The 72,089-nt window shown below is 35.5% G+C and overlaps 2 protein-coding genes across 2 annotated transcripts; both read left to right on the top strand.

Moving 5' to 3' along the window:
- Positions 1-16,884: 16,884 nt before the first annotated feature.
- Positions 16,885-18,204, top strand: LOC138715758 (acyl-CoA-binding protein homolog). Its single transcript, XM_069848805.1, has 2 exons — positions 16,885-17,041; positions 18,072-18,204. Exons 1-2 carry the CDS (start codon positions 16,899-16,901, stop codon positions 18,202-18,204), a joined length of 276 nt encoding a protein of 91 aa, XP_069704906.1. The 5' UTR covers positions 16,885-16,898.
- A 12,853-nt stretch (positions 18,205-31,057) lies between these two features.
- Positions 31,058-68,887, top strand: LOC138715687 (uncharacterized). The gene is made up of 5 exons (XM_069848750.1): positions 31,058-31,598; positions 35,693-35,829; positions 35,930-36,009; positions 63,372-63,464; positions 67,763-68,887. The coding sequence occupies exons 1-5, from the start codon at positions 31,494-31,496 to the stop codon at positions 68,143-68,145; spliced, it is 798 nt and encodes a 265-aa protein (XP_069704851.1). The 5' UTR covers positions 31,058-31,493; the 3' UTR covers positions 68,146-68,887.
- Positions 68,888-72,089: the final 3,202 nt, after the last annotated feature.

Raw genomic sequence — 72,089 nt, 5'->3', positions numbered from 1 at the left:
TCACGCTCGCCTGGATACTGCCACAGTTACAGACTCACTCAAGTTCACTGCACATCGAACCCCGGTCTTCCGGCTACGGTCCACGGCACGTCGAACTCCGGTCTTCCCAGTCGCGGTCTTCCTCGCGTCGAACCCCGGTCTCGAAGGCTGGCTTCCTTGCAATTATGACAGGAAAAATATTAGCTACTAATGAACCGCCATGTGCAGCAGGAGAGAGACAGAAAATGAGTGTCCGGGAGGTGTAGAGATCAACCTTCTACTGTATAAGGGATGTATGTATTACTCTTCACAAAATGGACATCGTCGACATTAAAGAAATGTTCCAAACAAACCATTAACTTGCACCATGAACACCGAATGAAAAACGATGCCACAGTGATCACAAGGGTTTGCACCATCAAGATGGGGAGTTATAAACCGTGCAGGATGTTCAGCTAGGTACCTACTTTTAAAGAATGCATATAAGAATCATATTGGTATAACGTGGTGACGAGAACTGATGGAATGTGATGGCATGCAACCAAATGCGAAACAATCGGGCTATCCTTTAAGGCGTAGCTGCAGATGGTGCGATAATACTAGTACGTTTTATAGGCACGGGACAAACAAACATCTAGGTGCTGAATTTGTCCAGTGGTGGTGGTATGAATTGCAATGTCACACACTTTTCAGGAGAGGTAATTTGCTCCAAAAGAGTGTGATTTTTATACGTAGACCAGGAATAAAGCAAAAGCAAGTTATTTTCACCAACTATTGGCCAAAATCAGTGCTCATACCAAAGCTGTAGTCCTGCTAAGCCCATTTTTTCACTCTTGCTTGCTATGACGTAAATATTCCCTATTGTTCTTGCAAGATCACTGACTCGAGAAAGAATCGTAGGGGCAGAGCACCTCCAACAAATAACTTCCCTGCCAATTTGCCATTCAGATTAACAGGCGGCATAATTGCATACGAATGCGTTAGGGCATTTATGTTCGTTGGTCTGATACAACTCTCCTGGTATCTCTAATTTCCAGGGTTCCTTTCATATGCATTTCCTCTTCAAATCCCGATTGGTCGGAGTTGAAAAAAAAATTCCTTACTGAACGATGGGATAAGTTTGTTTATCTCTTCTACAAAATTTCGGACCGATTCCGCAGCATCCTTGACAATGCACATGAGTACAATGATGACGGTACGTGTTCAAGGGGACTGGGTAGAGATGCCCGTGCGATTAAAGAAATTCAGTACAAAGATTAGTTCACTATTTCTAGGCTTTTAGTGTTCAGTGTGGAATAAAAATTTCCATGCTTATACAATCAATCATTCTGAATTCAGTGGTATAACATACAACTAATTAGTTTTGTATCCAAGTACAAAAGAAAGACCCTAACTGAAAACCTGTTTTCCCACTTTGCTAAATGTACGTCATTCTTCAGGTGCACATAACTTGGTACAATCTTCACTCATGTGCCTTCTATTTTCTTTTAAGTTATCGAGTGATATATATAGTACATTCTAAAGCAAAATTCAGTTAAATATTTCACCCTTAGTGAAACAGAAAAAAATATTGAACTTTGATTAACAATGTTTGCCATTTTTTAAATGCATATATATTTTTTCTCGTGTTATGCATATGTTACTCATAAACCCGTAGGTCTACTTTGTAGAACACAGGTTGCAGAAAACAATGTAAAAATTTCATGTAAATTTATTCAATAGATTCAGAGAAAAATGAACTTAAGGGGAGGCAGAGATGAATATTTCAAAATCCACAAAATGTATCGGATTTGTTTGAAATTGATCATGGATACTAAGTATGTTATTAGTAATGGACATACCAAGTTTCAAATTTCTAAGTACAATAGTTCTGTAAATATTAATAATTTTATAAAACTTCATATAGTTTGATATAAAATGCTCCATGCACCAGATTGTAAGAAATTTTCAATATTTCTTTTTATTTATATGTTCATAGAAGGTATATAAATAATGATAAGTATTAGTTCATTATGGGAATACAGTTATCTTGATTTTAATTCCATACTTTTAAAGGGCACAAAATCAAAAACTAACATCGGAATATGAAAATAAAGATAATAAAAATGGAAAAAACCAAATTTTAATTTTTCTTCAGTTTGTTCGAAAATTTCACCTCTGCCTCCCCTTAAGTTTGAAAAATATGCACTTACGGAAAACTGCATTTAAAAAAAGAAGGATGTATGACTTACATGTACCGCCAAATTTAAAGAGGCCATTTAAAGGACTTACCTGCAGAGATGCTCCCACAATCTATATATTGTTTTAAAGAGCAAGTTTTATACTTAAAAAAAAAAAAGCAGAAAATAAAAATTCGAATTTTTGACCCCTAGTCACTACCCGATTCCCTTAAGTGCAATTGATAATGAAACAGGTTTCGAGTCACGTAGTTCATCATCCATGTCGGACAAGGAGTCACAATCCCGTCTCCAATGAAAAGGTTTGTGACTCCCAAGAAATTCGCCTTCGATCTTGATGGTGCGAACCTTTGTGATCATTGTGGCACATCGTTTTTTAATTCGGTGTTCATGGTGCAAGTTAATGGTGTGTTTTGAACATGGCTTGTATATCGACGATACCCATTTTGTGAAGTGTAATACATATATCCCGTAGAGAGTTGATCTCTGCACCTCCCGGACACCCATTTTCTGTGGCCCTCCTGATGCACATGGTGGGTCATTAGCAGCTAATATTTTTCCTGTCATAATTGTTAACGCAACACTTTCAAATGAGCCTTACTAGAGACTGCACTTGCGACCTCGCGCACTCAAGGGGTTTCTTATCAGTAGACTTCGTTGAATTGCCACACGCAGCATGCAATCAGGTTGCCGATGTATGGTAGTATAGGGGAGGTGAGCGACCGCCCGGTCTCGTAGTATAAGCAGTTCATGTTAAGAATTGTGACCTGTCCAAATAGATAGAGCAGCTATAGCTAATGTATATCTAAGTAAGCACTTGTTTTTGCATTACTGTGGTTGGAATAGTCAAAGCTTAACATTAGTTCAGTGCAGACAAGAATTCAATCAAACATACTACAAGAGAGTGTTGCTGTTCCAAATAATTGGCCCTGGAATACCCTTGCCCCCGCAGCCAGTCTTGACCCGTTGGGAAACGTGGTTGGATGCTGTTAATTATTATGCAGAACATTATGACAAAATAATGGAGATAATTGATGCATTGGATAGCACAGACACTTCCGCTGTTGCAGCTGTAAAATCATTGCGTTCTGAACAGCTATTGGAAGATATTCTGTTCATTGATTCTAATTTTAAAATCGTGTCCAAAAGCATCATCCTGTTAGAATCGTCTAAACTACAACTCTCAGAAGCCCTTAATATAGTGCATAAAGTATCACAAAGCATTATCCAAAATAACAATTCACTAATTTCAGAAAAAGTGAAATGTAAGTTGAGAAACATTATTGCTAAAAATTCTGCCTATTCACAACTTCATATTATAAATGATGTACTATCAGGTCACGACAAGACATCTGAAGTTGGTGTACTAAAAAGTAGTGACTTCCCGTTCTTCAAATATGCACCTATTACATCGTGTGATGTTGAACGTACATTTTCCCAAAATAAAAACTGTTTAAGTGACCATCGGAGGAGGTTAGTTTGCAGTCGCTCAAAATGTACGTAACTCTTCACTGCAATGCACATATTCAAGGATGATGTGAATATCTTACATTAAATTATAGGAGTTAATATATCTCACTACAAAATAATTGTGTATTTACATGTTTAGACGTTTCCTACTTCAAAGATCATTCATTACATTTCTTGAATGCAGGATACAGGTTTTATTGTAACCGCAGTATACTGCTCAGTGTTTACATTAGAGCCTTACTCCATCCGTTGCACGCCCCCTTCTCGTACAGTCTATACCGCGTGCGCAGTAAACCTTACGATTCTCGTGGCAATTCCACGAAGTCTACTTATCAGATTTGAAAAAAAAAACCATGTGATGATAGAACATTCGTGGTAGGAATTAGTTTAACACTACGAATTGTTTTGCACAATGTTTCTTCCCTCTGCATTTGTGTCTTGTATATGTCTATTTGTATTCTGGTGTTGTCGTAGAGAAGGCCTGATGGCCTTAACTCCGTCAGATTAAGTAAATAAATAAATAGAGCGTTAAGGTCTACTATAATGTAAACAAAACGCCAACTCTTCAAGCATGTGTTTACAGATTATAGCGTGATATTTCTTGACTTTTCTTATGGACAGCAAGGTTTGGTGCATTTATGTTGGATAAAAATTTAATTTTAATATAGAAGTTCAGTTGTTTAGATATAATCTAACTTCAAATTCTTAAATGATCTGAGTTCAAACGAGTGTAAACGAAGTTGGTTACATTAATTGAATACATTAGTACGAGAGGACCAGGTATTTGAAACATATTTTATTTCGTGAATTTTAATAACGAGTGCTATTTTGGTAGATAAGTGCAATTAATTAAGAATAATAAATACATAGATTTTCTATAAATAGTATTTGACTCCAGGGAACTTATTAGTTTCTATGTGGCTTTATGTTGTTGGATGTTTTGTTACAACTGTAGCTTTAAAGACCTTACACAGAATTTTACATTTTACTTTCTTATTCCCATTGCGGCAAATTAAACATCCTACCTGAGGCTCGTCGATGTCTTCCATTATCAACTTCCCAATGTCTCATGTCGATTGGGCTGTGAAGTAATGGACAAAGAAACCAATGCAGTAAATGAATAATAAAACAGACAGGGTGTAGAGTACTGGATTCAAACTTTAATGTAACACGTCCTGAAAATATAGAAGTATATTATTGAACTGTTAGTACTCGTAATTTTTCATTTGCTTGCCCCTAAAACAAGTCAAATGTTAAAAGGTTCGAATTATAGCTGCATTGAAACATTACAGGCTAACATGCAAAACTGGAGAAAATAACTAAAAGTCTAAAGTCGCGACCTTCAAATGATAATTTACTACATAGATTTACAAATAACGACTCTTTGCAACTTGTTTCACTGGCGAGTCTATTAAACGAAATATTTAAGAAACATGCCTTTATTATCTCACAAAATATGGGTTGTTCCTTTAAGTAATGACAGTGGTATTTTCGCTGTTATATTTTCTACAATTTTACATAGTAGGAATTCTAAGAATTTTAACAACAAAGTTTGCCATTTGCTACTATGACATCTAACATTCATAATCGACCTACTCTAATACAAAATATAATAAAATGATCTCACGGAACGAAAATGACATTCAGGTTAGATAGTTAATGAGGTTGGAAAAGGGCGCGTCAGGCAGTGTGGCCTGTTGGAAAACATGAACTGGGGAAAACCTCCAAATATAAAGAGAACGATAGGATCTGGTAGAGGTTAGGTTACGGTTGTCTCATAACAAGATCCGAGCAAGCAAATTACTATTCACTAAATAATTTAATAACAATCTATATATATATATATATATATATATATATATATAAAACATAGGAGCAAGAATAAAACAATTAACAATAATTATATAAAATACTAAAAATCAGCTAGAGACATAAAATGTAAACTCGTGCAGCTCGCAAGACTCATGTCTTCAAATAAACAGTCGCTAGGGCCAGACGTGGAACACGTAATAGTCCAAGGAATCAAATTGCGCCTGGGCAGGATACTATGGGCAATAACTGAGACCCTATAATATTAAAAAAGTCAGAAACCAAAAACTTAATGTCCATCTAAATCAAACGATAATAAAGTACAAGTCCCGGTCTGGTAAACACGCAACACTGAGTCCAAAATATGTAATCGCTAATGTTCCGTTGGAATGCTGATGGGTCCGACACATACGTGGAGCCAGGCTAAATCCGTGTAGCGTGTGTCTCGAGGAAAACCAAACACATAGGCCCAGTTTTTTCAACCTCTGTTAAAATGAACCTAACATAGCGTTAATTAACTGTAAAAGAATAGGTTGCTGTTAAAAATATTGCGTTTGTTCAACTTTACATTTCACATTTTAACATTCTGTTTGTTAACTCTGTTAGGACCAAAGATTCTAGAGTTTAACCATAACCTATAACCAAGTATAGGCTTAATTCTGTTTTCTAAACTCTGACAGTTGCAATTCTCGCTTGTTTCGGTTGTTTCACTCAGAGAGGGTAAAAATCTATTTCTCAGTTTGATTTCTGCTTCTTTCCTCGTCTGTATCACAATAGCGTGGAGCGGCGTATTGGTATTGCTGTTGTGAAATGGAAAACACTGGAACAAAAAGAAATCTTGGGACTCATTTCTCTTCGTTCGAGAGAAGCCTTCTGATGAAAATAATTTCGCAGTATAAAGTAATTATTGAGAATAAACAAACAAACAAACGAATTAGCGAAAAGTGAGGCTTGGCAGAAAATAGACTATAGAGGTCTACCTTTATATGAACTTCTGTTCTGTTCAATCACTGACATCATCCACTATCTTGATATATTCATGGATATCATTTTCTAAATAATCAAGATATAGGAGTTCAGCATCTAACGCACCAACCATATTGGATACTTCTATGCTAAAAGAGTGTTAAATGATTTAACTACATGAAATTGGGCAGTTAAATTAACATAGGTTTTAACAGCCTGTTAGTACTAACAGTAGTTGAAGAAATGCTTCAACTGTTAAGTTTACAGTTAAAATGCAATAACACACTGTTATAATTTAACAAAGAAACCGGGCCTTAAACTCACAACCCAATATCATAACTCGTTAACGTGTTGTATGTTGGCTCCCTGGTATCAACTGGAAACTCCAGATAATAATCCAGTGTCCTTGACTGGATAGAAAAGCTCGGCGTCGAATACTGTAGAATGTTACGCCGGCTCGGCTCTCGTTGGCTGCCCAGTTACACGTCCATCCTCTTATGTGGTAGCTGCTCGGCTCCTCGGCCCATTGGCCGTTAACATTCAAACAAGACAATTACCCCAATAAGTAAGTCTTTACCCCAATAAAGAAGGAAATTAAATCTTCTAAAACATATAGTACAGTAACCCTCTCTACGCTAAAAAGTATTGAACCAACTTAACAAGAACTCTCTCTAACTGAAAAATATTAAACCCGTTACAGAGGATATTGAAGTCTGATAGCGGAAACATGAATGATAGGTAATGAAAGATGAAGATAGTGAATCTATAAAAAAAAAATTGAGATCTAAAAATTGAGAAAAAGGAGAAGGAAGCAAAGAAAAAAAAAACCTAGTGGCGTAAGAGACACCATAGCCTATTTGCGCCCTTATCTAAAATTCTTTTAAAACACACAAATGTTGTTACATTACAAACGATATACGCAAAGGCATTATCAACAAGGCGATTCGTGTAAGATCATAAAAATGGGCAGTTCTCACACCATGGGTAGTGTTCAAAAGGAAACAATAAAATAATAAAGATATAGGCTACAACATACAAATTATCTGGCGGATTTTAAAACTATAGAACTCTATAAAATATTCGGATGTATAAGGTGAAAAATGTCACGTAAAAATAGAAACAAATATAACACAACTGTAGCCTCAGGAGGTAAAGGGTTTAGAGAATAAGCAACAAAAGGGTCAATAAAAATTAATCACCCTGCCAAGTCCCGAACTGGATTAAATATCAGAACTGCATTTGCACAATTAAAATCATTTCCAAAAGCATCACGTAGGGTCGGCCGAATTGCCTATTGTCGGCGGACTCGTGCAATACAATAAGATATGTTGACCGTAATTGGTACGTGGCATATCCCACTCCGGTCGAGGCGCGCCACGTGGACGGCCATGTCCCAGACAACAGTCGCCAGTCCTCAACTGGGTAAGTGAAACTTCTTCGTCCGTAATCCTCTTTTGGACGAATCGCAACTCCAACAGTATTCCTGACACTTTGCAATTTATTTCCCTCTTGTGTAGATCATTCTCCTTCCCATGATCACCATTCTTCTATATTTCAAGTTATTTTTAATGTCTTGCCACCTTTCGCGCCAATACACCTGAGAAAGATTCATAGCTCCGTCCCTTGCTAGAGCACACGCTACCTCGTTACCAGGAATTCCACACAACTCCAAAATCAGACTGAGAGCTTAGAAGTGTGTGCAAAAATTACTGAGCTCATACCACAATGGGATCATCTGAATGGAAAGCCTTCAGAGACTGGATACAGCTTAAAGAGTCGGAGAAGATAAGGTATCTGCCCTGAGGCTGTTTAGTTAAAAAAAATAAAGCTGTGTAAAAAGCATATACACTGGTCAAAAAAATTTAAGCATATTTCCAGTTTACCCAATAATACCTGATATTTATGTTTCTTTTGGTTTTATGTGGCACGTATTATGTTTACCAATTCAAACTCTTTCATTTGTTTTATTCTGCCTCACTAGGTAACGTCCAAATCACGGCTAGTAAACAAAGCCTGTAATTCGAGCAAAGTTCAATCAATGTCGTTTTGCTTCATAGTGCTTCATAGTGCAGTACAATGTCTCGGAACACCCTTACAATGGCAGACCACATCAAAATCATCACTTTGATGGAACAAAACGTGAGACAAGTTGATGTTGCTAATATCCTTCATGTGAATCAGAGTATTGTCTCCAGACTGTGGAGAAAATTCCAGTCAATAGCAGATCGACCTCGCGAGTGCCGTCTACGCAGAACAACACCAGGTCAGGACCGGTATGTAAGGTTATCTGCACGTAGGAACCCTATAGCCTCAGCTACAACTCTGCGCCATGACCTGCGCGAAGCCACTGGTGTTGTTGTAAGTAGCCAAACTGTGCGCAATGGACTTCATGACATAGGGTTGTATGCTCGAAGACCACTCAAGACTCCAGCACTCCGTCCACATCACAGGGGTGCTCGTGCAAGATGGGCTAGAGCACATGAGAATTGGACACGAGACCAATGGACCAGAACTTTATTCTCAGACGAAATGAGAATGGGCCTACACCCTGACAACAACCCTATTCGCGTATGGAGACGAACAGGGGAACGAAATCATCCCTCAATGACCGTGGAATGTCACCAACAGTTTGGTGGTTCAATCTTGTTTTGGGCAGGTGTCATGTTTGGCCGCCGCACACCACTGGTTTCAATAGAGGGAAACATGACTGCTGCCGTGTATGAGAACAACATCCTCCAACCCATAGTAAATGATTTTGCAGAGACTGTAGGAGAAGGGTTCACTCTACAGGACGATAATGCTCATTGTGTGCAGCGGTATCTGGTAGAACATGGGATCCGAAGAATGGATTGGCCAGCATGCTCACCGGATATGAACTGCATAGAGCATGCATGGAGCTTTCTCAGGAGAGCCATTTCCAATCGTCCACATCACCCATTAACGATTCAAGAACTCAGGAATGTTGCCTTGGAAGAATGGGACAATTTGCCTCAGGAGAGCTTAGATGCGTTGGTACTGAGTATGCCCCGTCGCATACAAGAGTGCCTCAGGGTTCGTGGAGGACCATCACGTTATTACACAGGGTACTGAAAGCATCATTTCCTTTTCTTTGATGATGTACGAATTTCAACTTCCCTTATCTTTTCTGTTGTTTCCAAACAATGCAACTTTTTCATTTCATATTGAGTCCATTGTTAACAAATAGTGTATTTCTACTTTTAAGTTTATTCTGTGGAACCAAGAAACCCAATTATAATTTATCTATTTTATTTTAATTAATAAAAACCATTATATGCCTAATTATGCTTAACTTTTTTTGATCAGTGTAGTTCGGTAGTGAAGACAATGGGATATTGGCTCAATTTACAGTTAAATATCTGTCCATTTTCAACGAAGGAACATCCAGCACAATCGTTTACCCGGAATCCGTCAGTAGAAACCAAAGAGAAATTTGAAAACAATTATAAAATTCACTAAAACCAAGTCTAAAAACAAAACCTGAGGTAACATTCTGAAAAATTCGACTCAGACTTATATCAAGCATGTGATGTCGCATAATCGATGGTGTAGTCGTCATATATCCAGTGTGCGAACTTGTGATAGGCTCGTGTCAAGCTCAGAGAGCAGTTAACGAAACCGGTCATCTGCTGGAAGAAGTATCTCTGGATTTCCACTTAACGGCTGTAAAGAGGTGAAAAGTGAAATATGTCGTAAGAATTTTGCTTAGGCTGCGAGCGGAGCTTAACAACATATGTGAAAAAAGAATCCCCTATACAGAGATGGATCTCCCGCTTCCCAATAAAGCTCTCTATCCGACTCGTTCGGAAGGTCCCTGTCCCAAGATGATGGACTGTATCTAAAAACGTGACTTGGATTTAGTTGCTGAGCCATAAATAAAGCAGTCCTAATCCAGCTTTGACCGGATAAGAACACGATAAATGCGTAAAAGCACTGTATGGTCAAACCCCAGCAAACCCCTGGCAAAAGGTGCAAAATATTTAACGATTTCTCACAACTTTTCTCAAATCACGTACTGTATATGCACGTTAATTTATAATAAAAGGTAAGGTCCAAAAATCTCGTAGTGTCTGTATGCTGCAACTCCACTCCATTAGGACGCAGTTCAGATGTGGATGCAGTCAAAGTTGGTTGTAGAAGTGGACACACTGCGTTTTCAGAGTTGAGAATGTAGAGCCATTGCGAACAGCCCAATCTGAAAACACGTGTGGACCAGTTGCAACTGTCGACCCACAGATGGAAAATATTGAGAGTTGTAATATAAACTGACGTCATCAACATACAACAGAAAAAATACTCGTCCACCTACACGGTGGGTAATTCCATTTGTCGCAATGCAAAAAAGAAGAACGCTTAATACAGACCCCTGCGTAACGCCATTTTCTTCAAGATTTTGAATATTATGACATTCTGTGAGGGTTCGATCCCCGGTTCTTTTTTTTTTTTTCGTACTCTTTAATTTCTAACTCCGATTCCAATTGATTCTAGGACATTCTGGTTAAAACTACTGTAAAACTGAAATATATAATCGATTAAAACAAAACATGAACGAGAATGTTCCACAGAAGAACCTGTAGTAGTTTGAATCCTGCCTTCGGTAATCATCCACGTTTCAAATCTCTGAAACTCGTGACAGCAAACGTGAAAGATGACGAGAGGAGAATAAAATTATTCTTTCATCATGATGAATAAGTATAACATGTTCCAGCGAGCACAATACGTCAATACGATCCAACTCCATGTAGACTGTCGTCGAATTGGTATATTGTAGATTCCTGGTAATGAGGCAGCGGATGCGGCAGCCAGAGAGGCGCTATGAATGACCCTCTGGTATAGTGGCGCGAGAGGTGAGAAGACATACAAAACTACCTGAAATATAAAGTATGGTGGCAATGGGAAGGAGAATGGTCTGTACAAGAGGGAAATAAATTTCGAAGTGTAAAGAATACTGTTCGAGTTTGGGATTCGTCCACAAGAGCGTCACGACACAAAGAAGTTGTACTTAGCCGGTTGAGGATTGGCCACTGTCGTCTGACACATGGCATATCCTAGTGGCGAACGTCAACCGGAGCGTGATGTATGCCAGTTACGGTCCAACACATTTTATTACATTGCAGGAAATAAGACCGTGTCCGTCGGCAAATTCGGCCAACTCTACGTGATGCTCTTGGAAATGATTTTAATTGTGCAAATGTAGTTCTGCAATTTTTATCCAGTCCAGGACTTGACAGGATGATTTAGTTTTTTATTGATCTCTTGTTGCTTACCCTCCGTACCCTTTACATCCTGATGTTTCTTTTGTTGTTTTATATTTGTTTTATAGGTCTCGCAACCACGGATTACCGACGGAAGGAATGCGAATCAAACACTGCGATAAGGAAGAGCGGGCGAGAGGAAAGGTCACGCGATAACTTGAATGATATTCAAGAGTACAGTCGGAAGAGAAATGACATCGATAGAATCAGTCTTGCGTTGTGATAGTTACATTACGACTTGAGTTTGTTCCATTGCATGTGAATACGTGTCTTGTATCGCACGGTATTATTATTTCATTCGTAAACATATGTTGCGCGTTTAATTAGCTTCGAATTTTTCTCTTGCTACGTTCTTTATTTCCACAGCGATGTCCTTATTTGTTCATCTTCTTGGAACAGACAGTACTTCCATCGGCCCGCACCTCTCCCCCCTCGGCGTGCCTACATACACACGTCAAAACATACAGCAACGCCACCATTGGTTTTCGGTAATCGTTTCTTGCGCGAGCTATACTTATACTTAACATTTCGGACCTTCTACATCCGAATATTTTATAGAATTGTATTGTTTGTAAATTACCAGATAAGTTGTTTCTTGTGGTATTTGTTTCATTATTTTATCGTCTCTCTTCAAACACATTCAAAGTGTTCATTTTTATGATTTTTACTAATCACCTTGTTCGTATTGCATTTGTGTCCCTCTTTTAACGAGATAACGTTTCCAGTTCTTATTCTAATTCAGGTTAAGGTGTCGTTTGTGATTTTGTTATTGAAAGGTTTTGGATATGAGCGCAAATAGCCATGGCAGCTGCTGCGCCCTTTTTAAACCGCACTAACTATGTCGCAGACCATTATGATCTGTCATAATATGGTTTAACGTTTTTCTTGGTCTACCCAGGTTGTGAGTTCCTCATGGTAGTGTCACCAGGAGCGGCATATTCAAAACATCTTTCAACTTCAAGTATGAGTTTGCGGTAATCCATTAAATATCTCCCGTTCCCGCGCACCACCCTTTACTTAGACGAAAATTAAGGAATTCGTACATTATTGACAAACTATTTCAAGATTACATTGCGCCTAAAAGTGAAAAATGAGTAAGATACTACTAAATATTATAATTTCCTGTAACTGCAGCAATTGCACAATTAATATAACTATAAATTTCGGTTGAGAAGCTCTTATCATCCAGTCTGCTGTCCAAAAATCTGAAAGTTAGAATTTATAAAACAGTTATATTACCGGTTCTTCTGTATGGTTGTGAAACTTGGACTCTTACTCTGAGAGAGGAACATAGGTTCAGGGTGTTTGAGAATAAGGTGCTTAGGAAAATATTTGGGGCTAAGCGGGATGAAGTTACAGAAGAATGGAGAAAGTTACACAACACAGAACTGCACGCATTGTATTCTTCACCTGACATAATTAGGAACATTAAATCCAGACGTTTGAGATGGGCAGGGCATGTAGCACGTATGGGCGAATCCAGAAATGCATATAGAATGTTAGTTGGGAGACCGGAGGGAAAAAGACCTTTAGGGAGGCCGAGACGTAGATGGGAGGATAATATTAAAATGGATTTGAGGGAGGTTGGGTATGATGATAGAGACTGGATTAATCTTGCACAGGATAGGGACCGCTGGCGGGCTTATGTGAGGGCGGCAATGAACCTTCGGGTTCCTTAAAAGCCATTTGTAAGTAAGTAAGTAAGTATAAATATTGTGTATTTCTCAATAAAATACATATTCAACTAATTTAATATCCTCATTTTCAACAAAAATAATACGAAGGGCTGAGAAAGATATAGTCCTGAGCCATACAGGCAAAGTTTACAGGAGACCGTGTTTAAAGTGTACCCATAGAGTTCAAAGCTATTACATGCAGTATCATAATTTCTTCGGCGTATACTTACGTCATTTGTTGAGACTTGTTGACTAATTTATATATTTTAATAGTAGCTTCCCCATATGTCTAAGAAATCAACTCGCACAAAAAAGAACATTTCTGTTAAAAGTGTGGCTTTGCACTGAATCATTCTCACCCCTTCATATATTATTAAAAGAATGCCTTGTTAAAAAAAATTTAAAGTAATTTATTTCATGACTCTAGTGTAATATCGAATTTCAAAATCTATCAACTGAAATGTTTCCTTTTATGTAAGGCTGTCTAAAATAATATTACAGAAGTAATCACCTCCTACAGGCCTGCAAGTCACGCTAGAAAATAAATTTACTTTTCCACTAACAACTCTCCACACGATATGGGACTATCGTACACATTTTACTGTATTTCATATGTACATTATTGTGCATATTCACAGCAGGTTTGTCGGTGTCATGCTGATGTGTAATAAATTTAGCGTGACATCCTAAGTGTTTTACCACAGTCGAATTTATGTATTAATATATTGGATGTAATATAACTAAATTTGCGGAAAATATGATAGGGCAAGAATAGAATTGTAATCATCGCTTTTACAGTCAGACAATTGGAATCAGGTACGTTTCTAGTATAAATGATAAATACATTATGCGTCAAACAAACAGTATATAATAATAATAATAATAATAATAATAATAATAATAATAATAATAATAATAATAATAATAATAAATCTGTAGCCAAAATTTTTCTGGTAATTTTCGATTTCCTAAAAATAATTGGTGTTAACATGTACAATTAACCATCCTGAAACCGAAAATCGCTTTTTTTTTCCATTTTTGTTTCTATGTCTGTCTGTCTGTCTGTATGTTTGTTACCTTTTCACGCGATAATGGCTGAACCGATTTCGATGAAAATTGGAATATAAATTAAGTTCGTTGTAACTTAGATTATAGGCTATTTGGCATTCAAAATACTTTATTTAAAAGGGGGTTATAAGGGGGCCTGATTTAAAGAAATCTAAATATCTCGCTTATTATTGATTTTTGTGAAAAATGTTACATAACAAAAGTTTCTTTAAAAATGATTTCTGATAAGTTTTATTCTTTGAAAAATTTTGATAGGACTGATATTTAATGAGATAAATGAGTTTTAAAATTAAAATAACTGCCATCTAAGGCGGTGTTTTGAAATAAAAAACAAATAACTTCGTCTATAAGGGGCCTTGGACACAACAATCGAAAGCTATGAAACATAGCCTACAGAGAATGTTTCTGTGTTTGTATGAAGTAATATCGGAAGCTAAATTAACCGATTTGTATAATTAATTATTATTTCATCATTGGAAAGTGTAGTTTCTCTGGATGGACATAATGCTATGTTACTACAGTAACTTGTGAGTGAATGGAGGACAGGTAAAAATTAAAATAGCTTCTTATGCACAGAAAACTTGATAGGTTATTCTGTATGTTCATTTCCTGTATTTCTTAAAATAATGTTTATGAACATATTCATTTTTATCTCAGAGAATTAACGAACAACGAGAGTGTATTGATTTAGTATGCAGTAATAGTACGTTAGCTTAGCAATCCATTATTTTATCATTCAAATTTTAACTATGCTCAATTGAATCGTGTTAAAATACATAAAATATATATGCAATAAATGCAATGAAAAAAACTGGGTAATGAGCCAAGCAGATTATGTTGCGCTGTTGTAAAAGCTGTTCCTCCTGAGATTCAAGAGCTCCCACAACAAATTAAAAACTTTCTAATTCGAGTACATCCGTTATGAACAAACTTTTTACATAATATAATATAATGTAATATAATATAAACATAATAATAAATCTGTAGCCAAAATTTTTCTGTTAATTTTCGCTTTTCCAAAAATAATCGGTAATAACAATTAATAACATGTTAAAGGAATTGTCATTGCACCAAATGAGTGGTCTCTGGACCAAAATGATCGCATTTTAATATTTTAAATACAATTTAAATTGAGTAACATATTAAACGATTTATCCTTCTATGAAACACGAATGTTCCCTGGATCAAATGTCCTATTTTAATTATGTAATTACTTTATATTTATTTCTAACGGGTGCAGCTGAGCGCACGGGTACGGCTAGTAATAATAATAATAATAATAATAATAATAATAATAATAATAATAATAATAATAAACATGAAGATGGCTCACTTTTTTTACGTTCTCTATAGAAAACATGTTCAAAATGCGTTCCATAAAGTTCCAAACAATACTCATAGTCATAACATTCCTGTAGATTTGGAAAAATGTTTGCAAATGTAGATTGTTGGAAGTGTCGAAAAAACTCTACGATTTTTCCTCCAATTCAACAATTGTTGTCGGCGTATCCTGTCGAAAAATTGATTCCTTCAACATGCCCCATACACACGCATCGAATGGTGTAAGGTCAGGTGAATGCGAAAAAACTGTTCCACGGGAATTTATGCGTTCACCAAAATGTTCCCTGAGAAAGCTGAGTGAGTTGCTGGCACCATTGAGTATGATCTGCGTTGTTTCGTACAGAAAATAATCTTCGCAGATCCCTCAGAAATGGCGTGATAATGAGGTTCCTATACGATCCTGGTTAACAGGCAGAGGGTGTCCACCATCTTCTTCCACAAAATACGGGTCAAGTACACCGTTTGCAGATATGGCAACACCGTTCTGAATGAAGGGATGTCTGAACAGTAACATCTGGCCGTTCAAAACCAAGGAAGCGAGTTGTCTGTTTATTAATGTATCCATCGAGATGTACAGTATGTGACATTCGTCACTAAATCGTCATGTGAGACAGGCAAGAATGTGGGATTCTCGTTTATCATAGCTAACACTGAACCACAGCACACAGTTCTGGCACGAAGATCATTATCACTCAAACGCTGTCCAATCTGGATTCGCTATGCATATCCACCAAGTCCCTTGAGCATTCGACGTATGGACGTTGTACTGATACCAATTTTCAAAGCTGTTCGCCGAAGACTTGTTTCCAGAGACTGTAACACCTGGGTCAGAGCTGTGCATGATTACCATTATTTGAAGGGTTCAGAGCCATAGTGGGCCAAGCACCATTTATTAAAAACGGACTAAGCAAGATTTAAAGTTAACTGAATATAATAGTTTAATGAAGATTGAGATGTCATTTAGTTTTGATGTTCATACTTTATATTAGTTGCTATATGTTTTTTTATTAAATTATGGTAATCACTTAATTTTAGCCCTTGTTTTCTTCTTTTTTAATATATGGCGCTTGGCCCACTACGGCTCTGAACTGAACCCTTCATTTGTCACATTAACATGCTAGCCCTAAACATCAACAACGATGTCTTTGGAAGCGAAGTTCAACGAACCCGCCGAGAGCGTGAAGAATCTCACGAAGCGACCCTCCGACAATGAACTGCTGGAGATGTACGCCATGGATAAATATATAATAGGATGCGAAACTGCGGTCAACACCATCTGGCAGTGGGGGCTGAAATAAGATGATCAGCGCCCAACGTCGTAGGTGGTGAACATTAGAACTACGTGTTGGGTACATTACCCAGAGTTCTCTATTTATCCGTTCGAGATATTGCTTGAGGACTCGACGAGGAGCCAAGATGGCAGACAGAAACTTGCTAATAAGTGAACATAAAGTGATATTACGTGTGTGTGTATAAGCAATGCATGTTAAACAGTGATGTTTATGGACGTTGTAAAAATAGTGTTGTTGAATGTATTGTAAAGTAATAGTAATATAATAAATTGAACTATCTAAGTAGTTTTTGCAGACTTTTCAATTGCGCTGTACAATAAATACCCAAAGAATACAATCCCAATTATCTAACCTTTTGCTTTATTTGTTTGTCTCTGTCTGGTTAGTGTAAAATAGATCGTATCTTTTATCTTCCTGTTGGCTCCGGTAAGAATTTTCAGTAGAAGCTGCTGTGAGGAATAAAAATGTAAATGTTTTAGCGTGACATCCTGAGTGTTTTACCACAGTCGAATTTGTGTATTAATGTATTGGATGTAATATAACTAAATTTGCGGAAAATATGATAGGGCAAGAATATAAATTTGTAATCATCGCTTTTACAATCAGAGAATTGGAATCAGGTATGCTTCTTGTATAAATGATAAGCCTACATTATGCGCCAAAACAAACAGTATATAATAATAATAATAATAATAATAATAATAATAATAATAATAATAATAATAATAATAGTAATAATAATAATAATAATAATAATAAACATGAAGATGGCTGACTTTTTTACGTTCTCTATAAAAAAAACATGCGCTGCTAACTGTATGGAGTAATTACTCTTTTCGCTACTTGGTGCGCTGCTAGATGTAATAACGCCCCTCCCTCTAACAGGTGGCAGCAAGATCATTTTCTACAACAGCGCCTCTAGTATGTGTTACGGGAAACTCGGTAAGTTTCGCATCCTATTATATATTCATCCATGTGTACGCCCTCTTCAAGCAAGCCACAGTGGGAGACGTAACACAGAGAAACTTGGGATGCTGGACTGAAGGGTAAAGCCAAGTGGGAGGAGTGGAACAGCAAGAAGGGGTTGACCAAGGAAGCGGCGATGGAAGCTTACGTGGCGCTGGCGGAGAAGCTCAAGAGTGCGTGCGCATAACAATCCCAACGGCTGTCTGTTAATGTTGCTACATTTCCTCGACAATATCGAGTCCACATACATCACATTAAAATATCCATAGGGAGAAAAACTGAGAATTACATGAAGAAGAGAGGCCTGCCAAGCCGGTGCCGGCTCAGCAGTGCCAACTTCCGCGTGAAGCTCAACAATGATCTCTCTGTAACTACGAGAAGTAGCAACATTTGAATTTACAAACTCTGTTAATGGAGTGTATATCTGACAAAATTGATTGACCAATGACCGGTCTCAAATCGTATTCCTTCCGTTATAAATTAAATAGATTTCTTAATGGATAAATACAAGGTTTAATTTTAGTGTCAATTGATTTGAATTGATTGAGATTACATCAATCCCATTTGAAACTTATATTTTGGCAACTACCCACAAGTTAAAAACCAGAAATATTTTACATTTTCCGACTTATTTCCAAACAATTCGTAGAGGTTCATGAGGTTGATGGTTGTGAGTTCTGTAAATTTAAAAGAGAAAACACTTTAACAGGCTGAGGGTTGTTTAGGTGAAATAAGGCATTTAGTTTAATCAAATTATTGCTGCTCAAATTATACATAGCACTTAATGTTGTGTAAAATTACAATTTTCTTTAATGTAAATTTTTTTTAACTCTCTGAGATTGTTCCTGAATGCAGTTTAACCTTCAGTCTAATTGAATCATATTAGTGTGGTGCTGTTGACAAAATTAATGGTATTAACATTCTTGTTATTTTGTTACTTTAATTTAAAAAAAATACACGAACTGTTTCTTAAAAAAAAACAAGCCCATCTGCGCAGCCTTTTCTTTGGACGCTTCCTGTACGGCTTGTAACAAAACTGCGTTACTCGGCGGAGCTTTGTGAAACTTGTCACGAAAGTCATCTGAAACTTGTTTCAAAGTAGGCCATTTGCGTGTTCTAGTCCACATGAAAGGTAATAATACTCTATAAACACTTTTTTCTCAGTTGTGAGAACCATTTTAGCAAATCTTCACTATATTATGCATCAGAAATACAACAATGAGTGCAGATAAACAACCTTCACCATGCATATTAGGGGAACTAGGCCTAAAATGACATACCTTAAGGAAATCTTGAAAAAAAAAAAAAAATGTATTCTTACCAAATTTGTTTTGGCCAATTATATATTATGACTGATACTACAATGTTAACGCATATATTAAGATCAACAGGAAGTGGAAAATACTGACAATATTTAACTTGAAAGTAGACAAACTATGTCATTTTACCCAAGTTACTAGGGTAAAATGACACACTTAAGTTAATTTTTACATAGTTCAAAATACATTTTTTGTTCTCTTAGATACACTTGCACGTCATTCATTGTGTGCCCATGAGAAACATTTCTTGCATTGTAGCCATGTTTCTTCTGGTTTATATTGGCTGTAAAATTCATTGCAGTACAGACAAGGTACATTGTTCTCAACATCACCATCGAAGTCACTCTCTTCATCTTGGTCCCCATTGCTTAGATCAAACTGAAGCTGTGTTTTTCATCTGTTTGCTGAAAGCCTTTGTTCTGCAGGGCTTCTTTCAGCTTCCTTTAATTTTAATTGGTTAATAAAAGAGATGCTCGATTTGGGACCCTTCATGTGTTCTGTTTCTTCTCCCCACAGATCTAGTGCCAGAGGGAATCAGGGAGATCTCTTGCTGTGTCACATGAGGTGAAGGCCTCGTTTGTGACGTTTCCGCTGCTGGAGCAGTTGTTGGTGATGGCTCTATCATATATTCTTTTGCATTCCTTGTTGTTGAACTGCTCTTCTGTGTTGCACCCTTTGGCCCATCTGTAGGGACTGCATTCGTTAGAGGTCTGTCTGTGGGCGCTGCAGGACTAAATAAGTGATCAGGAAATATCTCCGAATTGAGTGGACAAATTCCTGTTGAAGAAAATCCACCCAATGCATTGGTAATGGTTGCAGCTTTTCCATAGACTTCAGAAAATAAGTCCGCAATTTGAAACTGTGTAATCACCCATCCAGGATGGTTCTTCAGCCACTTTGTAACGGCCTGATCATATGTTTTCAAAGGCCCGAAGAAAGAGACTTCAAGTGGCTGGAGTCGGTGGGTGCAGTGACGAGGGAAGGCTAACATGACGTGTAATCACTGCCAACTTCTGTGCACTATAGAGCTGTAACTCCAAACTCATTTTACAATGTTTTCCACAAAAGCACTTTTTGGTGAAGTAGGTGCAAGTAAACTTCAGACTCGTCAAGCCTAGCTTATTCATAAGAGGATAAATCAGAGTGACAAAATTCAGTGCATATAAATATTGAAAATATATTTATTTTAGAAACTTTAGGGTTTTATATATTTTAAAGAAATCCCCATCTCACCTATTTTAAAATCAGTTAGCTTTACGAAAAATTCAGTCGAGCAACGGGAGAGATGCCACTATATATTACATAATTTCACAGAAGTAATCACTAATCAGCCATTGTAAACCAATTTGACACCAATTTTCCAAATCGCTATCGCCCATAATATATGGCTTCTCATTTCCAGTCAGAAACATGCACTTTGATAAAATGACATAGTATGTCATTTTAGCCAAGTAGGTGGTATGTCATTTTACCCGGAATGAAGAAGAATAAGAAGTAGTGTTAGTATGACCTAACCTCTTTATGAATTTGGATATTGTAATGCTTTTTATAGAGGGAAATATTCATGTTTTCTGTCATGAACATTATTTCACTAATATCTGAAGCTTAAAAGGACAAAAAGACATAACATACCTCAACAATATTATATCATCTTGCACTTTTGTCCTTTAGTTGCACCTGCTTCACCAAAAAGCGCCTTCGCTTGCTAAAACTTGGATGTAACCACTGTTTCCAGCTTCTGTACACTATAGAGCTGTAAATTCAAACTCAGCTTACAGTGTTTTCACAAAACACATAGTATGTCATTTTACCCAAATATGTCATTTTAGGCCTAACTCCCCTATACATATTTCAGTACTGTTTATTTTGGCGCATACCGTATTATCTTAGGTGTGATGAGAGTCTATGCTACATCATAATCACCATTATATCTACTTCAGTAGTAGTAATAATAATAATAATAATAATAATAATAATAATAATAATAATAATAACAATAACAATAATAATCATAATTTTATTTATTTATTTATTTATTTAGTATTAATATTTGTGTGCTGAACAACAGCCAGAGGCCAATTATAGTTCAGCACAATACACAAACAGAAGATACAAAGGTGCAAAACAAAAATAAATAATATCTTAAATAAAAACATACATAAATAAAATTGAGTACAAACAGTAAAAACTAATAATCAAAACGAAACTAAACCTTAAAAGGATCTAAATTGTGCCCATGCAAATTGGCATATTTTATGCATCTACAGACTGGAGAAAGTGATTTTGAATTTCGGTTATAAAAAATTTTTTGAAATCTTAAACCTTTGTAGGAATACGAAGGCTGATATTGTTTATGATAGACTCACAATCAATATCACCCTTGATAACTTTGCAAAAAAATTGATAATCAAGATTTAGACGTCTAGCATAAAGGCTACAACAGTTAAAATAGTTACAGGTAATATCATAGTTAAAGTCAGTGGAATTGGGTATATATCGAAAAGCACATAAGGAAATAAATTTTCTTTGAATATTTTCCAATTTAACCGAATCGGTTGAAGTAATGGAATTCCAGGCTACAGATGCATATTCAAGTTTAGAGCGAACCAAAGTAAAGTATAGAATTAATAGTGACTCAGGAGTAGAAAAAGAATAGGTTATAGACCTTATTAAACCAAGCATTCTTATTGAATGATTATAAATATATTGAACATGATCGTGAAAGTATAATTTAGAATCGAATAGTACACCAAGATCTTTTATAGAATTTTTCCTAATAATACAGGCGTTATTAAGAGAATAATTAAATTTTATGGAAGTAGTTTTTCGAGAGTACGAAATGACAGAAGTTTTTGTTTCATTAATTTTCATTCCATTAATGTCAGACCAAAGTTCAATGGAGTTAATATCATTTTGAAGAGTTTGGCAATCGGCAGAACTATTTATTGAGCGAAAGATTTTGAGATCATCAGCAAATAACAGGTAGTTTGAACTTATTCTTTTACATATGTCATCAATAAATAATAAAAATAGTAGAGGGCCAAATGTAGATCCTTGGGGAACTCCACATAAACAATTAAATGGGTCCGAGAGAGAATCACCTAGACGAACACAACATTGTCTATTAGTTAAATAGTTTTCAAACCAGCTCACGTAGTTAGAAGAGAGACCAAAGTTTTTTAATTTATTTATCAGAATATTGTGAGGTACAACATCAAACGCTTTGCTAAAGTCGATATAAATTGAGTCAATTTGACCTTGGGTTTCAACAACAGGCATAACAAGATTAAGGTAGGATACTAAGTTTGTAGTTGTTGATTTACCTTTAGTAAAACCATGTTGTGCTGAATTAATTTTATTCTTAACATAAAATGAAACATGTTTCTGGATTATTTTTTCAAAAATTTTTTAGAAATTGTTTAATATTGAAATAGGTCTATAATTGGAAACAACATTTTTTTTACCATTCTTAAAGATAGGAATAACGGATGCTTCTTTCCAAAGCATAGGGTATGTACCGGTTAATAAACTTAAATTAAATATAAAGGTTAAAACGGGTATTAGAATATTAGAACATCCCTTAATAATAAAATTAGGAATGTCATCAGTGCCCTTTGATTTATTAGGTTTAAGCTTTTTTATGGCTAAAGAAACGTCATCAACTGTAATTTTAGGTAAGGATAAGAAGTCAGTAGAATTATACTCCAACAAACAGAGATTAGAATTAGGCTGTTTTGAATCGATTTGAACAACATGCATTAGCAATTTCTTGCTGATCAGTAATGTGAATCCCATTTATTAATAATTCGGTGGGATAATTATTGGATTTACGAAAAGATTCTACGTATTTCCAAAATTTATTAGGTTCATTCTTCAAATTTTCATCAATGGATTGTAACCATTTAAATTTGTCAGATTTAATCATAGCTTTAACTTGTTTTCTGTAATTGGAAAAAATTTGATAATGGTGATCAGTTTTGAATTTCTTAAAATTTCTATGTGCTTTGTTCTTTTTCCTAATAAGTATACGCAAGGTATTTGAAAACCATTTAGGATAGTGCGATTTTTTTACGAAAGTGACAGGAACAGCAAGAGAAATAGCTTTGTTCATAATCTGGGACAACGCGTTAGCAGCAACGTTAACATCAGTAGTTTGATATATGGAATTCCAATCATGATTGTATAGAGTGGAATAGAGTTTCAAGTAATCACCTTGAGAATAATTTATGAAGGTACTAGAGTGGCAGTGATCAGATAGCGACAAATACACTTCAAGATTAATGGAGATAGATGGATGATAAGAATCCTCCAAAACTAGAGAATGATTGGCTAGTTTTACTGTACTATTAATAATATTAGTAAAGACAAGATCAAGTAGATTTTTACTTGAAACAGTAAAATTAATTTGGTTTAATCCCAGAAGGCAAGACGAGGAATATAAATCACTGGACTTAATTTTAGAGTAGTGATGAATATCATTAAGATTAAAACCAGTTGACCAATCCATACCAGGACAATTGAAATCACCAATAATTACTATTCTAAAATTATGAGCATCAAGGTTTTTTTTTCAAGAAAATTGAGGTAAGATTTTAAGTGATTATGACCGAAATCAGGTGGGAAGTAATGATTTCCAATTAATAAATTAATACCATCAGCCATTTTAATTTCAATCCAAACACATTCATTAATAATTTCTAAATCATATCGCCGACAGGTAAAAGGTAACTGGTTGTTAATCGCTGTTAGGACACCCCCACCTCTTTTTTATTGGTGTATTCAAACGTTCTGTCTGCTCCAAACACAGTATAATTGTTAGGGAATAAGTTTGTATTTAATACTGATTCAGATAACCATGTTTCAGTAAGACAGATAATGATATCATTATTACTTACTACATTTTGAAAAATTTCATCAATTTTTGTATTAAGACCACGAACATTTTGGTAAAATATCTCAAGATGATTATTAGAACTGTGCATTGAGAGTTAGAGAATAATATTAAGAGGCATTAACCCTAGAATCAACTGAAGTACCTGGTGGAGCAAAATGCTGCTCAGGTTTAAGTTTACCAAAAAAGGGTGCAATGAGGCATCCCGCAGGCCAAACATCAGAATTATTAATTAACTCGAAATCCCTCTCATCAACTGAGATATGAAAAGAGGAATACGACTGGTATTTTGTTTTCAATTTAGTTATTTCGAGAGACCTTAATTTACGTTGATGAAAGAGTGAATCCTTAATATTATTCTCGTTTACATTAGGACTAAATCTAGAAACAAAAAGAGATTTGGTTCTGATTCTCTCTGGAGACATTTCTAAGTTGCTATTAGTTAGAGTGTCAACTTTAGGATCTCGTTTCTTAAATTTTTTGCGAGTGACAGTTTGAAAACCATCACAGTCTACGTTATTTGATAACGCAACAGTGCTATCGTCTGTGCGTACGGCAGCAGAGATTACCTCATTACTGTTATGATGAGTAAGAGCAAATGAAGTACTCGGTGCTGACTTCGCATGATTGCGAGAATTAACAATGTCAGACAAAACACTACTGTAGGATTTAGTAACCGGGTGAACAGTGGACTGTTGACCCAATTTAGAGACAATCTGATCAGGCTTACAAGGACAGGAATTTTTTACCAAAATCTCGGCCATTTGTAATTTGAGGGCAGTATTCTCGCTCTTTAATTCACCCATTTCTTTTTCAAGATTTTTAACATGCTCCAGAATAACTGTTAAAGTATCTAGAATGGATTCACTATTCAATCGTACCGTCTCTATTTGTACAGAGAGAGATTCCTTACTTTGTAAATTAGGTAGTTCAAGTTCTCTAGTAGGCGAGATGATCTTCTTATCGGTCTTCTTGGTCGGTTTCACAGGAGTGTTATCACCATGAACCGCCTTCGCAGCACTGGTACACTCATCACACTTGAAGGAGGAAATACCTCCCTTCATGAAAAAATCGTATTCCACTTCACTCATATTTAAACAGTCAAGATGAAATCTTAGGCCACAAGGCCCAACACACTTCAGGAACTTTTGTCTGCCGAAGAAAGCAGCGCTACATTTAGAACATGTATCTTTACTAAGCGGCATTGTACGCAGTTAACTAAGCGCTTTAAATGAGGACACACACGAATGTAGTAATAACTGAACACTGTGAAAACAGCGGAGCTACACAAAAAGTCGACTGCTCTTCATGACGACTAGAATAATAATAATAATAATAATAATAATAATAATAATAATAATAATAATAATAATAATAATAATATAGATAAAATCATCATCAATAAAATTTCATAATCCGCGATGTGCCTTGCCTTCTTGAAATAACTTGTGTCAAACTTCTAGATCCAAAGCTCTTGTTCTCCAATTTAGTATTAGCTATGTCATCCGTCACATCTTAGGTTTGGGAGCCAGAAGTTGCTTGAACATAAATTGTTCACCCAACCCCTTTAAGTGATGTTATATTACCTGTTGCAAAATCATACATTTTCTACTCTCAATATTTTTAATACTATGCAAGGTTTCAAATTACCTGATTTTCACAGTCAGTTGCAAACACACATTTTTTATCGACAGACATGGTCTATAAAATGTATTTGTCTGATTTTTCTTCGCTATGTTGTATCCCTTCACTACTTTTGGGCTTCTTTCGCTAGCGGCACTTCTACGATTACGTCGGATGACTTGTGCTACGATTTGCTACTACGTTGGGTTCCTGGCAATGACAATACTTTCGTCATGAGTTTACTCCTACAACATCATTACATCCTCTAACGAAGGTTCTGGCTGATATGTAGGTCTGTAATTATCAGGCAGTACATTTCATTTCACGATATGTGTCAGAGGAAGAAAGTTGTTTGTGTATTTCTGAAGTGTGATTAGTAGGGCTAAGAATTGTATGCCGTTACATTGCGCTTCATGAGCCTCTGACTTTAGGTACCGGTACGTAATTGTGTTGGGGGGGGGATTTCAGTGTGTTTCGTTCAGCAGTGAACTTCAGTTGATCGGTTACATTACGACCGAATACTGCTATTCGTAACAGGCAGCATCCAACGTCCTGTAAAGAAGAATAATAGTAAGATGCCGAGGACGAAATTTGTGACTTCATTTCAAATAAGAAAATTTGTAATAACGATACAGATTTTGAGATAAATAATGCTTGTGTATAATATTTCAAATATCCCCCCCATTGTTTCTATAGAAGTGGAACGAAGTTTCTCTAGATGTAATGTTGTGTTTTCTAGCAACAGGCAATCATTTTCCTTTGAAAATTTGAAAATGCGGCTTGTTATTCACTGCAACAATATTGAAATGAAGAATTATGTAAACCAAAAACGTAATACACCATCATATTAACATTTTAAAATAACAAGGCTGATACGTGTCAATGTCATATTAGGTCTATTTTCTACAGACATAAAATAACATGTAGTCAATGATATTGTGACGAACCGAATAGTTGGAAGAAGAAATAAGAAAAAAATGTAGCAAACAAGATGAAAAAAATATTCGATAAACATTATGGTAAAATTTGTGACAGTTTCAAATGAGGAACTTTATAACAATGATACAGATTTCGAGATAGATAATGCTTGTATAAAATATTTCAAATAAGCCTTCATTGTTTCTGCAGAAGTGGAACGAAGTTTTTCTAGATGTAAGGCTGGATTTTTTAGCAACAGGCAATCATTCTCCTTTGAAAATTAAAAAAATGTGGTTTGTTATTCACTGCATCAATAATGAAATGAAAATTTATGTAAAACAAAAACGTAATACACTATCACATAGTGAAATAATAAGGTTAATACTTGTCAATGTTATAGTAGGTATATTTTCTACAGACAGAAAATAAAATATTGTAATTTTTATTTCCCACAACAATAATGTTGGTTTTATTCACAAAAATAATGACTTTCTATAACTCAATTTAAACACTCCCGTCAACAATGGGTATTTCACTCCACACATCAACACAGTATTCGCTATTGCACTCCACAGACGACAATGACAATTCACTTGGATTATTGAGAACAACATTGTACTCCTAATCTCAACTAATGTTCACAAAGCACTATTTACAACACAAGACTATCAGTTCTCAGTTCACAGTTCGTTTGCCTTGGCTAGTTCTTCTAGCTCAGTCACTCAAGTCCACAGTATATCGAACCCAAGACTTCCAGAGACAGTCCACTGCACTCGAACTAAAGCCTTCCGGAGACAGTCCACTGCACTCGAACTCAAGGCTTCCAACTGCGTTGCTTCCGCCTGGACTCTGCTCAAGTTCACTCGCGTGTCGAACCCTAAACTCCTGGGCGCTGCTGATTCACAAGCTGAACTCGCTGTCCAATACTGAACTGGCTTCTCTTCGCGTCCTGTATTTATTACTAAATTACAAGTTCTCGTCTTTTAGATTTCTAGACATTTCGTTACACAATCGGCTCGCATAATTTTTCGAAACTTCCAGCTTCCTCCTCTTGCCAGTCTTCCTTTACGTTCGTGCAGTCGGTTTTCTTCCCCTCTCCGCATGCAGACGTTCCCCTCACGTCCGTCCCCTCCAGACCTACGCGGCTGCAGCCTCCTTACCCTTTCGCCGCACCGCCTGTGTTCTCGCGCGCCCTGCCTTCTGTGGGACGCGTGATCGACTCCCGACTGCCACAATATCTTTAAAATAGTGCAACTTTTCTTTTGCAAAGAAAATGATGTCTTTAAATTTTTCTTTAGCAAATAGTTGTGTTTCGAAGTCAAAGGAGTGGCTTTCAACCACCCAAATGCTGAGGACTAACTTACCGTGATGATAAGCATGAGTTCAAACGAACGAAAGACACTGCGTTAACTCACCCCAACTCTGAGACGTACTCAAAGTTAGAGGCGCACGAAGCGTTCTGGTAGTGTAACGGCATGTATTTCTCAGGCCTAGTTAATAGTGTAAAAGGTTAGGCTTCTAGTCAGCGATGTATACAATGGAGGGAGAAGGAACTGGTCACCCTACCCATTTATCTCCTGACTTAGTTGCTTCGTGAATGATGCCTTATGTTGTCACTTATGAGGTTCAAAGCTGTCTTCGGACAATTGACTAAACAAGAACACCATTATACCTCATAATGAAATAGACTTACTTATTTTTTATTTCAATTTCTTAACATTTTACTAGTTCAGCTAATTTCATTCGTTATATTTAATTTTGTTAGTATCATTTATTTTATTTGATATCCTTGTTTTACTCAGGGTATATAACAGACTGTTCGTTGCTTGATTTGAAGTAATAAACGATTCAAAACTTTATACATGCACTATAAGTAAGTCTATAGGCCTATTATGTTTCATCAGTTTAAAATTATTAAGTTATATTAATTACATGAAGTACCCGGCAGTTCTATTTGTTCTTTTGCTTTCTTCCAGCTGACAGTCCAACAATTCTACATTACCACCATTATTAACCACGAGTGTAAAGTAGACCCATCATCTCTGGCTCACTCTGAATTGTCTCCGACACACAAAGTGGTCTACGCTTCTCGACACTAGCGACATCCCATGTGAAAATGATCACCTATTAAAACATCTACTTCTATTTAGGTCTTCATAAAGAGAATGCATGACTTGTGACAGCATGAATTACGCAATGTCATTTTCGATGGCAACAGATACAATTCTTTGAGGTCAACGAACAATTATATTAATTATAAGTTAATATACAGGATGTTTCAAAAATACGGGGCATAATTTCAGGTATGTATTTCCCACATGTAGACAATCAAAATAGTTCATTACAACATGAGTCCGGAAATGCTTTATTTCCGAGTTATGGCCTTCACAACATTGAAATTCACCGGAACGTTTTTCTTTCCGCAGGTCGTTGCCGTCAAAGGAGACATTAAGAGGGCACTCTGACAGTTCATTCCGAGGCGAAGGTTACATTCAGTGTTGTGTAGGCGTTAGACTGTGCGACATATATTCAAATCAAGAGCTGGCAGAGATACACTTCATGTACCGTAAGGCGGACGGCAATGCTGCGCTGGTCGTCGTTTGTACCAGGAGAGGTACCCAAGCGACAATGTCGAGATCGGAGGACATTTGTACGTCTCCATTACCGTCTGTGCGAGTATGGAAAATTTAACTCTCCTGGTTTGGGAAGGGGACGACCAAGATCTACAACTCCAGAAGTACAGGAGGAGATTCTGGAGGCTGTGAACATGACTCCTTTTATCAGCACACGAAGGGTAGCGTTGCAAGTCAGTGTTCCTCATACGACTGTCTGAAGACTGTTGAAAGAGTATCAATTGCAACGTGTACAGGCCCTGTCACCAGCAGATTACCCTGCACGAGTTAGATTCTGTCAGTGGTTCTTGCAGCAGTGTGGTGTAAATCCGAACTTTCCTGCCTTAGTATTATTTACAGATGAAGCACAGTTCACACGAGATGGTATAACAAATTTTTAGAATCAGCATGTATGGGCGTATGAAAACCCACGTGCAACTGTTCCATCTCATCACCAGGTGCGGTTCTCCCTCAACATGTGGGCCGGTATCATTGCTGATCGATTAGTTGGACCCCATGTACTTGTAAACAGACTTACGGGGCAGGCGTACACAAACTTCCTGGAAAACACCATACCTCATGTTTTAGAAGACACTCCACTGATCAGTCGTCAACACATTCACTTCTTGCATGATGGCGCTCCTCCACACTTCAGTCGTACGGCTCGCCGGTACTTAGATCGAAGGTTTCCTGATCGATGGATAGGTAGAGGTGGCCCAAATGCTTGGCCTCCACGCTCACCTGATCTGAACCCTCTCGATTTCTACTTGTGGGGCCATTTAAAATCATTGGTTTATTCGTCTCCGGTGCCTGATTTGGAATCCCTTCGGAATGGAATTGTGGCATGTTCTGAGGACATACGCAATACTCCTGGAGTTTGGGATCGTGTTCGCAGGTCAATGAGACATTGATGTGAGGTCTGTATTCAAGCAGGAGGTGGACATTTTGAACATCTTCTGTAATGACAACGACCTGCGGAAAGAAAAAACGTTCCGGTGAATTTCAATGTTGTGAAGGCCAGAACTCGGAAATGAAGCATTTCCGGACACATGTTGTAATGAACTATTTTGATCGTCTACATGTGGGAAATACATACCTGAAATTATGCCCCGCATTTTTTAAACACTCTGTATAATATAATTTAATAACTATATGTGTTAGAGGAAGAACAATTCTTTGTATGCATCTGAACTCTGATTAGTGTAATATGTAGCTAGTCGGAGATGTATGCAATGGAAGGGGAAAGGAACTGGCCACTCTACCCCATTATCTCCTGGCCTAGTTGCCTCATAAGTGGTGCCTTCTAGGTATCACTTTTGAGGTTCAGACCTGTTTTCGGACAATTGACTAAACAACAACATAAGTTAATATCATTATAAATAAAGGTGTTAACTGGGAAAAACACATCTTCCTCTAAGATAAAAACTAATAGAAGAGAGAAAGATAACAAAAAGTTATAGCTGCCCTTTCTAAGGGTTACCAAGACGATAAAACCTACAGATCAATCCAAACAGGGTAATATTTTAATTTATGTATGCTAATAAATTTAATGCATTAGTATAGCCTACTAACTGTTTTGTTTTGTTTAAGTAATTTTAAGTGGGCAGCTATGACTTTCAAGAATTTATTACATTTCAATTTTTAAGAATATAAATTATTGTATGATATAGCTAAAGAGTCTCTTAAGGTTTGTAGCCCGATATCCTCGAGATGAGAACTGTGTAGGTCGAAATGGTTGAAAAGATCAACTGAAGAAAACGAGGATATTGGAAAGATTACGAGAACCAAGGGAAGGCGAGAAGAAGGGATGGTGATGAGGAAGATGTAGTTGTACGTCAAAACATGTGTTTTTCCTGGTTGAAGTTAATGGAATAAATTATTATTTATAAATTTTAAAGAGGTTTATGATGAAACGTGAGGAATTTATTACAGGCAAAGCATCCGTTTATGACCAACTTATTTTAGTAAATGACATCATCCGAATATCTATTGAAATTCCGACTTGCATTGAGTTATTTTCTCGTTGATTTTAAGTGAGTACATAAACTAAAATATTACAGTGACTTTGCAGGCAACATTATCGAGGACTAGCCTGGTAATCTGCACCATAACGATGTTGGCACTTGTGTTACTCGTTATTCTGGAAGCGCTGTCGACCGCTGCCGTCGATATTTGCAAGACTGGCCAGTCCAATGTAAAGGACATCGACCTCCATAAGGTACGACTTACTCTCAAAACATTACTTTTCTGAAAGATTCAATATCGAGATGTATTAGGATGTTGTAGGCCTGTGCGTATAAAGAGCTTTGGTTTTCTTGGTAATACAGTAGGATATAGTCTTTCTAATAAATTTGTTGTCCGCGCCGTGGCATCGTGGTCTAAGGCATCCTGCCCAGGACTCGCGTTACAGAATGCGCGCTAGTTCGAGTCCTCATGGAAAAAGAAATTTGTTCATGAAATTTCGGCCAGTGTGCCCACCCAGCATCGTGATGCACTTGGGGAGCTGCGATAGGTAGCGAAATGGAGTTGCGAAGGCCAGCTATAAGGGCTGGGGGGTTCATCCTGCTAACCGCACAATACCTTCATTCTGGTTGGATGATCGTTCACCTCTGCTTCGGCATGTGGACGTGAGATCAGCACCAGGCTCGTCAGTCATGATCTTTCATGGGCTGTCGTGTCTAAGACTTTTTTGGGACTTGTAATTTATTATTTTAGTGTGATAGTACTGTCAAGACTAATAAAATAAATAAATAAGCCGACTCAATTTCCTTCCGATGAATACGTAAGTACTATGGACCGTCTGCTAGACCGCTCCCTGTTTTCCTCTTCTCTATTTATCTTATCTTCAAGCCAACTCCCCCCTCTGATTTGTCCAGTTCGGACGAAACCTGCATCACGAGGTCGAGCGGGTTATCTCAATTTTTTTTTCTCAAGTGATATTCAGTTCAGTTTGTTTGAAACGTCTCACAGACGCACTATAGCAGTTGCGTGCGTGTATTTCACACACACGATTTCATTATTTCTTTTATGCTCGACCATGCCGAAATGTAGTAATTATACACCTGGTAGCAGACCTTTAATGCATGTCATTAAAGTACACCTACTCATTAAAGGTCAGGTCTTTCAGCCAATGACGACTCAGGTTACAACTGTTCAGCCAATGACAGGTCAGCTTTCTACCGTTACAAAACCGCAAGTATCGATTATTCTCGGATATGCAATCGAAAGAGAATTAGCGAAAAGTCACGGAGGCTGGAAATCCAATACTGTCGCAGAAGGTTATGTTCTGTTACTATAATAATTAGCGTTAATTGTAAATAATATTCAAATAAATTCAATTTGTCATCTCGTTTTTCAATGTCTAATTTAATTTTAATGTTATCTCTGTGGGTTCTTATGGCCTAGCAAGGCCAATGTGAACATCTGTTCCTCGGAAAAAATCAATACTTTCGCGTCTGCGCATATCTCACAACATACGGGACATTGGCCAAGGTCAGATACAAAGAAAATTAATAATATCAAGTTAGAAATATGGTCGAGCATAAAAAGTCGTATGAAACTCGCCTATAATGGTAATTAAGAAGCTCGTATGAAAATTATGAAACTCGCTTCCGCTCGTTTCATAAATATCCATACTCGCTTCTTAATTACCTTCATTATAGGCTCGTTGCATAATGTACTATTAATTTTTCGGATTGTTGTGTGGTATAACTGTCATGTCTACATGTAAAAGGAGAAAAAATCAGGAACTTCTAGGCAACGTCGTTTCTACGTTCTTAGAGAAAAAACAAATATCCATGCTCTCGATATGGAGTCTCTATTTGCTTGGAGTGTTTCAGTAAAATTTGTGTGAGGTGTTCACACGAAGATTGAGTGGTCTTATGAAGGAGTGCAGTGTTATAAAAAGTTTGTGATCTTCAATTTTTTAAGAACTGCAGAGTGTGAAACAAATATGTTTTTTATACCGTAAACATTTTCCGTTCCAGAAAATTGAACAAAATATTTCACTGACATGTTGAAATGTAGCAAATATTAACATTATATTCTGAATTCCTATTCATTTTGACAATGTAATAAAATTGAAGGAAACAAAATAAATGTTAAGGATTATTAGTAAAGAACTTAAAAGAAAGCAGAAGAAAGCGCAGAAAGAAATAGGATATAAGAAACAGGAATAACCTGTGGAAACGTTTACTTCAATAATTTTAAAAACAGCGACGTTCTGCTGACATTTCAGGCTAGTACTTACTCGGTTATGAAATTGAGTATTGCGGGCATAACAAATGAGTTGCGAAACAAGATACATGTTTGTGTGGAAAGAATGTGACCTCGAGAAGGCAGGCATTTTTATGGAAACACTAGCAGTGTATCATATTTCGCTAAAATATCACGTCCACATTCTAGTATTGAAATTTTAATGTACAATTACTCATTTCTCTTCATTTGGTATGGGAGTAAATGAATTGTTCGACAAATCAAAATAAACCAACCTTCGCATTCTTCTAATCTTTCCCTTCTACCCCTTGTCGTGTCCCTTTCTACTATTTATATCCCCACTTTCCCCTTGTCTTTTCATTGTACTTCTTGATTCCCTTATTCTCCTTAATATCCTTGTATTCCTTTTATTCTTCTCGCTTTTTGTCTCCACCTTGTTCTTCTGGTATTCTAAGCAGTGGCGTGCGGTGCTATTTGTCGATGGGGAACAGGTCAGAAACAACACTAACACTAATAATAACAATAATAACAATAATAATAATAATAATAATAATCTCTTAATGCATATAGAGTGTTAGTTGGGAGGCCGGAGGGAAAAAGGCCTTTGGGGAGGCAGAGACGTATAGGGAGGATAATATTAAAATTGATTTGAGGTGGGACATGATGATAGTGACTGGGTTAATCTTGCACAGGATAGGGATCGATGGCGGGCTTATGTGAGGGCGGCAATGAACCTGCGGGTTCCTTAAAAGCCATTTGTAAGTATAATAATAATAATAATAATAATAATAATAATAATAATAATAATAATAATAATAATAATAATAATAATCTGTTAATGCATATAGAGTGTTAGTTGGGAGGCCGGAGGGAAAAAGGCCTTTGGGGAGGCAGAGACGTAGAGGGAGGATAATATTAAAATGGATTTGAGTTGGGACATGATGATAGTGACTGGGTTAATCTTGCACAGAATAGGGATCGTTGGCGGGCTTATGTGAGGGCGGCAATGAACCTGCGGGTTCCTTAAAAGCCATTTGTAAGTGTAATAATAATAATAATAATAATAATAATAATAATAATAATCTGTATTATGATTTAGCAACATTACCAATTATTTTTGTACTTCATTTACAACTTAATCATAAAAAGAATGTGTTAATGTAAAACAAATTAATAATATATTATTATTATTACTATTATTATTATTATTATTATTATTATCATTATTATTATTATTATTATTATTAGGCATAAATATATAATACAGTTAACTAAAAATAAATAAACCTCAATTAAACCTACAATTTACCGCTTGAGGACCACCCAGTTAACCATTTCACAGAATTATAGTAACTACTTTGAAATTGTCTTGGGATGCCCATGTCTTGTATAAGATTTTGTTTTAGTTTTAAGTTATGTAAGGAGAGGAGTAGGTTTGGCATTCAAAATAATCGCGCTTTTCTCAGCAACATTGATCGAACTAAACGCTCTCGACTTCAGGTGATCGATAACACGACACTCGCTGTCTTGGTTCGCATCAGGGCGCTCGCGCTCGGTCTCGTTGAAGTTGGAACAGGCAGCAGTCACCTGTTCCATTGCCATTAATCAGTCAGATTTAACTCAGGCCGTGAATGCGTAAATGGTACGGATTTTTTAAGAACTATTGTATAATTTCACACACAATATTATGTCACACGAAAAACTCTTCGAACTTAATTGTTTTCCGAATTATCACTATATAAATAAACTAGCTTGATGAAACAGTATATTCCACACTCCTCAATACTCCGCGAGGGAAGAGGTAACTTCACAGCTTCCAGCGATACTCGGGTAAGTTCGTGTCCGCTCGAGCCTGCTTCGGAGAAAACTCCCACTCACATCATCACGCACAGCGGACGAGAAGGGCTCGAGTCGTTTTCACTTCACTGCAATAAGCCTACTAACGATAGCTGTTTTCGCTTTTCGAAAACTGCAAGTAGCCTATCCTTTAGAATGAAGTATATCTCACAATCTCAGTTAAGGGGGCAGGGAGGAAGGGAACAGCCTGTTCCCTCTGTTCCATGGAGGAACCGCCACTGAGTCTAACCTTTTGTGCAGCTTTCTAAAACCTGGAAGTGGCTGTACGTCGACAACAAGGACTTGACTGCACAGTACTCGTGCATTGAGGTCGACGTCATCTCTTCTGCCGATGGCGGTCTGTCAGCGCATGCTGTCACCAGTTTAACTCGCAACAGGTAAGTCACAGATGTGCTCTAACTTGTCACCAACAAAACGTGAATCACTTAGTGTGCCGATGTTTAACACAATATTTTGGTGTGTTTCTGCATGAAACAGTGATGGACGTTGTTATTCCTTCCTGGGTACCATGAAGAAACTGGACGGCAATTCCCTCAACGTGACTACACCTGAAAACAGTGAGTCATATCTGTGGTTAACAATCAGAGTTAAATGCAAATATCAGATATAGTAACGGCAAAATTGGTAAACATGTGATTCAAAATGTTATCACAGTCTACTATATACAGTCACGAAGCTTGGGATGATTCTTTGCATTTCTCGCGATAGTTGCTAGCCGCTTGGAGCGCTGTGAGTACTAGGAACAATAGACTGTATCACTGCCATCGTGACCTAATACAGGCCGTAAGGCAGACCATGTGACTCGCTTAACCCGATCACGAAGGGCGGCGTTTCAGCCATATAAATTAATTGAAATGCATAAATAGTAACATATATTTCTCTAAAATGTAGTGTAATTGCATTAATAAAATTTAAAACAATGATTAGGAGACACTTCAGACATGATTCCTTGCGAGTTAAGGTGTAATATTATTTATTGTGTGAAAATTACGTTGTTCGTATGTGTAATACCTACCTTTATTTCGATTAAATATTGCGAAATTCTTGTACATTCATTTATGCACGATTCAATAATTTTCAGTTGCACCGCACAAATATTTAGGTATGTTGAAATTATAGGTTATGTTTACTGCACCAGTTGCCCCATTCTGTCTAATTTTAATGGTCTCCAATGCCCTGCCACTACATATGTACCATGTTATGTTATATCGAAATTGTAGGTTATGTTTACTATATTTAACTTATATTTCTATATTCGCAATTATACATTATAAATAAACATAATATCATGTATGGCACCCGTCACATTCTATTTGTCGGTATTTTAATACTACAATTGAGTACTGAATTATTGTCCACACCTGTGGAGTAACGGTTAGCGCGTCTATCCGCGAAACCAGGTGGCCCGGGTTTGATTCCCGGTCGGGGAAAATTACCTGGTTGAGGTTTTTCCGGGGTTTTCCCTCAACCCAATATGAGCAAATGCTGGGTAACTTTCGGTGTTGGACCTTGGACGCACTTCACCGGTATTATCACCTTCATCTCATTCAGACGCTAAATAGCCTAAGATATTGATAAAGCGTCGTAAAATAACCTACTAAAATAAAATAAAAAAGTACTGAATTATTGTATTTATCTACTACTTAAGAGACGAAGTAACACAATCGTACGTATATTAATTTCATAGCAGTCTGTCTACAATTAAGAAAAGTAGATGTGCTAAATTAAAATCACAATATAAATTCGTTTTTATTGAACCTCAAAACAGCTTCCATTCTAAACTTAAAATGTTGATGCGAACAGATAATGTTAACACGTAAAATTCTCTTCACATTAAAATAACACAGTTTTGTAATTATTTCTGCAACATATTATGCAACAAGAAGTAAAGGGAACTTATGGACACATTACACTAAATAAAGCTTAGCAATGATACGCAATAAAGTTATAATATAATATTTCACTGAGCTACATACACTGAAATAGAAAACCAGAACATACATTACGGCCTGGTCTAGATCGAAAAGGCATTGACTGTGCCGTATTTCAGTTTTGTAAACTGTAAAATGTTCGTTATCGGTTGTAATAACTGTAAATGGCTAAAATGCAGTAATTTGAATAATAATATGGGACAAGGAGACGTTTGTGGTATTATAAATATTGTAAGAAAAAGAGGTCGGAGTTATCCTTCTTCCGAAAAATCCAGGAAGGTGAATTTATAAAATATAATATATGCTTTATGGAAATAATATATGAACCTTATGTATTTCATATTTCAATAGTGGAAGGAAGGCGTTAATGTTTTCAAAAGAATACGATATCAAAAGTACAATACATTTTATCGTCTGCTGGGGAAAGGGTCCGTGATGAGGCGATAGTAGCGATCCTGGTGGTTAGCAACTATCTATGGATGCATATTTCAACTGTCTATGTTTGCATATTTAGTAAGTATTGAGCTTCGTGACTGTATATACTAGACTGTGATGTTATTCTGAATTTATGTTGTTGTTTAGTCAACTGTCCGAAGACAGGTCTGAGCTTCACCAGTAAAATCAACAAGACACCACTAAACTAAGCGAGGAAACAACAGAGCAGGGTGACCAGTTCCTTTCCCCCTCCATTATACACATCGCTGACTAGCTACATATCACACTAATCAGACTTCAGATTCCGAACTTATAAACTTATTAACGTCTAATATTTCTGAATAACAGTCAGTTCAAATTTTAAACCTTTATGAGTAATATTCCGTGGCCTTGTTCTAAAAGCGCCAATGTCAATTTTTTTGTACTTTTAAGTTATATACGCTTTCGAGCTTATCTCGGTTTGTTCTTCCATGCACTGAAAGGAGCGTTAATGTGGAGGACTCAGAGTCTTCACAAGCCAATGTCATAGGCTCACTGTACAAAATCTATAGGCCTAACGGTCAATGTTGAAATTGACCCTTTCCGTATTAATATTTTCTACTTTTTTTAACGCTTTTGGCGTTTTCTGCATTTAGCCAATGTTAATATTGGTTTTCAAACCCAGCATAATTGAAGACCTCCCTCGGAAAAGGATGTAACATCAAATTAATGAATTATGTGACTTCAGTGGGGAAAGTAATTTTGAAGCAGTCATTTATAAAAATAAATATGGCCTTAAAAACTATGTCTTTTAAATTATTTTCTTTTCTCCTGAAACGTGTACTTTAGATTTGTTTTTTTACACCCTTATTCGAGGGATGTCTTCAATTATTATTATTATTATTATTACTACTACTACTACTACTACTACTACTACTACTACTACTACTACTACTACTACTATTATTATTAATATATATCAATTTGGTTATGTTGGCAACAATGTACCAATGATTAAAGGCCATGTTTTTCAATTACTGCATATAGTTTACTCGTGAATGGGAAGCAAGTTTGTTTTCGTTGTGCTATTTTAAGAATTCAAGTTGTTAAGCATAGGGCGGAAAATGGTGAAAATGTGTGTTGGATCACAAGATAAAATAAAAGATAAGAATTTCCACTTTATTTTTAGAATAGTAGGCACTAAGTTCAACGTATAATCTAATATTGTAATAGTTTTGCAGAATGTAGGCCTTTACGCTATATATATTTGTATAACATAGTTCTGGTAGATGCAATGCAAGTATAATTAATTTTACAAAAAGTTTGAGTGCGTGCGTACTTCATAAACTGTAGGTGTAGTACACAAAATTCCGTCTCAGACACTGCTCGTAAGTCAACCATTCAGTCGGAAAGCGAAATGTCAAGACCAGCTCAGCTTCCTAAAGCAGATTCACTCCAAATGACGCCCACATTAACCTCTGATAAAAAACTATTCCAAAGCTTAGATGATTATGTACCTGGTAGTACTTCAGAAGAAAGTAATGATGCCTCAATTATCCTGGTAGGACGGAAAAATGATACACACATCAAAGAAATCTACAAATATGCAGGAATGGGGAAGAGGTCACCACTAGTCATAGTGTTTCTGGAAATATAACAAAGAAAAACAGAATTCGGAAAAGGGCGGGGATGTTACCAATATATACCTAGAAAAAGAAAAAGGTATGTAAAAAGCTTGGAAAAGAACAGGGGAAAGCATCTAAAAACTAGTGGCAAAGAATTACAACTAAAAGTAAAGTTGTTCATCCTAAGGAATTGAAGCCCGGTGTAGCTGTAGGATGATATGCTTTGAAAAAATAGACTACGATGACCGAAATAATATTTTAATGGATTTTTATAAACTGTCTCCAGAGAGTCAGAATCAGTTTAAAGCAAATTACGTTGAAGAATGTGGAAAAAACGGCTACGGAAGGACCCTAATGAAGGAGAAAGCAGGCTTAAATCAGGATGGTTATAATTAAACTGACGGTGTTCAGCTTGGCACAGCACGGACTGTAATGATCTATGAGTGTAAAACCTCGTAGATATTCTAATTAAGCAATGCGCTCGCGAATTATTCCAAAAAATAATTAGTTCCGCATCTTGCCAACAGGTGAAGATATGTTGCTATAATCAGTCAGAACTACAGTGACTTTATCAGAACGTGGTATAGGCGCAGGAATAAGGCAGGAAAGATCAAACGCATTATAACGGCACGTTTATTAGGAACTATGGTTACAAACACTGTTCAACATGGCCTCCCATTTCAGCAACATGTTGCATCCGTAACACGGCATGGTCGACAGTTGCTCGCAGCATATCTGGTGAAATCAGAACGACATGTCTTTGTATGCTAGCCTTTACGTCAGGCCGTCCTCTCCGTGGTGAGACACCTAATTCATCTGTTTCCTCGAATTTTTTCATTATGTTCTTCAGCCCTTTAATTGACATGGGACCTCCTCTCAACTGTTTCTGTCGGCGATATTCCTGCGATGCAGCGTTGCTATTGATGTCATTCTGCTAAAACAACTTCACTAGCAGTGCACGGTCTCCCTTCTCAATAGCCATTGCGTTTCTAAATTTTCAACGAACATTCACTCCACTAGCGGAATCAACACGCGTTACCAAGCAACAGGGAACTGACACAACGCAATGCAACCGGAAGAACATACTGACGTCAGAGTTACAGACAATCAGCGTATTCCGAATCTCACCGGTCCGGTGGCATCAATGACGTCAAGTTGCAACGAAAATAAGGAACAAAACTGCTGGAAGAATCGATGCTGTCATGGCGACTGTGTAAGTGGTTACCTGTGCTACGCTAGCAAAATTTTGCGAAATTTCCGTACTGCCATCTCGTTCAAATAAAAGAGATCATAAACAACTTATTTCTTGAACCGGTAGTAATAACTGGTCCGTTGACATGTTCGCTCATAAGCCATTAACATATTGTTTTTACAGTGTGCTCATTACAAACAATACAGCAGAACACACCGCCATGACACAACAGTGCACGATGTTATTCGTCTGCTAATTCCCGCCCTATACAAGAACCAATCAGATTCACTGATGGCGGCTGATGGAGACTGCCACTACCTCTGCAAGTTGATGGCACCGGTGCGACACCGGTGGAGCATCAATGACGTCATCGGTGGAATTCGGAACACCGTGATGCCATCGGTTTGCTCACCGGTGAGATTCGGAATACGCTCAATTGCACGTTTTGACCGCTTACAGCGCCATACTTACACCTAGTGGCGAGACTTGGAACTAATTACTTTTTTTGCATAATTCGTGAGCGCATTGGTTAATTAGCATATCTACGAGGTTTCACACTTCTACTATCACTAATTAGAGTCCGTGTTGTGCTATGCTGAACACCGTCAGTTTAATTATAACTACATTGTATATACAAGGAAGCAGATAAGGAAGTTATCTCTTTCAGAATTAACTCCTATTGCTGACATCACTTCCTCTTTCAGCGCCAAAACTGAAGAATTTGAAAGATCGAACTTTCATTCACACAAATAGTCGTCAGTTCTATGAACATATCATCCAGACACTGATTGCAGATCCAAATAAAGAAGACTCCATGTTAAGTGAGGATATGGAAGATGATGCTTTATAAAATGTTGAGAGGTTGTCATGTTATCTTTCATTCGTGCTTCAGTATCCGATTTTATTTTGTAAAACATCAAGGAACAGTCTTGTAACGGTAGATAGTCAATCATTTGCTAATTTATTGTAACAAAAGGTTATTCATTTACTGACTGGTGGCCACACTGTGGAGTAACGGTAGCGCGTCAGCAGCCGAGTTCGACTTGCGGTAGAGAAAGTTATCTGGTTGAGGTTTTTCCGGGGGTTTCCCTCAATCCAATATGAGAAAATGCTGGGTAACTATCGTTACTGGACCCCGGACTCATTTCACCGGCATTATCACCTTCATCTCATTCAGACGCTAAATAACCTAAGATGTTGATAAAGCGTCATAAAATAACCTATTAAAAATTACTAACTGGGAACTTCGATTTTACATTCATACTTAAGGAATAATTGAGGGGCTTAGAACAAAAAGCAGGTAAGTGACGCAAACCTAGTTTTGAGGAAATTACAGTTAAAGTTCTACCTGCAATGGAATATTATACACTAGTTTGGTGAAATGATGCCCATATAGCAGCACTGCACAGTGTGATCTCTTACCTAATTTTATCCCAAAGAAACATCCTTTTGGGCTATCACAACACGCACTTACCTCATTTTTTGATAAAGTCTCTTACCTGCTTTTTGTTCTAAGCCCCTCAATTGTATTTTTATAACAAGTTCATAGATGCAGGTAACGACTTAACATTGTATTGCCCTTAAATTTAACGTTTCTTGTTAAGCATAACACATATTTTTACTTTAACATAGGCCTATTTGTTATGTATCTTTAAATTGAAAAATATAAATGTTCTCTAAATTTTACTATATTTTCAATCATTGTGAAATGACCAATGTCTAGAAACTGTGAAATAACTAATACTTATTTTTATGAGAGGGCCTATGTCAGGCCTATCTCCGTGCGCGGAGGAACTTCAGTGTTGAAATAAATATTAAAGTAGACTATTATAAATCTATTTTATTCCTTAAAAAGAATATAGAGTGCAAACAAAGAAACATTGAGAAAACTGGTCATAATTAACAGGAAAAACTTCAAAGCCATTTATCTCAAAACTATCATTTTTGACATTGGCTCTTTTAGAACCAAGTCACATTACGTTTGCGTTATGAGAACAAAGTGTAAAACATCACTATGTAGGACAAACAATGAGGTCTTCAATTTATTAGTTTTTGTATTTTCGTTGTTAGCATTTTGTTGATGAAAAAGGATTTAAAAGTTTCAATAAATAGTTATACCATTCAATTTTAGGACATAACTGGTCCAATGCCAATATGAAAGTAAACGGAGTTTTTCTCAAAATGTGAGAAAAGTTAACAACTTAAGACAAGTAAAGTGTCCATTCGTAAGTATTATAGTTTTTTAACCAGCAGATACAAAGGAACTGGTCCTGTTGCTGATAACAAGAAAGTGGGTGGCGAAAAATGATCAGTGCTGCTGATGTGCTTCCGACAAGTAACGAAATAACTTATTATTATAGAATGGTAGCTATGGACAATAATGAGAGGACTCACAGACTTATTTAAAAGAAAAGTGACTAGGGCCAATGATCGTCAGGGGTAGCTTCCTTGGTAAGTACCAAAGATAGTTCGGATCAGCTTACTTAATACCCTAACGGAGAAAGCTAACCATTTTTCTCGTAGTACTTCACATTATGCTAGTGGATTATTGTGATTTCCTAATTGTCAAGTTAAATTTGCTTCTACCAACTTTGTTTAGAATTTCCGGTACTGACATATACTACAACTTGCGGTTATTTTCTAACTGTTATGTTGGCAGGAGTAATTTTGGTTTTCAGTACAAGAAACTTGATGAAAATGAAAGTAACTAAGCTTGTAAATTAATGATTTAATAGGCCTAATACCGGTATTAATAATGTTGTGCGACCGTCACTTAGGTCGCACTGTTTGCTAGCCGGATGGCTACTTCATTCGACTTCTGCTCTTTCTCATCAGGATTTCTGACACCACCATTGTACACAACAATGGAAAACTATTTTGCTGGAAGAGCTGGAGCTCTGAGGATACTATAGGAAACTCCATGGTTACTAAACTTAGTCTGAATTGATTACAATGAAATCTCTACTTGATTTATTATGAATTTACAAATATATACATGAAAGTTACTTACAAGATATTTCATTGGATGACGCTGACGCCATGCCGCTGCCGTCTTTCACTTCCAAGTCTCTCGATTAACACTCCGTCAGTCTCCACTAACTGCCGCATATCCTCGCCAACACTTCTTATGTTTCCTTATCGGTTCCCCGCCCGGGGTGCCGACCACGCCACCCACCAGGTGAGATGGGCTTAAAACCCGTTTTGATTTCACGTGCTTACAGATGTCGCCTTAATCAAACATCTCTTACATTTAATTAGATTCAGTGCATTATAGTGATAAGCCGCTATAATGAGACTACGTGCAAGAAAAGAGTTCGAACAATGCGTGATATAGTTTTAACCAATTAAAATGCATGCTTTGTTCTACTGGACCAATGCGATTAGTCCAGCAATGATCTGTGGCGTAAGAATACTTACATTGTAGGCAGTGATTTACAGTACCACACGCCCGACAAGACTCTATACCGCTGGCTAAGCATCTTAAGACCGTGTATTCCGCTGACACTGTTCCTGTTTCAAATTTAATACTCCACAGGAAATCATGCTACAGGGCGTTCTTTAGCCCTGGGGCATAACAATATTAATATCAATACACAATTTACTTCTGTTGCGTTGTGATTCCAATCCAACTCTCCTATTCAAGCAAGTATAATTATTAAATAAGATATAACTTCTAGACCTACATACGTGGTATGAAACATGCACGTGGCCAATGGACGGAAATATATTTCATATTTTAATGAAATTATTTCGTGTTTACATTTTCATTAAAATGTCCAAGAGGGGAAATAAGATGGTAGCGACTTCTCCAAGAAAGGAAGTGCTTGCCATACAAAGTAACTTGCACTTCACAATACGCTTACTGAAGAAACAAGACGTTAAAAAATAAATTATGCGCACAGAACTGCAAATAAATGAGAATGGCAACATTATTAGAAGTGAGTATTTTAAGTAGGCTGTACATTTGAAAGTGGTATTCTGTTTTTGAAATTTCTAATCATTTCATTATCATTATTATTATTATCATTATCATCATTATTACTATTATTATTATTATTATTTTCATTAGTATTATTATCATTATTATGAAAATTAATGAAACAAAAACTTTTGTCATTTCGTACTCTCGAAAAACTACTTCCATAAAATTTAATTATTCTCTTAATAACGCCTGTATTATTAGGAAAAATTCTATAAAAGATCTTGGTGTACTACTCGATTCTAAATTATACTTTCACGATCATGTTCAATATATTTATAATCATTCAATAAGAATGCTTGGTTTAATAAGGTCTATAACCTATTCTTTTTCTACTCCTGAGTCACTATTAATTCTATACTTTACTTTGGTTCGCTCTAAACTTGAATATGCATCTGTAGCCTGGAATTCCATTACTTCAACCGATTCGGTTAAATTGGAAAATATTCAAAGAAAATTTATTTCCTTATGTGCTTTTCGATATATACCCAATTCCACTGACTTTAACTATGATATTACCTGTAAATATTTTAACTGTTGTAGCCTTTATGCTAGACGTCTAAATCTTGATTATCAATTTTTTTGCAAAGTTATCAAGGGTGATATTGATTGTGAGTCTATCATAAACAATATCAGCCTTCGTATTCCTACAAAAGGTTTAAGATTTCAAAAAATTTTTTATAACCGAAATTCAAAATCACTTTCTCCAGTCTGTAGATGCATAAAATATGCCAATTTGCATGGGCACAATTTAGATCCTTTTAAGGTTTAGTTTCGTTTTGATTATTAGTTTTTACTGTTTGTACTCAATTTTATTCATGTATGTTTTTGTTATTTAAGATATTATTTATTTTTGTTTTGCACCTTTGTATCTTCTGTTTGTGTATTGTGCTGAACTATAATTGGCCTCTGGCTGTTGTTCAGCACACAAATATTAATAATAAATAAATAATAAATAATAAATAATAAATTATTATCATTATTATCATCATTATCATTATTATTATTATCATTATTATCATTATCATTATTATTATTATTACTATTATTATTATCACTAGCCGTACCCGTGCGCTCCGCTGCATCCGTTAGAAATAAATATAAAGTAATTATATAGGGGTAGTTACCCAAAGAGCGCGCAGTCCTACAAGAGTACGCAGCTTTAATTTTCTATGTTGGCAGCATTGCAAAGAACTGAAGTGTAACTTGTAAGAAGGTATCTTCATAAGCGATGTTCTGATATAGAAGTCACTTTTATTGCTGAGGATTATATTAGTTATTGGTAAGTTGCAATTTTTTATACTAATCTTGTAATTTTGTGTATTTTTAAATTAGTTTCTTTCTCAGGAAACAATTTTCAAATAGGTTTTACAATGTACGCATGGAAAACGTTCTACCATAACCTGTAAGTTCGCACAAAGCGGGAAATCAGTTATTGCATGCTACTTCCATCTATTGTAATTTTTTGCCAGTACAACCAGGCCTCAAAGAGGGCGCACAGCTGTATCCCTCAAGAGTGCGTGCTTACTCTTGGAGGACACTAACATTTCTAGCATTGTCGGATAAAATAAAGCAGTTTAAACTTCTAGAAATGTTAGTGTTTCTTGTTGAATAAAGGTTAATTTTTATATGAAATCTTCTACTAAGTAGGTATACTTTAGTATATTTACAATTTTGTAGAATAAACATCGTGTGATTCTTCATTTTAGGAAACGTCGTGTAGGGAAAGTTGCATCAGCTGAGAGAGGATAGATAGTTTCAAGTGTGTGTTGTCTGTCTCCAACAGGCATCTACATTCTTCCAGCTATTATTTTTCAGAGGAAGAGACTCAATCCTGAATTGTACAGAGATGCTCCTGAAGGCACCTTGCACCTAATTTCGGATTCTGGCTGCAACATTTCTCAACATTTGTAAAGCCAACCAAGGTTGATCCAGCTCTTCTAATCCTGGATAAGCACACTTCGCATTGCAGCTTGGAAGCAATATTATACTGCAGAGAACACTTCATCACACTTCTTACTCTGCCCCAAATGCGAGCCGCTTGATCCAGCCCCTTGATATAGGCTTCTTTGTGCCCCTTAAATCTGCCTATTCTACAGAATGTGATAAATTTATGGTTAGCAATCCAGGACGTGTGATAACTCACAGGGAAGTATCTTCTCTGTTCTGTAGAGCATATGACAGGATAGCTACTCTGGAAAAGGCGAAGAATTCATTCCGTGGCACAGGAATCTTTCCTTTTCACCCAGAAATATTCGCGAAGGATGATTTCCTATCATCTGCCGTGACATCTAGACCAGAACCCAATCAAGAGACTGAAGAGAGGGAGCATCTACAGGAAATTCAGTTAAATCCTGATGTAGAGGAATCTCAACCAGTCCGTCAAGATACATTGCAAACAAATTCTACCTCTCGTCCTGACGGCGAAAATAATCTGAATGGACAAGTTTGCTCACCGTCCACTCTGCTTCGTCTACCTTCAGCAAACCTCCAATCAAAAAGGAAGAGGATGGGGAAGAAATCAGAAATAATGACGTCATCTCCATGCAAGAATGTTCTGGAGACATCAGGGAGGAAACAAACCGAAGGAACTGATCAGAAGTCCATTTGGTCAAAGAAGAAAAAGCAACTGAGGATTGACCCAGAAACTCCCACAACGTCCAAAGAAAATTGCAATATTTTCTGTCCAGGTTGTGGTAAAAAATATCAGGAAGCGTTGACAGAAGACTGGGTGCAATGTGAAAACTGTAAAGAATGGTGGCACGAAGCCTGCTCGTGCTATGAGGGAACTGGTGTATTTATTTGTGACATATGTTAGCGCGTACTATTGAAGGACTGTATGCGCACTCTTAGGTGCTTGTTCCTACAAGAATGCGCAATGCCCAGATTTTGATTAAAGGGCCAATACTCAGCTATAATTTCTTGTGTAACTGATTTGTGTTTTATGTTTAAATAAACAATGTTCAATAACTTCAATGACATAAAAAGTTTTTACTTTATCACCCAACTTTAATGCTGGCAAGCAAATGAATTTATGTGCGTACTCTTAGAGTCCTTTACCCCCTAATTAAAATAGGACATTTGATCCAGGGAACATTCGTGTTTGATAGAAGGATAAATCGTTTAATATGTTACTTAATTTAAATTGCATCCAAATAATTAAAATGCGATCATTTTGGTCCAGAGACACTCATTTGGTGCAATGACAATTCCTTTAACATGTTTCTTAATTTTTATTACTTGCAACCATAGTTTAATGAAGATTGACATCATTTAGATTTAATGTGTATATTTTATTTTACTTGTTATAGGTTTCCATTGAATTATGGTAATAACTTAATTTTAACCCATGTTTTCTACGTATTCAGTAAATGGCGCTTGGCCCACTATGGTTCTGAACGCTTCAAATAACTTATATTATATTATATTATATTATATTATATTATATTATATTATATTATATTATATTATATTATATTATATTATATTATATTATATTATATCAGAAGTTACTGTAATAACATTATAACATTATGTCCATCTAGAGAAACTACACTTTCCAATGGTGAAATAATAATTAATTATACAAATCGGTTAATTTAGCTTCCGATATTACTTCGTACAAAGACAGAAACATTCTCTGTAGGCTATCTTTCAGAGCTTTCGATTGTTGCTGCCCAAGGCCCCTTATAGACGAAGTCATTTGTTTTTTAATTCATTATTTAGATGGCAGTTATTTTGATTTTAAAACTCATTTATTTCATTAAATATCAGTCCTAACAAAATTTTTCAAGGAATAAAACTTATCGCAAATTATTTTTAAAGAAACTTTTGTTATGTAACATTTTTCATAAAAATCAATAATAAGCGAGATATTTCGATTTATTTAATTCAGGCCCCCTTATAACCCCCCTTTTAAATAATGTAATTTGAATGCCATTTAGCCTAAAATCTAAGTTACAACGAACTTAATTTATAATTCCAATTTTCATCGAAATCCGTTCAACCAGTATCGCGTGAAAAGGTAACAAACATACAGACAGACAGAAATACAAACAAAAATTTCAAAAAAGCGATTTTCGGTTTCAGGGTGGTTAATTATATATGTTAGGTCCAATTATTTTTGGAAAATCGAAAATTACCAGAAAAATTTCGGCTACAGATTTATTATTAGTATAGATTATCATTATCATTATCATTATTATTATTATCATTATTATCATTATCATTATTATCATTATTATTATTATCATTATTATTAATTATTATTATTTAAGTATACATCGTTGAGATTTTTACTCTCTTTGTTGATATCTGGTATCAGTTGGAAACACTTAAGAAACGGCCAAATAAATCTTTTATGAACTACTCTCACGTGAACCTCACTATAGCTAGCCTCGCGCGTGCATGAGGTCTTTGCCTTAATAGACTCTGTGGGCTTGTCTTCTTTATCTTTATCTTTGGTCATGTTAGTCAGGTGTTCAGTCATCTTCGAATGAGTTATAGCAAAGTTTTGAGAATCTTATGAAACCATCCTACAGATTGTGCTCATATAAACGGAAACAGCTGATCGCACTCAAAGTGACAAGCAGGAAAGTTGTGATTTTGCTTTATTTGTGTTAGCAGACATTCTACTTAAATAATCATTAGATGGACAAATATTTCTGGAACACTTCTACCTTAGTGGTGGAGTTAACATATATAATTTCAAGTTAATTAATTAATTATCAATTAAATTAAAATGTACTCGAAAACGCTTCCTTGCAAATCAAACTGGGACTGAGAATAAATATGTACGTGAGCTCCAAGCTGTTTGCTACTTTCCTCACTCTCAAATATATTAAAGTTGTATTGGTGATGGATAACCGTCCAAGTAATATTTTCTTGGCATTATTTAGTTTATGAAAAGAAATGCAGTTTGAATGTCAATTTATTACCACATTCCTTCACAGAATGCGCACTCTTGATATTATATTATGCGAGCCACTGAAAGCAGATTATGATAAAGAGTTCGACATCCCAAGATCTTCATATCATAATGTTTTCGTCGTTTTCAAAAGGGTCTTTGTCATGATAGCGAACTCGAGAAAAGAGTTTTCAAGCATTAAAATGTCTGAAATTTGCAGAAAGTCAATCAATTTTCATTCTTCGAAAGTCGAGTATACAAATAAAAATGAAAATCTTTGCAGTGACACTTAAAATGTTGACCCTGTTATATTTAATATCAATGCTGAATTTCAAGTGGATTCCGAACATCTATGTTACATTTATTCAGAATTTGGCCGAGACAAGAGTTGAGTTAAAAGTGGTCAAAACAATGTTATAAGAACTAGGCCGGAATTCATAGTCGTCACGTATAAATGAGTGAATCCTTAAGTGGTTACTTATACTCATTTCTAATTCATAGTTGTCCCTCATTCACATAATGAGTGATTACTTAAGTGAGCTGATCTGTACCCTTAAGTGACCACTCATTTTCAAAATGGATACTGAGAATGATTTTGAGAATTTTATGGAGTTTGTTGAACGAAATGAGGAAAATATACGTGTCCCATAAAAGTATATTGGAGACATAGAGAATCCTCTGGAAATGTATAGTGAACTGGAATTTAAGAAGCGATATCGTTTTCAGATCAATTCGAAGTTGTTGCTCTAGCCAAATTCATCGTTATTTATTTACCGGTATTTATTTACTTACTTACTTACTTACCGGTATTTATTTATTTATTTATTTATTTATTTATTTATTTATTTATTTATTTATTTATTTATTTATTTATTTATTTATTTATTTATTTATTTATTTATTTATTTATTTATTTATGTCTATAACAGGGCAAAGCCCCAATTACAATAGACAGTACAGATATTTGTTAAAAAAACATAGAATTGCATATAACATGAAAAAAGATATAAAACAGATACAAGTGTAATTACAAATTAAAAATAAAAAAAAAAAACAAATAGATACTACCTAAATAAAAGACACAGATATAGATATAAATGAAAAATAACAAATAAAATAAATAAAAAAGAGTTAAGTATAGATATCATAGCCAAAAATGTAAAATGTAGCATTAATTGGCAAATTACGGAGTAAATATAACACTATGTTAATAAATGCAATATACAGTATTATATAGTAGGCCTAATAGGCTTAATTTATTTATTTAAGAAATTCACTACTACAGAACATGTGTTCCAATTAGTAGGATATCTGATTATAACTACCATGCAACTATAATTTAACATCGTGAAACTATTGCTGTATATACCTTATTCATCATCATCATCATCTGTGGTCATACAGCCTTTTAGTTTAGCCTTGACCTCCTTAAGAATTGCCGCCCAATCTTCCCTCTCTAGGGCTCTCCGTCTCCATCTCTTAATTCCTGCTTTAACTAGATCATCCTGAACATCATCCAACCATCGTAGTTTAGGTCTTCCTGCTCTTCTTTTACCACTTAGCGTGGCATCTAGTAATCTTTTAGGAATATTATTATTGTCCATTCTGATAATGTGGCCCAGCCACTCCAGCCGTCTAATTTTTATATCAGTGACAATACTTGAATCTTTATATAGTTTTTGTAGTTCAGAATTGGTCCTAATTCTCCACTCTCCCTTATCATAAATAGGGCCATAAATTTTTCTTAAAATTTTCCTTTCCCACGTATTTAAGATGGTTATTGCTCGTTCAGGTAGAGTCCAGGTTTCGCTTCCAAAAGTCACTGTAGGTTTAATAATTGTTTTATAAATCCTCACCTTCATTTTTTTGGAGATATATCTGGTTCTTATAATTTTATCTAATGCTCTGAGGCTTCGATTGCCAATGGCTATTTTATCCTTGATCTCAGTTAATATGTTGTTATCCTCGGTGACTATCGAGCCGAGATATCGGAACCTTGACACTTTCTCAAAAGTAACCTCATTTAAGACAACAGTTTTTACAGTATTGTCTCTCGTGGTTATGTTATTCATATACTTTGTCTTTGTTCTGTTAATATTTAAATTTGAAGCATTTGTCTCATTATGTATCTGTTTGAGTACATCATCTAAGGATGACACATTCCGTGCAAATACAGCTACATCATCAGCAAAAGCAAAGTATTGAAACATTCTATTAAATATGGTTCCCCCTGGATTAATGGCAATCTTTCTAATAACTCGCTCTAGACCAATATTAAATAAGAGTGTTGATAAGGAGTCACCCTGTCTAATTCCATTATGAGTTATGAACTTTATATACCTTATTCAGTACAGTAATATTGATAACTCGTTGTTATAGCAACTCCACATGTAGGGCTGCTTTCGATTAGTTCAGTGAGAGTCAGCTTTTGTTATGACGTCATGTCCGGCAGCTGTAAGTGAGCACTCATTACGTGAAAATAAGTGTTGTCTATGAATTCGGAATTGACTTAAGGGTTCCCTTATTATAAGCAAACACTTATTACTTAAGGGTTCACTCATTTTATAAGTGACGACTATGAATTCCACCCCTAGACCCGTAATGTCCACAGTGTTTGAAGGAAAAAAATCTTAAACATACTACTTGTGAGATTATTATGCGGCATAAATTAAATAGGCTGAATACTACGAAGAAAGGCGATTTTAAACCACATGTAACAGTTCTTTACGTGTAACACGGTACCTACAACATTAGTTCGAGCATGATTTTTACGTAAGAGATAATGACGAACAGTATGTTTTCTATTACTCCAATAATCGTGTAATTCTAAACATTGTAAACATTTTTAAAAGTGAATTTTATAGTAATATATAGGGTTTTACAAAATAACGCATAATTTCAATTGAAAATGAATTACGGAATTATGGATAAAAGTTCAGACATCTCGTATTCAGATAACAGAATTTTTATGGGAACAAAGTATTGTGAATTTTATTAGTAACAACAATGTAATTTATTCGTCACAACAATAATTCCTTTCTACAATTCGCCTTAAACGTTCTCGTCAACAATTGGATTTTCACTCAACACAGTATTCGTTATAGCACTCCACCGACGACAATGACAATTTACTTGGAATATTACAAACAACAATGAACTGTTAATCTTAACTAATATTTACAAAGCACTATTTACAAATCAGAACTATCAGTTCTCAGTTCACAGTTCTTCTAGCTCAGTCACTCGAGTTCACCGTATCTCGAACCACAGACCTTCAGAGACAGTTCACTGTACTCGAACTCAGGTCCCTCCAACTGCGGTCCACTGCACTCGAACTCAGGTCCCTCCAACTGCGGTCCACTCCACTCGAACTCAGGTCCCTCCAACTACGGTCCACTGCACTCGAACTCAGGCCTTCGGATGCTGATACAGTTGCGGACGCACACTCGAGTCGAACTCCGGTACACAACACTGGCTTGCTTGCTTGCTCTGGCTTACTCACTGACTGAATAACTGAAAAACTCTGCTCTCGTTCCTTCGCGTCCGTAATTTATAACCACAGCGACGTAGCCTCGAAAGTTCCACGCGTCTCTAGAGATGGCACTCCAGAAAAATCCAGATCCCTCTCCTCTCTACCAGCACCAGATGCGCGCGCACTCTCTCTCCACTCTCTCGCCCCGTTGGCCCTTTCCCCTCTCCGCCGCGCGCCATCCCAAAGTGCTCCGCGCGATCTTCTCTCTTGCGGGACGCTGGTCGTGAGTTCGAATCTCACGTCGCTGTCACAGTATTTTTGAGACTGCTATTTTGAATGTTATGACATCATACAGAACATTTTTAAATGCATCCCATAATTTTATTTCATCCGAAGAAGCATATTTTTTGACATACTTTATTTGCTTTACACGCCAACTCTGTTCTATCATTGTGGTTACCATGTAACGTGCTGTTAACCTTTGTTTTATGAAAGCTGTTTCATTTAAGAAATTAACATAAAAGAAGATATTTTTGACAGAAAACGAGGTTAATGAGGATCAGTTGATGATAAGATATGGTGAAAGAAAACGTACATAAAAAGAGGAATGGACACTTTGTAAGGAAACGCGTTTCAATTGCTCATCTCTTTCTCAGTCAACTGCGAGTTGGATAGCAGCGACAGTCAAAGAACATTAACTGCAACTTCTGTCAAAGTCGTCTTCTATTAATACTTAAGGGCGATAATTATTGCTGTGCAATATTCCCAGTCAGTAGCTTTCGAGTTAATTTAATGTAGACTCTACTTCACCCAGAGAAGAATGTGGTTTCTCTTTGAACATTAAATAAACTGCCAGTAGACTATCTACCGATCTTTCTGTCTCCAAAATATCCATGTTCACTTGTTGCATACGCCTTCTGTTACCAAATCCTATCACCATCAGGATCTCAATTATGTCGTTTTCTGTTAAGATCAACTTATTTTTTGTTGATCTCATCAGTAAAGCTGCTCTAATAACACAAAAACTAACAACATATCTATACTAATAATAAATCTGTAGCCGAAATTTTTCTGGTAATTTTCGATTTTCCAAAAATAATTGGTCCTAACATATATAATTAACCTCCCTCAAACCGACAATCGCTTTTTGAAATTTTTGTTTGTATACGCGATAATGGCTCAACGGATTTCGATGAAAATTGGAATATAAATTAATTTCGTTGTAACTTAAATTATAGGCTATATGGCATTCAAAATACATTATTTAAAAGGGGGTTATAAGGGGGCCTGAATTAAATAAATCGAAATATCTCGCTTATTATTGATTTCTATGAAAAATGTTACATAACAAACATTTCTTTAAAAATCATTTCCGATAAGTTTTATTCTTTAAAAAATTTTGATAGGGCTGATATTTAATGAGATAAATGAGTTTTAAAATTAAAATAACTGCCATCTAAGGCGGTGTATTGAAATAAAAAACAAATGACTTCGTCTATAAGGGGCCTTGGACACAACAATCGAAAGCTATGAAACATAGCCTACAGAGAATGTTTCTGTGTTTGTATGAAGCAATATCGGAAGCTAAATTAACCGATTTGTATAATTAATTATTATTTCATCATTGGAAAGTGTAGTTTCTCTGGATGGACATAATGCTATAATGTTATTACAGTAACTTGTGAGTGAATTGAGGGCAGGTAAGATAAAAATAGCTCCTTATGCACAGAAAACTTGATAGGTTATTCTGTATATTCATTTCCTGTATTTCTTATAACAATGTTTATGAACATATTCATTTTTATCTCAGAGAATTAACGAACAACGAGAGTGTATTGATTTAGTATGCAGTAATAGTACGTTAGCTTAGCAATCCATTATTTTATAATTCAAATTTTAACTATGCTCAATTGAATCGTGTTAAAATACATAAAATACATATGCAATAAATGCAATGCAAAACAATTGGGTAATGAGCCAAGCAGATTATGTTGCGCTGTTGTAAAAGTTGTTCCTCCTGAGATTCAAGAGCTCCCACAACAAATTAAAAACTTCCTAATTCGAATACATCCGTTACGAACACACTTTTTCATAATATAATATAAACATAATAATAAATCTGTAGCCAAAATGTTTCTGTTAATTTTCGCTTTTCCAAAAATAATTGGTAATAACAATTAAGAAACATGTTAAAGGAATTGTCATTGCACCAAATGAGTGTCTCTGGATCAAAATGATCGCATTTTAATATTTTAAATACAATTTAAATTAAGTAACATATTAAACGATTTATCCTTCTATCAAACACGAATGTTCCCTGGATCAAATGTCCTATTTTAATTATGTAATTACTTTATATTTATTTCTAACGAGTGCAGCGGAGCGCACGGGTACGGCTAGTCAATAATAAAAACGTTAGGTACTGTAATTACCATAATCATCATGTTTCTGAATAAAACAAACGATATCACGCATAAAATTATGCTTTTCCACATAATATTAAAATACGGTGTGCGCCAGAGAAACGGCGATTTTATGGGGCGTATATCCCTCACAGCAGAGTTGAGAGGCAGCAAACTGCGCGCACATTCTGTTCGCTATTTAGTCGTCATGGAAAGATGGAGCGGTGCGCAGTGTCATTTTAACTTCTGGCGTCATGACCCGTCCCATCTGCTCATCCGACTTACATTTTCATCAGTATAATATCCGGGCTGTACAGCAATTAAAACTTCACGATATAGCTACTGAGCCGAAGGGCATCTTGTGAGGACATTTTAGATCTCATGGTTGAAGATATTGGCATTTTGTGGATGCCTGACTAAGCACATTTGTAGAATTCCCTGTAAAAACGAGGTCACTCCAATTTTACAAAGTTGTGAAAAATTACAAAAAAAATCTAAAAAAAATCAAATTTTAACTGAGCTTCTTTCTTTTTTCCAGAGTATGTCCTAGGTACCTAGGAGTTTCATTCTATCATTCAATCATTTATTATAATCAGCAATTCAAGAGGGACAAACATAAACAAATAATGGAGCTACACTCTTTTTGCAATAAAATTGGATATGATTAGCCATGTTTTGCAATTACTGTATCAGTATTATAAACTACAGGGACATCACTTTATTTTTACCAACATTTTTAACATTAACCTGGCTATACTCGGAAACACTGTTGCCCCCTTCCATTACAGGAGTTTGATGTTACTTGTGCAATATGTAAACAAATCATTCTACTAGGTATAGGAGGAGAGAAAAGTAGTGTATCCATTTATGTTGTAGGGAAATACGATATTACGATTTTTAGTTTGATCACCACTTTTACGGAATTTATCAAAATACAGTAGAGTAGTAACATTTCTTTTTTCAAAAACTCAACTTTTCAGGTGGCTATGTTCGTTATGTAATGTCTACTTTATTTAGCATATTAATTATTGGTGTTAACATACAATATAGAGAGTGCATTTAAATTGAGGGACTCATAAGTAAAGGGCTGTAAGTGCACTTAAGTTACTTTTGAGAAAATGGGGTTTAAATAGTTCGTAAAATCAATGAAATTTTTATTTAAATTTTAATATATGATGCGATTAAAATATCCCTTTGCCGCTAAAATTTTAGATAATTTAGCTGAATGCACTTAACTCATGTTATTACAAATGTCACTAGCATTCCTTTGCTTCTAGCCACCTCAATTCAAAATAAGCTAATCTGAATTCTTAAACAAGTTGCTGAAAATGGTTGCCGTTCATTACAATGCAGGCGTCAATTCTTTACGCATATTATTAAAAACATTTTGAAGCATATTCTCTGAAATTTAATTTATCGTTTCTTGAATATAATTTTTTAGTACGATATTATTAATATAGGTTCTTTCTTCTATAGAAAACGCAACCATATTTCTGAAACACACTATACACCGCAGTGTTTACTTCACTGCTTGAAGACTTCGAATGCAACAGCGGCCGTAAGTTTGTGTGTCTGACGGGAGCAAGGACATTATTGAAGGGGTGTGAGTGAAGTACATTCAGAAATGCAGGTACAATAAAAATGCAAGTAAAAATAAAATGATGTCCCTGTACAACACAAGACACACACACAGGTTGAACCATAATTTCATTAATTTGAGAGAGTTATACTTTGAGATATTTCAAGCAAAAGTTTTAATACAATTTTGCTCGTCTTCGCTTCCTTTTCAAGATAAAAATTGTTTTATGTGAAATATTTCATAGCATGTTTTGGGAAAGTCGTGTCTTAATCCCTAATATCCTACGTAATTTTAAGAAAGTACTGCATTATGATAATAAATGATTTGAAAAAAATTATTTTATCTTTTAAATGTGCAGAAATCTGATCCGAACAAATATAACATTGTAAAATTCCTTTGCAGAACGAAAAGTTACATTATTCGGATCAAATTTCTGTACATATAAGGGACGAAACTAAACTTTTTGCAATATGTTATTATCGTAATACACTGCTCTCTTAAATTGACTGAGCATATTGGGAATAATATCAATGGTTTTCCCAAAATACGCTATGAAATGTTTCATATAAAACAATTTTTATCTGAAGAAAGAAGGGAAAACGAGCAGAATTATGTTAAAGTACTTTGTTTGAAATATATCAAAGAATAACCCCCTCAAAGTAATGACACTACTTAAGATTCAATCTGTATATAGCTCCAGTAGCTGTCTCCTTTTTGCAACGAAACTACCGGCAGCTCAGCTTCAATTCCACTGCATCTTACTACAAAATGCTCGGAATCACACCGCTCCTACACTAAAAGGTCGGGCGTTTTTTTTAACGTATGAAACGAGCAAAACATTAATTTCACCAAAAAAAAGTAGAGCCACGCCCTTTTTGCAGGTAGCCCTTCATTTCCATCTCACAAGCAAACATTCTGATGGAGGCAGATAAAAATGTTAATGTTTTTTCTTCCACCATGTTTAGATTAGATTAGATTAGATCTTTATTAGCCGAATAGAATTACAAGCATTCATGGCGTCGTCAGTACACAAGAAAAATGACATAACATACAATATAATACAAAAATAGACTTAATTCGAAATAAATTTAACAGTTTAATATTAAGTGACATGCAAAAAAAAAGGGAGAAAAAAAAGAAAAAAAAATATATATAGGACAAGCTTGATCTTCAGTCTCCACTGTTCTATCCAGTATCTTTTCTTTTTGCTTTCCCCTGTCTTTTCTTCAACTCTGAGTTGCCTGAAACATAAATGGTCAAGGGCAGTATCAAGAAACGTTAAATTCTAAAATTTTAAATTTAGGTATTCATTTGTGCAAAATGGCATATGTGTTAATAAAATGTTCTTTACCTCTTTTTTTAATTTTCTTATGTTAAGTTCTTTGATTTTCTGTGGAAGTTTATTATATAAATTGCTGCCTCTATGTGATATGCTGTTAAGACTTCTGGTAAGCCTGTGGTAATTCAGATGTATGTTTTGGGATGTTCTGGTGTTATACTCATGATAGGTTGAATTTGTTTTAAAGGAATCTATGTTTTGATGAATAAAGCACACTGTTTCTAAAATATATATGCAGGGTACAGGTAAGATTTTTAGTTCTCTGAAAATTTTTATACTTTCAGTCCGAATAGGAACTTTTTTAATGATTTTGAGTATTCTTTTCTGCAATTTGAGGACTTGTGTCACTTTTGGTGAAGATCCCCAGGTAATAATGCCATATGATAGTATTGAATGAACATATCCAAAATAGACTGATATTAAAAGTTCCATGGATGATAATGTCAAAACAAGTGCTTATATAAATTTTGGTCACTCGACCGCAATTACAAGGGCGTGAAAACTACGTTCGCCAGGGGCCGTTAACAGTAAGAAAACACAATTTCATTGGGAAAATTTATTGGAGCAGACACAGCAATTGTTGAGCTGCTTTTCAACATATTCCCCACCGGAATTGAGACATTTGTCATAGAGTATCATGGGATCCTCAGAGAGATGCAGACGGCTGTCAAACACTGGTTCCGATTACGGGCTGCTAACTTCTATGACACAAGGATACACACATTGATTCCATGGAGTGAAAAAATCTCATTTCCAGTGGGGGATATGTTGACAAATAGCGCTACAATTGCTGTATCTGTTTCGATAAATATTTCCATGCAACTGTGTTTTTTTCCTGTAAACAGCCCCAGGAAAGTCACTTTCTGGACGAGTGGCCAAAATTGGTATGTGCACTCGTTTTGACATTATTAACATGGTGGAAGAAAAATAACTTCTTCATCTGCCCCCGTCAGAATGTTTCCTTGTCTGCGGTAGTCATTTCATGGACGTCCTTTTCAAGAAATAAATGACAGACTGTGTGTTTTATCATCTCACGTAGCCTATATCATTATAAAAAATTAGTTCCTCAGTCAATAACCAACTTTTTATAATCGCCAGTGCCTCTACCGGATCTTGTACCGGCACCGTATTATATCTAAAATATTCTGGATTCATTCATTCATTCATTCATTCATTCATTCATTCATTCGTTTATTTTATTCCATAGATCTTACATGAGCAATGAAGCTTTAAGATGTGGAACATGTCAACATTTTACAATATTACAATTACAATTTTTACAAATTTTTATAGTTTTACAATTTAGTAATTTTCTACAATTTTTACAATTTTGTACAATTTTTTTACATTCTTTTTTACATTTTGGCGAGATGTAGTGAGATGAGATGAGGTCCGAGGATTCGCCAAAATATTACCCGGCATTTGCCTTTTCGGTGGGGGAAACCTCGGAAAAACCCAACCAGGTAATCAAATCAAAGGGGGTAATCAAATCAAAGGGGTTGATGCCAAGGACTCGCCATAGACCATCCGGCTTCAGTCCCACGGCTGGGGAAAACCTCCGAAGAAACCAAAGTCCAAAGGGGGATCCAACCCAAGCCCGAACGCAGCTCCGGATCAGCAGCCCAGCGAGTCTGTCGACTGAGCTACATCGATGGCTCTACTAAAAGTATACAATACATAGCCAATCAGATTATTAAATTTACAAACGCAAACGATCATTCATAAGTTGAGCTATATTATAATACAAAACAATTTAATTAAATTTAAGGCATAAACAATTCAACCAGTTGTGATATACAGAAATTGATAATACATATCATGCAAACTACTTCAAATTACAAACACAAACAATTTATCAGTAGAGCTATATAGATTACTATTCAATTTAAAGCATATACAATTCATCGGCCAAAACTATACAAATATATACAATACAAAGTAGCATACTTTCATTAAGCTATACAAATTTGTGCAATTAATATCAAGTAGATTAATTCAATTTATAATCATAAACAATTTATCAGTTGAGCTATATGGCATCTTAACTCGCATAAAATAGTCGCAAAAATACATTATTTGACGTGTAAGGTGTTGTCCAATAGCCCTTAATTCAATTTAAATTACAACTCTATGGGTTACTTTGAATATATATATATATATATATATATATATATATATATATATATGTATATATATATATATATATATATGAGAGTTACTCTGAGTTCTTAGAGGAAAAAGGAGCTTCTACAGTTTCTACTTGCATTTTTAAGGGGGATATACAGACTTGAGCCCGAAAAATTAGGGAAATTCATTTTTTTCTCAGCAACTAATGACTCTTTCATCTTGAAATTTGACATGCTCAGTATTCACTGCTTCTGAAATTATAGACTATTTTCCGATTTACTAAAAGTTTAATTATCATAACAAAAAAGTGGCCTTTTTGTGCACTCATGTGCCGTTTTTATGATAATGTCCACAGATAGGAATATTTCTGAGCCTTTCTTTTTTCTATTTATTCCTGAATGTCAAATGAACAATACGAACTACAATCTTAGAAACGTCTACAATAGAACTATTTTTTTTTTTAATTTCTTATGAGAAATTAAATTTTTTTATGCTTTATAGGTAAAAAGATTTTTTTAAATAAATTAAAATGTTACAGCAATAATTGTAGTTAATCTTGTTCACAAGTATGAAAGACAGTTGCACGCAAAATTTTACTGCGGTATCTCAAAAACTTACCGAGTTATCACAAAAACGGTTTTGAAAAATACAAGTTACGGGAAATGAGCGTTATATGCACAGTGTGCCAAAAAAGGGCACACAATTAGAAATACTCTATTTTCGGAAATACATAACATTAATTTATAATGGATACACTGTTGGAAAGAGTAAACTTTAAAGATGAGCAGGACTTTTTATTGTCTTTTTTTAGGCTCAATTAAAATCTTATGGAGATCAATACACAATGATGCGAAAAATGTGATTTTTGAAGACAAGTTATTACTTGAAAATGCAGAAACTGAATGTTGGTAAGATTATTATTAATTAATGATTTTTCAAATAATCAAAATTAAAAATTATGCTCCATGTGACCGCCATTTGCCAGCCAAGCATTTGTAGGAGTCTTCTCCATTGTCCAATAGGACTCGATATCTGTCTTTGATCAAGCCGATCCCAACATTCAAGAAGGCGTTGTCTTAAATGTTCAATATTACGAATTCCTGTTTTGTAATAAACTGCTTTTTGTAGTTGACTCCATACAATAGTCCACAGGATTAAGATCTCGTTTTAAACTCCAGCGGAAACCATCAGAGAATCTGAGAAATGCGATCTTTCACGCAATAATCTCTCAGGAGGGATATCATGTCCGTATCTTGCTAATCAATCGTTGTACACTTGAAACAGACCATTGTCGCTAAGCGTAGTTCCTTATAATTTGACGGGCAGATAAATTATCATATTGGTGCAAATGTTTAATGAAAATCTTGTCTTCGTTCGTTAAGCGACCCATTATTCACAAAATGAGAACTCAAAACGGAAGAAAACAAATGATGATAGCACAACAAACGGCTTGGCCTGCTGAACTCGTAAGACCATAATGCTTAGTTCGGCATATGAAATAATAGGGGAGAGTCGGGTAGTATCGGACATCGGGTAATACCGAACAGTGAGTTTCTTTCATCTACCACACGATGATAGTACCTGATTGACATGGTTACGTTTCTGTGATGTCGCATAGAGAAACGTAACCATGTCATTCAGGTACTACCATATGGTGGTAGATGAAAGAAACGCACTGTCCGATATTACCCGATGTCCGATACTACCCGACTCTCCCCTAATTGTCTCATTTTAATAACTATTCAAAAATTGATCTCTTAATATTAATTTCATATTCATTAACCATAAATATACTCGTATTCATGTGAACTATTATCGGTTTGGGTTTATTATTTTGCAATATACGAGCATTTTCTACTTACTGTTGGTAACCCGATTTTTTATTAATATAAGGTATTATATATATATATATATATATATATATATAAATTAATTATTCATGATCGATTTTACACTGCCTTACAAAAAATAAAAAAATAATGTTTAATAAATGGTAAAAATTTAAATATTATAGTACTTTCCCGATCTACAAGGACCGTGAAATTTGCCTGTGAAATAAACTTTCAAATGAAATCATTAGCTACTGGAATATAATCACTTAAATTTTGTGCCTTTTTTTCTGGCCCACTGTGTTATATACCTTATGTGTGGAGAGCTAAATATACGCACGCTCGCACGTTTATGGTCATATCTACCAAAATAGTTTATATATCGTGAAAATTTCTTCACTGTCATAAGGATAAATGTCCAATCTTTATATAAAAAATAAATTGAAATATAACTTTTACCCTCAAACCTGTATATCCCCTCCTAAAGTAATTATTAAGTCTGTTTTGTGATCTGTCTTCAAAGCTTAGATGTCCGGCTGTAATGCGGTCACCCCCATTAATATTGAACTTCGTAATATAATAAAAGATCGACACTTTTATCCTCTAATTTTTTTTACAAATGGCTGGAAACCCCATAAATAATGGAAAGTGAGTTACCGTACTACAATAAGAGAAATACGTAACAGTTTTTATAACTATAGTTATCAATAATTTAATGTTCTATATTTTGTCAGATGAACATCCATCGTTATTTTCACATTAAAATCGGGGGATACGTTCCATATTTTCATCTGTAAATTCGTTGCACGTATACAGCGGAGACTTGATCTCAGCTTGCTAAGAATTGAAGGCGATATAAAGAATAAGTTAGTGCGTTAGCGGGTGGTTCAGTACAGCAGTAAACCGTTTTAAGCAATTAATTTGAAACCTATAGTAATTTCATTTTGTTGAAGTTTTGACCGATAAGCAAAGTACAATAGGTTAGGATTAAATGGGTCCGTCTATCTAATAGATAAGCATTATACGGACCATTTAATCCTAACCTATGAAACGTATAGGATACAACAAACATAAGAATACCCACAAAGTCATTTCATACTATCAAGGCGGCTTCATCTGTGCAGATGAGTGGTCTAACGTGTACAACTTGCTGGCGATAGGGAAGCGGTACGACTACGCAATCGCAGGAAGTTGCCTCAGAGTCATCGACAGAAAACGTAAGTATGCTACAGAACACAGAATGCTTTAAGATATACGAAATATGCTTCAATATTTCACATAGTATTTCAATAAACATAAACGTATTCAATGTGAGCCATTTGCTTTTGGTATAATCCATACAAGACACAACAGACTTTCTGACAACCATTCCTAAAAGTAGATCTTTTAACGATAGGCAAGCGTGTAAGAAACTAATATACTCGTATGGCAGAGTACGAAAATACTCTAAACACTAGTGCGAATGTAATATTTATGGGGAAGGAAACGATAATCACCAATTAGGAACAGGATTCTTTATTCATAAAAGAATAAAATCAGCAGTAAAGGAAAGTCCAGGATAACAGAGAGGGTTTGGAATTGAACGGGTTACATCATGTCTATGCGGACCTTTAGGGAGACCGAGACGTAGATGGGAAGGTAATATTAAAATGGATTTGAGGGAGGTGGGATATGATGATAGAGAATGGATTAATCTTGCTCGGGATAGGGACCAATGGCGGGCTTATGTGAGGGCGGCAATGAACCTCCGGGTTCCTTAAAAGCCAGTAAGTAAGTAAGTAAGTAAGTAAGTAAGTATATATTCATTCATAGTTTCCTACCCAAGGGCAGGTTTTTCACTACAAACCCAATATTCTCTGATCTTTCTTATTTTCTGCCTTTCTTTTAGTCTTCGTATACGAACAATATATCTTAATGTCGTTTATCATCTAGTATCTTCTTCTGCTCCGAAATTTTCTCTCGTCCACCATTCCCTCCCGTGTATCCTTCAGTAGACAGTTTCTTCTCACCCGGTGACCCAATAAATTCCTCTTACTCTTCCTGATCAGTTTGAGTATTGGGCCTATTCTTTCTGTCACAGTTTCATTTCTATATCCATTCGTCCACTTCACATGCTCCATTGTACTTCATATCTACATTTCAAATGATTCTAGTAGTTTTTCTTCACTTCGTCGCAACATCCATATTTCTGCCATACTTACTTACTTACTTACTTACTTACTTACTTACTTACTTACTTACTTACTTACTTACTGGCTTTTAAGGAACCCGGAGGTTCATTGCCGCCGCCCTCACATAAGCCCGCCATTGGTCCCTATCCTGAGCAAGATTAATCCATTCTCAATCATCATATCCCACCTCCCTCAAATCCATTTTAATATTATCCTCCCATCTACGTCTCGGTCTCCCTAAAGGTCTTTTTCCCTCCGGCCTCCCAACTAACACTCTATATGCATTTCTGGATTCGCCCATACGTGCTACATGACCTGCCCATCTCAAACGTCTGGATTTAACGTTCCTAATTTCTGTCATATGAGATTTCCTCCACGAGCGGCAAGTTCAGCTCCCGTGGCGAAGCCGAGGGAGATAATTTCCAGCAGCGCATACTATATACTTTTGTGTGCTTTGCAATTTTTTTCTTTTTTTTTCATTAGTACCATCTAAACCAGAATATATTAGTAATTTTAATTTTATATTATAGACATAACCTATTCTTATAAATGTGTAGGAAATGACTGGTAAATGATAGATGTATGAATTTTGCTGTTGGTAACACATTTCTCGTCAATGAGAGTGTGATTATCACTGCGAAAAATTGAGTTTTAGCGGTCAGCCGCTGAAGTCGTCGTAGCAACACTTAACGGATTTTAAACAAGATTATTCCTTCAATATTAACATTTTATTTCACTACTACCCATACCCGTGTGCTTCGCTACATTTGTTAGAAATTAATATAAAGTAATTACATAATTAAAATAGGACATTTGGTCCAGGGAACATGCGTGCTTGAAAGAAGGATAAATCGTTAAATATGTTACTTAATTGAAATTGTATTTAAATAATTAAAATACAATCATTTTGGTCCAAAGAACACCCATTTGGTGTAAGGATAATTCCTGTAACATGTTTCTTAATTTTTATTACAGTACATGCAAATAATTAAAATAGGATCACTTTGGTGCAAGGATAATGTTCGTTTAATATTTTTCTAAATTAGTCTTGAATGCATCTTTTAATAAATTACTCCAAATTAATGTCAGTATGGAGTGGATTGTGTGCGAAGATAATTTTTTATGTTGGCGTCACTGTGCATCTTAAATGAAACCAACTAAGTTATATCAATGAAATAAGTATAATAATCCTTCAATATCTGTGTTGTTAACCTAAAAAGTAATACAAAAATTACATTAGGTCATTACACAATCAAACATGACTAGCGCTTTCGCTAATTAATGGCATCTTCAGGTCAATTAGCATATTAATGCTTTGAGCATAAATCACCAGTCAACACCACGCAACAGGCCATGACACATCGGTTCTTCCTGCAGGTTCATTTTTATTCATAACACGCTACCCATTTTTTGCGTCGTGATGACTGCTACAATAATTTTACCCATTTTAACTATGTCATCTTCATACTTCTAAGCTGCATACATGTTATTTTAGCCTCCTATTAAATGCATGGATTCTGTATTTTAACATTTAGACTCTATATGAAGTTTAATCACTACAACCACTACGTCTTTAAGTGATTATTATTACATTACTTTGTGATTGTACAGTTATTCGTGTAATACCGTTTTTAATTAATCTCCTTCAATTTCACATCATGCAATTCATCATATTTTATTACCTTGCCATTTACCTATGTCTTTATGCTCAAAGCATTGACTTCTAGCAGAATGTGGTGCCCACAAGTGGCGAGGTAACACGTTAAAGTACAGAGTGTCCAACATGCCCGACTGTCCAACAGACCCTAGTTTACCCTATTCTAATAGACCTGAACATGCCATTAATTGGCGAAAGCGCTAGTCATGTTTGATTGTGTAATGACTTAATGTAATTTTTGTATTACTTTTTAGGTTAACAACACAGATATTGAATGATTATTATACTTATTTCATTTATATGCTAATTTGTCGGACCAATATACCTCTTAATATATCAATTTAGTTGGTAGATATAACGTCATTATTCATTAACAACGAATGTGGGAATACTTTTGAACACAATCTATACTAATAATAAATCTGTAGCCGAAATGTTTCTGGTAATTTTCGATTTTCCAAAACTAATTGGTCCTAACATATATAATTAACCACCCTGAAACCGAAAATCGCTTTTTTGAAATTTTTGTCTGTCTGTCTGTCTCTGTCTGTCTGTCTGTCTGTTTGTTACCTTTTCACGCGATAATGGCTGAACGGATTTCGATGAAAATTGGAATATAAATTAAGTTCGTTGTAACTTAGATTTTAGGCTATATGGCATTCAAAATACATTATTTAAAAGAGGGGTTATAAGGGGGCCAGAATTAAATAAATCGAAATATCTCGCTTATTATTGATTTTTATGAAAAATGTTACATAACAAAAGTTTCTTTAAAAATAATTTGCGATACGTTTTATTCTTTGAAAAATTTTTATAGGACTGATATTTAATGAGATAAATGAGTTTTAAAATTAAAATAACTGCCATCTAAGGCCGTGTAATGAATTAAAAAACAAATGACTTCGTCTATAAGGGGCCTTGGCCAACAACAACCGAAAGCTATTAAACATAGCCTACAGACAATGTTTCTGTGTTTGTATGAAGTAATATCAGAAGCTAAATTAACCGATTTGTATAATTAATTATTATTTCACCATTGGAAAGTGTAGTTTCTCTAGATGGACATAATGCTATAATGTTATTACAGTAACGTCTGAGTAAATCGAGGACAGGTAAGATTAAAATAGCTTCTTATGCACAGAAAATTTGATAGGCTATTTTGTACATTTGTTTTCTGTATTTCTTAAAATAATATTTATGTACACTCATTTTAATCTCAGAGAATTAAAGAACAACGAGAGTGTATTGATTTAGTAAGCAGTAATAGTACTTAGCTTAGCAATCCATTATTTTATAATTCAAATTTTAACTATGCTCAATTGAATCGTGTTAAAATACACAAAATATATATGCAATAAATGCAATGCAAAAAAAAATTGGGTAATGAGCGAAGCAGATTATCTTGCGCTGTTGTAAAAGTTGTTCCCTGGATCAAACGTCTTATTTTAATTATGTAATTACTTTATATTTATTTCTAACAGGTGCAGCGGAGCGCACGGGTACGGCTAGTTTAAAAATAAGCACATTGTGTCTGGAACAAGGGAAACTTGGAATCAAACGATGGGGCACATCAACATTTTCATCGTCAGCCGCATATCAGATAATGTGGAAAAACCTGTCTAGGGCCTATTCGACATTATTTTCACACGTTCATACCTGATTAATTTAATCTCAAACTTTGTTGCAGCTGTCACAATCATCGCATTTCCTACTTGGACACCATGTGAGGACACTCTGAACGCAGCCAAAATGGCGCTGTCCGAGATGGGTTACGACTTCAAGGACTTCAAGATGTTGTGTCCCAGGAAACAACTTCGCTTACTTAACCGCATGCCACACTCGGATCTGTACAAATGTAAATCCATGAACGAACCTTCGAGTGGGTACGCTATGATGTCGATGCACGGACATCAGAGTAGACCAGAGGTCTCCAAAACGCGTATAGTCATTCGTGATCCCGATGCTGCCCGCCGAACACAGTGTGCTGTAGAGAAGGGGGAGAGACTCGTACCTCATCAGATGGGAGCGGTCAGTGAGGGATTGCGGCAACGTTCTCATGTTTACAAATAATAACATCAAAAATATAAGAAATATCATACTTTGTACATTATTTTGACATACTATGAAGCTTCTAGGCCTACTTTTGATTGGGAATATTCAATAATGGAATAATTCATTTCACATTACATCTAGAAGACATTCTGTATGCATGATTTTACAAATGCTCATTCTGTAGCCTAAAGGACTTCATTGATTTTCCAATATTCCAAGCTAGAACATAACCAGCAAGAAGTTTTCTTTGTTTAAGACTGAGGATACAATCTCATAAAATGTCTCTACTTTTATTAATGCTTCGAACTTACAATCATTTACCAAATAAACAGGATTTAGATTTTTCGTTATTGTACAATATGTACAAGAAAAAGTTATGTGAAGCATTACTTGATTTCAATGATTTAAGTACTATTAAGAATTATTAGAGCTGATTCGTACTTTATCACGCTTAAATATTTAAATGTGCATCTTATGTTACGAAGAACAATATATGTATGTATATATACAGCGATAGTTTCATGATATGTTAACTTCTAGTTGCATGTTAGTTATAGGGGAGAGTCGGGTAGTATCGGACATCGGGTAATATCGGACAGTGAGTTTCTTTCATCTACCACACGATGATAGTATCTGATTGACATGGTTACGTTTCTGTGATGTCGCATAGAGAAACGTAACCATGTCATTCAGGTACTACCATATGGTGGTAGATGAAAGAAACGCACTGTCCGATACTACCCGATGTCCGATACTACCCGACTCTCCCCTAGTTATAATCAGACATCCTACTGTAATTGGAATACATGTTCTGTAGTAATGAATGTCTTAAATAAATAAATAGGTGTGTGATTTGTGTTTGTATTCTCTTGTTTCAAATTTATCAAAATATTTGTAATGTATTTCACCTAAAATGAAACGAAAAACTGTAAGTAGGCCCTATATCTTACGAAACTGAGTGTAAACTTAACGTAATATGCTGATTATTATGTGTAACCAACAATTATACAGACGTCCCAAAATAGATTATATTCACATGTCCAGCATTCCTTAATTGTATGACATTTTTTGTGAATTGTCGAGTAGTGTCGTCGCATGTTGAATTTTAACACACCCTTAAGATTTTTCGAACAAATTAAACATTTCATATTTTCCCCACTAACACGAAAATATATTTCTCTTTCCTTTCATCCTGGAATGTACTACGTCCATGATTAGAAGGCATTGTGAAATGGTGGAACACTCCGACCAACACAGTGATAATGGCAGTCCGCTCTTCGTTTACGCATAAGCACTGAGTACAGTACAGTTGGAGATGGGTGAGGCGGAGCGCGCTCATTACATACTGGCTTCGGTTCCGTTCAGGGGCTTACTCGCGAGTACGCTTTTGGAGACGTCTGGAGTAGACAGTGTGAAGCATTTTCTTATTTTTTGTTTTACGAGAATTAATAAATACCGTAAAAGCTATCTATGACGGAACATGATGGTTTCGCAGAAAAATTTCCACTTTGGAAGGTTTCCTTCTTATAAAAGATTTCTTAAATATTCATGTGATTTAAGGAAAGTGCAAAGACAACTTAAGCCACACATAAATATTAATTTTTACAGCTAATCTTACTACTCAGAAGATGGGACAGAACTCACTTCATGATGATGCTTACCGTATCTTATTTTCACGACGTTGTGAATGGATCGATCATCTTGTTCTACTTTTTTCATAAATTTTATTTAAAATTAAACCAACAGACTGCGAACTTAAAATCAACATCTACCTACACTTCAATACACCATCTAAGCAAAACTATTGTGACATACAGAGTACATGGGAAAAATATGTATTTTCGCAATTTCTTCTCTGTAGTTGTGTCATTAAGGGGAGGCAGAGGCGAATATTTCAAAATCCATAAAATTTATCCGATTTTTTAAATTGATCATGGATACTAAGTATGCTATTAGTAATGGACATACCAAGTTTCAACTTTCTAAGTACAACAGTTCTGTAAATATTAATAATTTTATAAAACTTTATATCGTTTGATATAAAATGCTCCATGCACCATATTGTAAGAAATTATCAATATTTATTTTTATTTATATGTTCAGAGAAGGTAGCCTATATAAATAATGATAAGTATTAGTTTATTAGGGGAATAATATTGTAATACAGTTATCTTGGTTTTAATTTCATACTTTTAAGGGCACAAAATCAAAAACTAACATCGGAATATGAAAATAAAAATAATAAAAATGGAAAAAACCAAATTTTCATTTTTTTTCTTCAGTTTTGTTCGAAAATTTAACCTCTGCCTCCCCTTAACTTAAAAATAAATTCGTGTCTTATGCACGCAGTAACCAATCAATGGCTCTTTAAAACCATTTCGTTTCCGCGTTACGGGAGAGTTCCCGACTTATAGAAGTCATTTTCATGTACAAAATCGTTCTGTTCTGGGGTTTCCTTTCCGTATCGACAAGTTTCCTTCGTACAAAGGCTTCGTCATGGACAGGGAACGGATTTATATGGACTAAAAATATATGAAATATGTAAATATATATGTAGTTATTTTTACCAAAATATGGAATTAAATATGGATTTTTACCAAAATATGGAATTAAATATGGACTTAAAATTATAAAAAAATGACTATGTACGTTAAATATTGGTACATTTTAATCAAACTAAACAAAAAATATAATGGACGTACCTTATCTTCCAATGTAGTTTCAACAAAACACAATTTTTATTGTCTGTTACCATAACAATAGGTTACAAACATTTCTTTCAAGTGCTGAAAAGTGAATCTTCTTCTATTGTCTCTGAGGATAGATTTATACTGACTAAAAGAGCGTTCGACGTCACAAGAAGTAACTGGTACATAATTCAATTTCACAATGTCTGCTGGGGATAAGTCCAAGTTAATCTTCACTGTTGATTCACCACTCATCACAGCAACAACCTTTTGTAGTTCTTCATATCCAGGGTTTTTTGAAAGTACAGTGTCCACCTTAGCTCTTACTGCATCTGCAACTTTACCTCTACCACGATTTAGTTGTTCCACAGTACTATTTATAATTTCAAAACTTTCAGATAGTGAAAGGTGCCTATTTTGGAGACTTTTGAGCGTTTTTATGATGCATGAAAATGTATGCTGAATGTGAGCTAAGTCATTCTTCACACTTATGTCACAGGTAACTGTTTTCGCAGTATCAATTGAGACTGCATCTTCAGAGTCCAATGCAAGGAGAACATTGTTAATAGAGTCTATATGTTCGGCATAATATTCAACTGCTTCTAGCCATGTACCCCATCTAGTTAAAATTGGCTTTGGTGGCAATGGAATTTCAGGGTACATTTCTTTCAACACTTTAACTCTACTGGGAGCTTTGAGAAATACTTTTTTCACTGATGAAATCAACAAATCTACTTTAGGGAAATTGTCTCTGACCACTTCTGCCACACGATGAAATGCATGCGCCACACAAGTAAAATGAGTCAATTTAGGATATACAACAGATAATGCTTGTCCAGCTTTGACCATATAAGGGGCAGCATCGCTAATAAAGAATAACACATTATCGTACATAATACCCTTTGGCCACAGGATACCCATAGCTTCGTTGAACAGTTTAACTATAGTTTTGTTATTGCACTTTTCTAGAACATCACAATGTAAAAGAATTCGTTCAGAATATTGTTCACTTAACAAACCGATAACTACATTACCAACAAGTCTACCTTCTTTGTCGGGAGTCTCATCAATGGAAACCCAAATTGAACTATCTTTAATTTCATCTCTTATCTTCTGTATTGTCTCATCGTAGATGGATGGAGCATACGTCTTCCTAAGTGTTGACTCATCCGGGATTGTATGTTGAGTATATTTTTCAAGGAATTCCCTGAAGACCTTATTCTTTAGTTTGTAGAGAGGAATATCAGCAGAGATGAGAGAACGGCACAGGTCGAT

Source organism: Periplaneta americana, chromosome 15 (assembly GCF_040183065.1).
Source record: "Periplaneta americana isolate PAMFEO1 chromosome 15, P.americana_PAMFEO1_priV1, whole genome shotgun sequence".
NCBI classification, from domain to species: Eukaryota; Metazoa; Arthropoda; class Insecta; order Blattodea; family Blattidae; genus Periplaneta; species Periplaneta americana.
This window is presented reverse-complemented; position numbering and strand designations above follow the sequence as displayed.

Coding starts and splice junctions, on each gene's coding strand:
- LOC138715687 (XM_069848750.1), top strand. CDS start 31,494: ATGTTGGCACTTGTGTTACTCGTTATTCTGGAAGCGCTGTCGACCGCT. Junction 31,599..35,692: donor AGGACATCGACCTCCATAAG/GTACGACTTACT, acceptor CCTTTTGTGCAG/CTTTCTAAAACCTGGAAGTG. Junction 63,465..67,762: donor CAGAGTCATCGACAGAAAAC/GTAAGTATGCTA, acceptor ACTTTGTTGCAG/CTGTCACAATCATCGCATTT.
- LOC138715758 (XM_069848805.1), top strand. CDS start 16,899: ATGTCTTTGGAAGCGAAGTTCAACGAACCCGCCGAGAGCGTGAAGAAT. Junction 17,042..18,071: donor GCGGTCAACACCATCTGGCA/GTGGGGGCTGAA, acceptor GACGTAACACAG/AGAAACTTGGGATGCTGGAC.